This window comes from Polypterus senegalus, chromosome 16, assembly GCF_016835505.1.
Source record: "Polypterus senegalus isolate Bchr_013 chromosome 16, ASM1683550v1, whole genome shotgun sequence".
NCBI lineage: Eukaryota > Metazoa > Chordata > Cladistia > Polypteriformes > Polypteridae > Polypterus > Polypterus senegalus.
In genome coordinates, this window is record NC_053169.1 from 7,993,540 (window position 1) to 8,054,487 (window position 60,948).

Below are 60,948 nucleotides of genomic sequence, written 5' to 3' on the forward strand. Positions count from 1 at the left end.
TGGACTAGCCTGCCACATAATTTTTCACTCTGATTTTTGGGGCGTCTTTGAATTCAGGGCTCTGTAGGTTGATCATTTTCATTTCCATCAAACGATGTGGCATCCTTTCGTTCCTAACACATTACCCAGTCTATATCAGTATAGATATCCAGGAGGATTGAGATCTGATGTGTTTTCAAAGTGTTCCTTTAATTTTTTTTATATATATATATATATATATATATATATATATATATATATATATATATATATATATATATTATATGATTGCCCAGCATTGACTCAACAGTGGAATGGCCAGTAGGAGGGGCGTCTTGATGGCCGAGTTCTCCAGGACTTTGATCCAATCGGAATCCTCTTATGTGATATCATCTACTGCTGAATTTTTCTCTGTACTTGTAATATTACTATTGCATTGTATTGATGATTACTTGTGTCCTGTTCTGTGTATGGTGTTGTACTTACCCCTATACTTTTGACACCCACTGCACGCCCAACCTACCTGGAAAGGGGGTCTTTCTTTGGACTGCCTTTCCTAAGGTTTCTTCCATTTTTTCCCTACAAGGGTTTTTATTTTTTTTATATTTTTGCCGTTTATCCTTGTCTTCTTAGAGAGTCAAGGCTGGGGGGCTGTCAAAATGCAGGGCCTGTTAAAGACCAATGCAGTACTCCTTATGTGATTTTGAGCTACACAAAAATATATGGTATTGTATTGACGTGAGGCAGGCATCTCCTTTTATCTAATCCCACGGGAGTGCTTCCGGTAACATGATGCTGCAGCTTTGAAACAGTTCTGGGTGAGATTGGCAGTGCCACGGGATAGGGACTCCCATATCCTGCAGCTCCCCCTGATGGCCTCAACAGGACCCAGCAGGATAGTCCCCTGGGGCTATGATACTTGGCATGCCCTGTTGGCACCTATGTGGGGTTCCAAGCCTGAGATCACTGCCATCTAGTGTCCTGAGGGAGACAAGTCCTGTGTAGACCGTTTCCCTCTGTCATTCCATCCTAATGGCATCCCAGCAGGGTGAGGGCTCCAGCTGTCCCTCACTATATCCATCCATCCATACATCCAACGTGCTATATCCTAACTACAGGGTCATGGGGGTCTGCTGGAGCCAATCCCAGCCAACACAGGGCTTATGGCAGGAAACAAACCCCGGGCAGAGTGCCAGTCCACTGCAGGGCAAACACACCCACACACTAGGGAAAATTTTGAATTGCCAATGCATCACCTACATGTCTTTGGACTGTGGGAGGAAACCCACACAGACACAAGGAGAACATACAAACTCCACACAGGGAGGACGGAACGAACCTGGGTCTCCTAACTGTGAGGCAGACGAATTCAGCTTATGTTCCTCAACAGTGTCTCACATATCACATGTTGTAGATCAGGACCCGGCCATATGGCCGCATGCGGCCGGGCAAGGACCGTGTATATAAAAGTGTACGTAATGGCGGCCGTGCAGGTGTAGGGTCTCTGGACTCCAGTGACGGCTCTGATTGACAGCAAAGAAGTAAAGCCTGACCAAATTCCTACCGTCCGTTTTCGGGCACTTTAGACGGCTGTTGCAGGAATTCGCTAACCGCTTTCAAGATTTCGAAAAGATTTCAGCAACAATAAGACTCGTTGCTTCTCCTCATCTGGTGGAGACAGAGAGTGCATACATCTACAAATGGAGCTAGTAGAGTTGAAGAACAATGAGCAGCTTGTGAAAAGTTTACCTGCTGGATATGGAAATCAGCAGTAGAATACCCACAACTACGAGAACTGGCCAGGAACATTCTCGTTCTTTTCGAAGCACTTACTTGTGCGAAGCAGCGTTTTCCAGAATGAAATATCTGAAAAACAGGTACCGGTTTTTGTCCTATATGACGTTTCAGACATTTTTTACATATGTAGACCAGTAAATTGAATATTGTCAGATATATCATACTCTGTTTTAATGTGTAATCTGTAAATTTTACATAAATCATAAAACATTATTAAGTTTACTTGGACTTACTCGTTATTAAAGTAAAAAGTCTGTAGTGCGGCGCCAATCGGAAAGGTTGCTCATGCCTGTTGTAGATGTAAGATGGCCTTCAGATCTGCTCATCTGAAACGGCAGTTGAAATGGGCCAAAGTTTGGGTCTGCAACATTTTTTCAATTAAGTTTAAGCAGCCATTTCAACAATTACAGTAATAAGTAAAAGGCCAGAGGCCAAGTCTTAACAATTATTAATTAATAACACTCGTTAAAACAAAAGAAGAAAACAAAGAGATGGAGAGAGCTTCTTCAAGATGGCTGCCACATTATGTGATGCTCAGAAATCATGGAGGTGCCGTTTTGCAATATGTGAACAATCTTAAGTCTCACATCAATATTTTTGACTAGAAAAATGGATACATTTGGTACACTTAAACCATAGATATTTTTTAAGTTACAACCCCATTATAAAATGCAAGAACATGCTAGTTATCTCCTAAAATTAAAAATTTTCCCTTTAATTCATGAGATTTCATGAGACAAATTGTTATGTGCCATGGCTGTGAAGAAAGAACGTTGACTTGAAAAATCCTGTGCTTCTCCTCTAAGTGTATCGACCTGTTGAGATCCCAGGATATTAGCTGGGAGCTCAAGATCCAAAATATTGTATGTCAAATTTCTTCACGTGTTTCAGGAGTTAAGAAAAGAACTGAGAAGTCAAAGAAGTGGATTTGAATTCATTTTATTTTTGTATGGCACCTTTCACTGAGTTCAGGTGCAAAGCTATAATATAAATGACATGATTTATATACATAAAGGTGCAAATTAGATTAAACTTGGTAAAACACAACAATTTCCAGTTGCCATTCTTTTAACCTTTTACAGTTGCAGTTGCACTTTTTTTTTGTGAGCTGTAGTGAGCTTGCTCATTATGAAAGGCGTTGACCACAATGAAAAATAAGAATTAATTAAGAGCGACTGGAACCTGCATTTCTCCTTTCTAGAACAAAAAATTGCCTTAGGCTGAAACATTAATCCGAGGCAATTTACAAGCTCAGGGTGCATTGCCACTGTTTACTGTTGGAGCCCGGGTAGGTGAAGTGACTTGGCCAGGGTCACACAGTGAGGCAGCCATTGAACTGGGAATCTTCTGGTTTAAGGAGCTGCACCACTTTCCCCTTCACTGAATCCATTTTGTATAATTTTAAAATGAAGGGGTACCAGAGACTATGGCGAGAGCTCCAGATGCAAGGGTGGAACCAACCCTGGATGAGATGCCAGTCTGTCTCAGGGCGCATTCTTTCATGTCCATGGAGATGCCATACAGGCTATAATGGTCCTGCCCACTCCCTCATTTTCCGCTGTGCCCATTCTGACACTCCTCATCTTTGGTTCACCTATCATTCTTTGATTTTGCCATCCTGTCATTTGAGTTCTTGCTACTTTCCTCATGTTTCCTGCTTTTGTTCATTCTGACCTTCCTTTTTTGTGCACCTTCTGTCACTCCCCTTGTTTGTTTATCCATTTTCCATTTTGTTTTTCATGAACAACATTTTTAAATTTATAATTTTTTCTTAATATATAAACAGCTGGGCACTATTTTTTTCACGTTTTGTTAATTTCCTTGTTTTCCACTATATCCATTAACACTTTGATTTTTCTATTTTTTCCACCACTATGCCAAATCTTTTCATTTCTTTCATTCATTTTTTTTAACAATTTATGCATTCTGATGCTCCTCTTGTTTAGTTTCATCCTTTCACAATTGACCCATTGTGGCACTCCTCTTGTTTAGTTTCGTCCTTTTATATTCTTCCCATTGTGGCACTCCTCTTGTTTAGTTGCATCCTTTTACATTTTGCCCGTTCTGCAGCTCATATTAATTAGTTTCATCCTCTTACTTTTGGCCAACTCTGTCACTTCTATTTTTGACAGTTTCTTTTTGTTTCCTACGTGGCTCCTTCTTGCACTCATCTTCTTTTAAAATTCTTCCTCCTTCCTCGTACCAAGATTATCATTATGGCTTGGTCCTCAGATGGCTCCTACTTTCCCATTTTTATTGCTTCCAGAACGCCGCTGCAGCCCAAGTGAGACATTCTCCTAAGCCACACAAGTTGCATTTTTTGTTTTTACTTATTTCTGGATTTCTGGCTCCCTTTCAGGGCTGCTTTGAAGGCATCACTTTGGTGTTCTGTGCCGAAGGGATAGATAGTCTAAGCTACAGCATCTGAATGCATAAAAAAATGACACAGGATGTTTTGCGTCCCTTCTCTACAGTGTGGATGGCGTACATGTATGCATATCTTTTATTATGGCTTGTAGCAGGCCTGAGCAACTTTGGAGTTGGTCTTTCGATTTAAGGCCGTGGAGATGAAGTTTCCAGCTTCCATAACTTTGTTAAGGTCAACACCCTGCAGAAAAATGAAGACATTCTAATTAGTCTGAATGTTGATATCACAAGAAAGGGTTCTGAACAGCCTCACAGATGCCCAAAAAATCAAAGCCTGTGCAGGTAAAGCAGGAAATCAGCACATCTAAACTCTTCATTGAGTTCCTTAAACCATTCCTGAGTCATCTGTACAGTGTGATAGGATGTATCATCCTGCTAAAAATGGCCACATCCTTTGGGGAATACAATGATGTCTCAGTAGGTGGTATGAGGCTTTAAATCAGCCAAGGTGACTTGACCTGTGGATCATGCGACACGACCAACATGAGATCTTGTAATGGATATTTTTTTATATTGCTTGTTGTTGTCCAAAATGGGTCACCATAGATGCCCATTCTTTTAGAAAGATTATTATTTCCTTTCGGTATGAAAACATGACATTAAAAATTTGTCTCAGCCATCACTACACACTATATGGGATAAGCAACATGTACAAAATTTTTTGGTTGGAGTGTTCCTTTAAAATAGTGGACTACAATCCTACAACTAGGAACCGTGTAAGGAAGTGTAAATACAGGCAAATGGAAATAAAATATAAAGGTGCGTCTACAGGAAAATAATCTGTGCATTTAACAAAGAGATTACTCTTTGTGTCCAAAAAGCCTTTCCTGGGATTAAACATTTGGCGCAGCGAGCAGGATTTTTGATTTAGTAGAGTGATTAAACACTCACCATTATCCATAGATGTGTCTGTTATTGAAATCTCATAGATAACCCTGGTAGGTTCCTGGAGCTACGTGGTATTGTAATGTGGATCAGTTTATATGTTTTTATGCTTTGCTTTGCCTTGTTTTTTTCCTTCATTATTATGGGCTTTGAAATACCCAGACTCAAAATTGAAGGTTATTTTTCTGATTACAAATTTATTTAATGTAGCGTAATAATGAGAATTGGGAAAGAACGATGAAGGTTGGGGCCCAAACCAACAAAAGAAGTTTATAAGTTCACCTGACTTTGGTGGCCAACTCTTAAGGACTTTCTGTCCAGTTGATTGCGTCAGTTTCTTTTGGAGCTCTGTGCTCGTCAAAAGAAACTTTCATATTAAATGGTTTCCATCCTTCTTTAAACAGGAGCCTTTCTCATTGCTGTTTTCTTGGCTTTGTTGTATTGATGCAGTGACCCTTTGCTTTTCACTATTGCCTGTTTTCTTTTCCCTGTGCTTCATCTTTTGCTCTGTTCTCACTGAAAATCTGGGAATCAATTGTGGTGAGGCATAGATCAAGGTAAGGGGATAAAATCATTTCTAAAGCTTTGAGTGTTTGTGAAATGAATGAAGTTTGGAACCACCAGGACTCTTCTTGGAGTTGGCCAACATGAGTAACTGGGCACACAGGGCCTTGGTCTGGTCCTGGTGATCAGGAGCTTCACAAGTCCACTGCTGAGATGAGAGATGGAGATCTCATCAGCCTGCCACGAAGCAGGAGACTATGGTAGAGTGCCTAGAAGGAAGCCAATTGATATGATGGTTTCTAGGACTCTGAGAGTATGAGGAAGAAGATTATCTGTTGTGATGAGACAAAAATGGAACTCACTGCACAGAACTCCAAGCGCTTTGCATGGTGAAGACCAGCCACTGCTCATCATCAGCACAATACCATCCCTACAGTGAAACATGGTGATTACAGGATCATGAAATGGGGGTGCTGCTCCACGGCAGTGACAGGGAGATTGGTGAGAACTGAGGGAATAATGAATGCAGCCAAATACAGAGAGATCCTTGAAGAAGACCTGTTCCAGGGTGCACACCATCTCAGATGGGTTGATGACAATGACCTGAAGCATACAGTCAAGAAAATGCTAGAGTGGCTTCAGGACAAGTCTCTGAGAACATCTGTGGAGATACCTGGGGATGGCAGTTCACAGCTTAGGAGGAAGTGCCAGGAAAAATGGGAGAAACTTCCCAGTTCCAGGAGTTCAAAGCTTGTAAGGACTTATCTAAGAAGATTTCGAATTTCTGCTAATGGGCTTCTGCAGAGTACTGAATTACAGGTGTGACTACTTACAAGAATGAAAGATTTCAGGTTTTCAGCTTTAATTAATGCGCAAAATTTTCTGAAAACATACTTTTGCTTTGTAATTATGAGTTGTTGCGTGTGGACTGATGGGGAAAACTAACAAATGTATCAATTTAAGATTAAATCTACCATATGATAAAGTGTACAGGAAATGGGGGCATCTGAATGCACCGTATTTATCTGAATTTCAACCTTATTTCTCTATCCATACCCATAACAGCATCAGAATGGCACCTACCGTTGTGATTCCCAATCCCGAGAGCATATAGACCACGTCCTCAGTGGCCACATTCCCAGAAGCACCTTCTGCGTAGGGACAGCCCCCAAGTCCTGCAACCGAGGAGTCCACCACTGAAATCCCCATCTAAGGAAACACAAGCGCAGGTAGCAGGACCATTATTGTCCACTGCACAGAGAACAATGACATTTGTACTTGCATGTGCCAATCGACATGCTACCCGCTGCCATTCTCTGGTAGAACGATCAGTCAGAAGAGCAAAGTAACAAGTTTTATTACAAAATTATAAAGCAAAATTTATTTTGCGTCTTGCCACCGTGCTAAAATCATCACAATTCATTTTTTCCCACATCAAGCAACACCCACTACCCAGGAAGGACTACCTACCCATTCATTCCATCAGTCTTCTAAGTCCATTGTGGCAGACGTCTGGAGTCCTTGCCCGCCTGGGATGCCCTGACCATGGGTATTTTCAGGACAGTTTCTCCCCAGGGCCCCCTTGGTTTCCAGCAGGGCCACGACCAGGAGACACAGGGACATTTCCAGGGCCTTATTTGGCCACACTTCCATCACGCTGGGACACCTGGTGTCCTTCTGGGTGCCCTATAAAAAGGGGCCTGTCCCCAACACTCGATGGCCAGAGTTGGGAGGAAGAGGACAAAGCCTGAACAGGACTGGACAGTCAGCAAGGAAAGGACTATTGTGTCGTATTGTGTTCTTAGTGCTGGTGATTTGTGCACTTTGCCCTGTAAATAAACGGTGTGCTGGGCGTCAAATCTGTCTCCTGCCTGTCTGTGTCCAGGGTGACTTGCAAACTATTTATTCCATAACATCACAAAACAATCGGTAGTGCTTTCCTTTTGCCAGCAGTTTCACAACACAAATTCTTAGCTTCATTTTGCCTGAAACTTTGCAACGTGAAACTTAACAGGATGCTTTAGTGTTTGAAACATTTGTGGGGAGGATGAAGGTAAGGCACATTACTCCTTAAGGTTGTATCAACCCTGCACATTCCTGTTTATTGTGACATTTACATACATTGCCGGGTCTACCATGAACGCATATATTTCCAGAGGGCAGATGAAATCGCCTGAGGAAAAAACATCTTTTGGAGACTCATCACGGCTAAACGTAACCTACAATGAGACAAAAAGACATATACTTAGACAAAAGCTGTAATCCTGCAAGACAATGCCAAGGGAATTGAAAAGAAAACGCTCAATCTACCACTCTAGAGGCGCTAAGCACTGACAATAGCACTAATAACAGTGTCCTCCCATCAGCCCCAGAGTACTCCTGCTGCCTGATGGGAATTGTAGTCCCTGCATTGGGATTGCTCTTTTTGGGTTACTCCCACCCTATTATAATTCATCCCAACTATAGTCATATTGCCTATATTTAAATTGGGACTGATTTTGTTAAATTTTGTTAAAATTGATTCAGCCATTATAATAACTAACAGTCAGACAGACAAATAAACCAGCACACAACTTATGATTTTATATATATATACATATACATACTAGGGGGCTTTGCCCCTTACTTGCTTTGCTCGCCAACCCCCCCAACCAACCCCCTGAACAAACTCCACGGAGATGCGGACAGATCAGCTGCTGTCCTGCTGCTGCTACTGAGCTACGTGTTCTGCTTGTCACACTGCTTGTCGATCATTTAAAAGCCTGTACAGCAGCTGTCCTTTTGTCTCACTTCCTTGTCTCGCAGGACGTTACAGTGTCTTTGAGAAATTGTTTGTGAGTAGGCTGTGACATGCAAGTAGTCTCATGGTACTTCAAAGTGTCTCTCAAAGATGATCACTTCTCGACCCAAAATTTATATATATATATATATATATATATATACAGTACAGGCCAAAAGTTTGGACACACCTCCTCATTCAATGTGTTCTCTTTATTTTCATGACCATTTACATTGGTAGATTCTCACTGAAGGCATCAAAACTATGAATGAACACATGTGGAGTTATGTACTTAACAAAAAAAGGTGAAATGACTGAAAACATGTTTTATATTCTAGTTTCTTCACAATAGCCACCCTTTGCTCTGATTACTGCTTTGCACACTCTTGGCATTCTCTCGATAAGCTTCAACAGGTAGTCACCTGAAATGGTTTTATTTTTTTGTTAAGTACATAACTCCACAATGTGTTCATTCATAGTTTTGATGCCTTCAGTGAGAATCTACCGTGAAAATAAAGAAAACACATTGAATGACGAGGTGTGTCCAAACATTTGGCCTGTACTATATAAATATATATATATATAGGATGAAGCAAAGACCACACAGTGGTGGCTTAGAGGCAACTCTCTGTACGTCATTGAGTGGCCCAGTCAGAGCCCTGACTTGAAACCAATAAAGCATCTCTGAAGAAACACCTCTGGATGGTCTCCATCCATCCTTCTGTGGAGCTGTGACAGGTGGTGACAATAGATAGATAGATAGATAGATAGATAGATAGATAGATAGATAGATAGATAGAGTGAAAGGCACTATATGATAGATAGATAGATAGATAGATAGATAGATAGAGATAGATAGAGTGAAAGGCACTATATGATAGATAGATAGATAGATAGATAGATAGATAGATAGATAGATAGATGAAAGGCACTATATGATAGATAGATAGATAGATAGATAGATAGATAGATAGATAGATAGATAGATAGATTGAAAGGCACTATATGATAGATAGATAGATAGATAGATAGATAGATAGATAGATAGATAGATAGATAGAGTGAAAGGCACTATATGATAGATAGATAGATAAATAGATAGATAGATAGATAGATAGAGTGAAAGGCACTATATGATATGATAGATAGATAGATAGATAGATAGATGAAAGGCACTATATGATAGATAGATAGATAGATAGATAGATAGATAGATAGATAGATAGATAGATAGATAGATAGATAGAGTGAAAGGCACTATATTTAATTCATTAAGACAGCATTGACCCTGGAATGAGCCCCCCTCGTTCACCCAGTTTTTCTTTCATCCTCGTCCTCCCTCCATTTCTAAATCAGATCATCTCCATGAGATGCTGGCATGAAGTGATTGCTACGCTCTGATGAGCTCGGAGGAGCCTTTCATCTGCGAGTTTATTAACCGCAGTGCCGCCTTTCATGTGTGCCCCCCAGGGGGGCGCTATACCCTTGGTACTTTTGAAGACGGTTCATCTCGGCCATCCAGAGGAAGTTCTTGTCCAAACATTTATACAAACACTTTGGCTTTGATCCCAATTTAGGAAGAAATTGTAACTCAGAGCTCAGCTTTGCCCTGCCAGTTTTCTGTTTTTCTTTTATTTCCTTATTTATTTAATCTTTTTTGAAGATGGGATGTCTAGAGGGGGACTGAAAACTTACACCTGAGCAGTTTAGATGTTGTATCTTTGGAAACTCTTCAAATTACTGAGTGTTTATACGTGAGAAATTCAATCGGCACTTTGACATTCCCTGTGAAGTGGATTTCCAGGTTCTCAAATCTACTGGTGTCCGTGTGTGTGTGTTTTTGACTGAATCACTTAATAAAAGTATCGGTAGCAGGACCAGATATGAATGCTGCTCAGCTCGGCATTTACCAATGAAGAACTGCTACACAATACTGTGTGTCTAAATAGCCATAAGGAAGAGAGCACAATGAGAAGAGTGTCAGCTGTCCTGTTCTAATATCACGATGACAGACAGGCAGTTGCAGCTCCAAGCAACTCAATACTTTCTGTAATGACGTTTTCATAAAATATGTCCTCAAATATCTGAAGAGACTTTCTTCCCTTTTACTATTTTGTTTAAAGTTCCAGCCTTTCTTATTGTAAACCAAGCTTGTCTGTCTGCATATTGAATTGAACCTAAATAGGCAGTCCCATTATGTACAGTAAATAGAGAAATTTGACATCAAATGTATAATAGATAATAAGCTTTTTTTTAGAACATTAGAACATTCTGGAGGAGAACAGGCCATTCAGCCCAACAAAGTTTTCCAGTCCTGTCCATTACATTCTCCTAAAATAAAATCAAGTCAAGTTATGAAGGTCCCTAAAGTACTACTGCCCACCACACTACTTATTCCACGTAACTCTTGGCATTTTTCATATAAGATTTGCTGTGTGCTTCCTTATATTTGTGGTTGTGGCATGAGAAACTCCTGCAAGGAGGAGATTCTCACAATAAAAAAAACTTTGGGTTACTGAAATACTTGTGTCTGAGCCTTTGTGTTGGGTGTCATCATAACTCATCCTCTGTAGCCCTGGACTCAGCCTAGTCGCTCTTCTCTGGACCTTTTCTTGTCCTGCTATGTCCTTTCTGTAGTCAGGATACCAAAACTACACACAGGACTCCAGATGAGGCCTCACCAGTGTGTTATAAAGCTGGAGCAGAACCTCCTGTGACTTGTACTCCACACATCAAGGCGCTATATAACATGACAGTCTGTTAGCCTTCTTAATGCCTTCTGAACACTGTCTGACAGTCGATAGCTTAGAGTCCACTACGACCCCTAAATCCTTCTCATAAGGTGGACTCTCAATTTTCAGACCTCCCATTGTATATTCAGACATCACATTTTTACTTTCTATGTGTAATTCTTTAAATTTACTGACATTCAGTTTCATCTGCTGCCACAAATCTGCCCAAGCCTGTCTGCTGTCCAAGTTCCTCAGTGATGATTCAACCGATTCTCGATTATCTGCCAATCCTCCAGGCTTGGTATCATCTGCAAACGGCACCAGCTTGTTACTTATATTCTTATCCAAATCATTTATTTGTATTACAAATGGCAGCAGCCACAACACTGCCCCCTGCTGGACACCACTCTTAACTTCACCCAATTGTGACAAAGTTCTTCACACCATGACCCTCTACTTCACATAAGATAGATAGATAGATAGATAGATAGATAGATAGATAGAATTTAATTTTAGTATAGTAGGCAGGATTAGATAGATAGATAGATAGATAGATAGATAGATAGATAGATAGATAGATAGATAGATAGATAGATAGATAGATAGATAGATAGATAGATAGATAGATAGATAGATTGAATTTAATTTTAGTATAGTAGGCAGGATTAGAAACAAAACAAACTAGGAAAAGCAACATAAAAAGATATCTGATTTGGGGTGCGTTATTCCTTTAAAAGATACTCATTTTGTATTAAAAGTCAGTTTTGTTGTACAGTAAGTGCTTTAAAGGCTTGTAAAGTGACAGCCGTGTCATTTTCCTGGCGCCTTTCTTTACTGTGCACCATGCCAGGTGCAGGTCAGTCAGAGTGCCGTTCTTTCCATGTTGATATAATTAGGTACTGTGAGGTAAAAGAACCCACTCAGGGTCACAGAGAGCAAAGGATGAACCATCAAGTTTGTGTTTTGTGTTTTGTATTTCTACAGTTGGCCACCAGGGGGCTACACTGCTCCATAAAATACTCCTGAGCAGCTCACTTATTTATTTATTTATTTATTGTACTGATTTTTTGCGTTGCGCTCCGTCATTTTTGCTGTCCTTTCCCATCTTTGCTGCTCTCGGTGTCAAAGGCAAGTGGCAGACTGTGGTAACGGACCAGGCACCTCTGTAGATTTGGATGGTTTTACAGACATTAACAGAAAAAGATGTAGGGTCAGAATTAAATATGGAAGAAAGAAGGGAGGAAAAAATGAAAGGACCTTTTTGTAATGAGAGTACAGCATCGAGTCAATGACTCTTGTGGGCTATTGATCTACTCAGTTCAGTAGCAGAGGGGCTTGTTCTTCAGTTTCAGCTGCTTTGATGCACTTGGGGGCAACAATGAGATGACCCCCAAAACAGGAATGAATGGGTTAACAGGTGGAGGAGGCCACTGATATTTTTCCCTCCTCATCTGTTTTTTCACTCATTTTGCATTTGGCTACAGTCAGTGTCACTACTGGTGTCACATGAAGCGATACCTGGACCATACAGAGGTGGCACAGGTAAGCCAACTTCTTTAGGATGGCAGGCACATCAATACGTGGCTTTGCCAGATGGTTTACTGTGCCTCCGAGCACAGTCTCAAGGGCATGGAGGAGAGTCCAGGAGACAGACAGGCAGTTCCTCCAGGAGAGCTGGACAGGACCCCTCGTAGAAGGTCCTTAACCCGTCAGCAGGACCCACTGGTATCTGATCCTTTGGGCAAAGAGGAACAGGATGAGCACTGGCAGAGCCTACAAAATGACCTCCAGCAGGCAGGCAGCAGGCCACTGGGTGTGAATGTCTCTGACCAAACAATCAGAAACAGACTTCATGAGGGTGGCCTGAGGGCCCGACTATGTCCTCTAGTGGGCACCATGGAGCTCAATTGGCATTTGCCATGGAATAGCAGAATTGGCAGGTCCACCACTGGCAGGCACCTTGTACTTTTCACAGATGAGAGCAGGTTCACCCTGAGCATATGTGACAGACGTGAAAGGTTCTGGAGAAGCCGTGGAGAACGTTATGCTGCCTGTGACATCGTTCAGCCTGACCGGTGTGGTGGGGGGTCAGTGATGGTCAGGGGAGGGAGGCATATCCATGGAGGGACACACAGACCTCTACAGGCTAGACAACGGCACCTTCACTGCCATTAGATATCAGGATGAAATCCTCTGACCCGTTGGCAGACCCTATTCTGGTGCACGACAATGCCTGGCCTCATGTGGCGAGATGATGAAGGAGTTGATCCCATTGACTGGCCGGCCCCCACGCTCACTTGCCTGACCTCAATTCAATCGAACACCTCTGGGTGGGACATTACGTTTTGGTCCATGCAATGCCTCAGACTGTCCAGGAGCCCAGTGATGCCCTGGTCCAGATCTGAGAGGAGAGCAGTTGTCTCATTAGGACGTTGTCAGGCATACAAACTACTGAGTACGATTTGGAGTTGCTGCAATGACATTTCGGCCAAATGGACTCCCCTGCCTGCCTGCCTTTGATTTTCGGGGTGTCCCTCTGTCGGTTCATCGTTTCATTTCCATCTTTTTGTTCCTCACACATCGCCATATCAGTCCATAGCAGTACAGAGAGCCAGCAGGATTTTTTCCCCATTGAGATCTGATGGGTTTTCAAAGTGGTCCTTTCATTTTGAATGTTCTCGCCAATCACAGTCACTGATTTGAGTGACCGCTGCCATCAATGGGGGTCTCTCTTTGGACCCTTGTTATATTAATGACTGCTGTAGCTGGTAAACTTGTGAAATTTGCAGATAACATAAAACTTGGAGGAATGGCAGGCACTGATGAGGCAGCAAACAAAACTCCAAAAGACCCAGCCAAGCCTTTGGAAGTGGATGAACTCTGGAAAAATGAAGTAGAAAAGTGTAGGGTGCAGTTAGGGTGGGGCGGGGGGCACACTGACCTTCCTCCCTTCACTTCTCCACAACCGAATTAACTTGATATTCACCGAGTTGGATTGTCTTTCTGGTCTCCATTCCCTAACTTTGTGTTTTGACAGGACAAGGAACTCAATCACACAATGGGTTGAGTGTCACGTCAAGGAAATGGGGGTCCTTGAATGACCAGTCAGAGTCCAGACTTTAACCCGATGTGTGTGGTGAGATCTGTAGACCACCTTACCCCAGCTAAACCTGGCAGGGAGGAACGGGTCCATCTTACAAAGTGAACTGAGAGAGACCCCGACTTGCGGTGGGTCATCTGGGACCTGAACGGTGGGCATGAGCACTTCAGAACGCTTTAATGGGGGCAGCACCTCACCCATAAGGCAAGATTCGAATTCCTGAACTGCTTTCCCGTATTCCTTTGAAGAGGATCAGCAGGACGTCGCGTTCTCATGTGATCAGCTTCATGCCGCTTCAGTAGTCTGATAATTGCAGTGTGGTCAACTTCAGAAGATGCTGCTATTGATTTTGACCTTTAGACCCTTCCAACGGCATTTTGGAAAGAGGTCAATTTTCCATTGCATTGTTCACTTTAATCATAGAAGTAACCTGGCAGGCAGAGCAGGTAGGAGAAAATGCTGCGGGGCGCAAAGGCATTCCTAATGAGGCATTTAACCCACCATACAATTAAATATGGAGGCTAATTGCAGCCTGTCGTATCTTTATTGCAGCCGGGCTTTAATAGAAGGCTCCATTGACCGGGATGTGGGGGGGTGGTGGGGCAAACTGCTTGTTGTCTTTGCATGTGTTTTTCTTCTTCTTCTTTTCTTTTGTTTTTTTCCCTCAATCCTGTCTTTTTCAGCCCATTGTGTCATGAGCACATCCATTAACAAAGCAATCTTTGTTTCTAATCTGAGGGCAGGATCTTTATAGCATTACAATGGGAAACCAGTTTGGAAGGTCACAGAAAAAGCCTTCAGGTTGAACAGGATGGAGAGGTTCCTGTTGAGGAAAAATGATCATCGTGATTAACATCAGCGTTACCATTAAAAGTACTGGATTACGATTAGGGATGCCATTCCAGGTACCCTGGACTCCTCCCTCGTTACAAACCAGGGTGTGTGCTGAGGAGGCGGGCCAGACCCATCTGGGGTGAGGGGGATCATGAACAAAATAATGATGACAATGACAATGGGGTGGCACTTTGGTGGCTGGGCTGCTGATTCTGGGTTAGCATCTGAGTGGAGGCTGCATATCTTCCTCAGGTCACCAAGGGGTTTACTCCTGATACTCCAGATTGTTTTTCATATTCTAGAAATGAAAGGCACTATATATGATAGATAGATAGATAGATAGATAGATAGATAGATAGATAGATAGATAGATAGATAGATAGATAGATAGATAGATAGAAATAGCAAGATCAGATAGATAGATAGATAGATAGATAGATAGATAGATAGATAGATAGATAGATAGATAGATAGATAGAGTGAAAGGCACTATATGATAGATAGATAGATAGATAGATAGATAGATAGATAGATAGATAGATAGATAGATAGATAGATAGTGTGAAAGGCACTATATGATAGATAGATAGATAGATAGATAGATAGATAGATAGATAGATAGATAGATAGCACTATATAGATAGATAGATAGATAGATAGATAGATAGATAGATAGATAGATAGATAGATAGATAGATAGATAGATAGATAGATAGAAAAGGCACTATATGATAGATAGATAGATAGATAGATAGATAGATAGATAGATAGATAGATAGATAGAGTGATTTAGCTGTTTTTAAGTTTGTTTGATATAATCAGGGCATGATGAAGTCCATTTTGCAATTCTCCACTTGTTAAAAATAACAGATTCCGTGGGACAATCCAATGCTATTATTCTGTGTCTGCAATGCCCTGTTACCTGTTGATCCAGTAAGACTAATTATGGCTTTGTGTAATGAAAGACTTGCCAAGGCACACCTCATCACACCTACATGACTAATGCAGCCCACCCCAGCAATTACAGAGCAGTGCACTTCCATGTGGAGCAAACATGGCCTGTTGCTTCCATTATGTGACAGAAGTTGACTTTTAGGAAATCAGCATGGAAGATCTTTGATGTGTCATATTCAACTTTTTGTGCTTTGTCTGCGGAGATCATTGAGTTGCTAGCAGGCTGGCTGTTGATTATTTACCCTGGAAACACCAGACCAAGTGCAGAAATCATCCCGTGGTGGGAATGTTCATAATACTTGGACCCATTAAAGATTGCTTGTCATTCATGCTTCCCTTTCTTTCTTCATTTACTTAACCTTCAGGCACCTGTGGCCATGTGCTTCTATCTATCTATCTCTCTGCTTTTATCACATCCCGCATTGATTATTGTAACTCGCTGCTGGCAGGTGCCCCTTCTACTCTTATATCACAGCTCCAGCTTATTCAAAACTCTGCTGCAAGAGTCCTGACACGGACCAGCAACAGTGAACACATCACAGCCATCCTGCTTCGCCTTCACTGGCTCCCTGTGTCTTACAGAATCGAATATAAAATCCTACTAATAACCTACAAAGCTTTAAATGGCCTCACACCAAACTACATCAGTAACCCTCTAAATCACTCGGCTCCTGTCCTGGTAATCTTGTTGTGCCTCACACTAACTAACCTGCACTCTGTGGGTGACAGCAGTGACAGCAGGGCTTTCAGCTCCATAGCAGCCAGACTTTGGAATGACATCCCGAAATGAATTAGATCAGCTGACTCCATTCATTCTTTTAAAAAAACAACTTAAAATGCATCTATTAGGAAGGCTTTTAACTTAACTTAACATTCTACCCTTTCTTTCAGTTTACCTCTCTGTCTGGGTGCTCAGGATATTTGTGTGTGTGTTATATCACAAGTTAGGTTATTTGTTAGGTTTTTCTTTTAGTATTGAATTTAGTATTTTACTCTGGTTTATTGTTCTTTATTCTATTTAATGCTTTGTTATCTGTTTCATTGTTCTATTCAGGAAAAAATCTGTGTCCAATGTTACATATACCCTGCTGTTGTTTCTAAGACTCTGTGAAGCACCTTGAGAATGGGAAAGACGCTATATAAATAAAATGTATTATTATTATTATTATTAATCTATCTATCTATTATATAGTGATAGATATGCATGAAAGGCATCTATATAGGGTGGTCCAGATCTAATTATGCAATTTTCATTATGCTATAACTTATTAAGATTATTACATAAAAAATCACCCAAAAAATCCTGGACCATCGAGATGTGTGTGAAATTAATCTCCGCACCGAACTGGAATAGTCCCTGCATAAATCAAAGTCATCCAGACGATTTTAATCTGCATAATTAGATTTGGACCTTCCTGTAGATAGGCATGAAAGGCACTATATAAGATAGATAGATAGATAGATAGATAGATAGATAGATAGATAGATAGATAGATAGTTAGTGTAGTCGGCAGGATCAATCAATCAATCAATCAACATTTATTTATATAGCACATATTCATACAAAAAATGTAGCTCAAAGTGCTTTACAAAATGAATAGAAAAATAGAAGACACAATAAAAAATAAACATAAGTCAACATTAATTAACATAGAATAAGTAAGGTCCGATGGCCAGGGTGGACAGAAAAAACAAAAAAAAAAAAACTCCAAGGGCTGGAGAAAAAAAAATCTGTAGGGGTTCCAGGCCACAAGACCGCCCAGTCCCCTCTGGGATTGCAAAATTAGATAGATAGATAGATAGATAGATAGATAGATAGATAGATAGATAGATAGATAGATAGATGAGCTAAGACCCAAAATATAGGCCAAAGCCAGCCCATAAAGTAGGAACCCAGGCTGCCATAGAGTGCTCCTTATCTGGCCAGGCTAGTTAGGATTCTGGCCGGCTTTGTGGTAATTTGTTTAGGCCTTACATCACTTTTGCTATATTGTCTGCTGTATTAGCCCACTTTTTGAAATACTATAAAGCTTGTTTTTCAGTGTTGGTGAAACTGAAAATCTCTGACATTTTTCAAGTTACTTTTTTGAACAAATCGCTTTTCGGTGAGGTAAAAAACACAGGTTTAAAGGTCAGAGGCCTCGTGTATAAAACCTTGTTTGGATTCCATATTAAATTTTTGCTCACGCTTGTAAGGCTAAACCGATGTACTTATAAAAATTTGGATTTATAAAACAATGCATGGCCACCCATTTTATAGACAACATTGACAAGCTACATGCTAAAAGCAGTTAGCATGAAGCGCATCACCAACACTGAAGATGGCAGTATTGAGAAACACCAGTTACCTGTGATATCGTGGGGCTGACGCATCATTGAAATGTGAAGTGAACTGAGATTTACCGTTGACTTCATTGTCCTGTCGTCCTGGAGTCTGTAAAATGGCAGCTGCAGCAGAAAAGTCTGCCTAGGACTCGCGGATGGCCAAAACTTGCTGTAACTTTAAGCCGATTGCCACATCAAGTTAGTGTTTTAAAAATCCTAATTATAAAAATCTTCTTTAGAGTCAGAAGTGGCTTACACACATTTCTAGATGTGACCATGTTTTATACTTGAGACCCCCAGCCCACTTTTGATGAGCTAACCTCGCTCATTAGGGCATCGGAGGTGAGGTGACATGATGCGTGTTGATCAGGCATACAAGTAAGAATTTCCCACGTGACAATAACATTAAATAAAACTTCATCGGCATACACTGTCACCTTTTGCTCTGTCGGTACCCCATCATCAAGCCAGCTTTGACCAGTTGAGGGTCCTCAGGGGAAGAGCTCTTAAGTCAGTCTGATAAATTAATTGGATGTGGTTGGATATGGAGTTCCGCTTCGGATTCTTCTTTAGGGGCAGAAGGATAACCGGCTACCAAGGGAGGAATGAGAAGGTCGGGTCAGAGGAATTCATTTCTCTCTCAGCTGGTGGTGTGGACCGCTGCCACTTCGTAATGAAAACTTGTGATAATATCTTTACATTCCACCAGGCAGGGGATTATCTCTGGTGGGCTTTTGGAGCTCGGCTATTATGTCGCTCCCCCCGTGACTCTTATTTAATGAATGGCCAGCCGGTGTATCAGTTCCCGTGAGTTTTTCTTTAGGCCCTAAAAGAGATCAGAAAGGATTGCACAGGCACAAAGAAGGTGTCCACGTTTTGGGGGGGTGAGCAAAAGAATTCTGAACCGTGTCTTTCATGTCAAGACAGATGTTACAAATGTAGGGGGCACTGGCATCAGAGGTGAATTCACAGAAGGAATTATTAAGGAGAAGATTGAGGGGGTGTGGTGGGCTGGCAACCTGCCCGGGGTTTGTTTCCTGCCTTGCGCCCTGTGTTGGCTGGGATTGGCTCCAGCAGACCCCCGTGACCCTGTAGTTAGGATACAATATGTTTTATTTGAGCACATGTTTGGCTGGGTGTCTTCATGTCCCTGTTCACTGTGATTAGTGATATCAGCAGCCCTTTCTGTATAAATATGGGGGTGAATTGCAGCTGTCGTATCCTTTGGTGGAAAAATTGAGAAGTAGTTGGCTTTCGTTACCAGGTAAGCCCTAGTGTTTTGATTCTTCTTGTGTTATTTTTGACTCCATTTCTGTCTGTGACCACAGACTTAGTCATTGTCTTTGGTTCCAATTGTCTTCCTGCCTTCCGTCTGCTCTCCATCCCGCTGCAGTTGCGTTCACGGCTGGCCTCAGCATCACTCTCGCCAGTACCGGGTTCACAAGATCAATGCCCAAGGTTAATCTCTGACCAATCTTAAGTCAAGTTGGGGAGCATGCACTGGTACACTGGTATGGCAAAACACCTCGGGATTCTGGTTGGCAAAACAGACAGACATGCGGTCCAGTCCTGTCCTACGGGAATGACCCTCTATCTGCCACAACCAGGTGTTACGTGGGCGACCCCTTGGCCTGGTCCGGCCACTCGGGTTTACAACAACGAGGGTCCTGCGAGCTGGAACATCCTCAGGGAAACGCGGCACGTGGCCGTAGCGCCGTAATTGACCCTCCCTAGCAAAGCAGGTCATGTGCCTCATTCGGGACTCCATGAGCGACACAAAGTCAAACCAGCGGTACCCAAGGATTTTACAGAGAGACACAGTACCAAAGGAGTCCAGTCTTCATCTCAGGTCACTGGACAGCATCCATGCCTCGAACCATACTGTATAGCAAGACTGGGAGCACCAGGACTCTAAAGACTTGGACCTTCGTCCTTTTGCATAGATATCGGGAGTGCCAAACACCCCTTTCCAGTGACCTCATGACCCCCGCAGGCTCACAATCCATCTACTGACCTTATAGAAAAAGTCACCAGAGTCACAAGAATGTCACTGCCAAGGTAAGAAAACCTCTCGACGAGATCGACACTCTCTCCGCAGAGAGACACACTGCTGATGGCCGTGCCCACGAGGCTCTTTGGTTTTTATCAGGACACTCGCAAGCCCAGACACTCAGACCCCTCGCTCAGTCTCTCGAGCGCCCCGATCAGAGCCTCCATTGACTCCGTGAAAATCAAAGTCAAGATCACTGAACCTCTGATCACCAACAGATGCCCTACAGCCGCTGGACCCCACGCCCCTGCACACCCAGTCCATGCTGCACTGGACAGAGTAGGACCAGAACACACCACTGACGAACTGCAGAATCAACTGGGAAAAGCACAGAGGGTCTGCCTCCACTCTGCACAGCACTCACAGTACCAGCGTACAGGCCGGCCATGATATCCAGCAAATTCGAGGGGATACCGTGAACCCTCAGGGTGTCCTATCTTAGCTTCCCTTTAATAAACTTGCTTAAAACTTGCTTCAGGTTTTGGTCTCGTACGTTGTGAGAGATGGACATCTGAAGCGGAGCTCCGTTAGCAGCGGTGTTATTTTTTATATTATTTCTTTATTATCCTGTATTTATTCCACCCGAGGGTTCTACTATAATATATGCAAGCATACTCACTCACCTAAAGGATTATTAGGAACACCTGTTCAATTTCTCATTAATGTAATTATCTAATCAACCAATCACATGGCAGTTGCTTCATTTAGGGGTGTGGTCCTGGTCAAGACAATCTCCTGAACTCCAAACTGAATGTCAGAATGGCAAAGAAAGGGGATTGAAGCAATTCTGAGCGTGGCATGGTTGTTGGTGCCAGACGGGCCGGTCTGAGTATTTCACAATCTGCTCAGTTACTGGGATTTTCACGCACAACCATTTCTAGGGTTTACAAAGAATGGTGTGAAAAGGGAAAAACATCCAGTATGCGGCAGTCCTGTGGGCGAAAATGCCTTGTTGATGCTAGAGGTCAGAGGAGAATGAATGGGCCGACTGATTCAAGCTGATAGAAGAGCAACTTTGACTGAAATAACCACTCGTTACAACCGAGGTATGCAGCAAAGCATTTGTGAAGCCACAACACGCACAACCTTGAGGCGGATGGGCTACAACAGCAGAAGACCCCACCGGGTACCACTCATCTCCACTACAAATAGGAAAAAGAGGCTACAATTTGCACGAGCTCACCAAAATTGGACAGTTGAAGACTGGAAAAATGTTGCCTGGTCTGATGAGTCTCGGTTTCTGTTGAGACATTCAAATGGTAGTCAGAATTTGGAGTAAACAGAAGGAGAACATGGATCCATCATGCCTTGTTACCACTGTGCAGGCTGGTGGTGGTGGTGTAACGGTGTGGGGGATGTTTTCTTGGCACACTTTAGGCCCCTTAGCGCCAGTTGGGCATCAGCTACCTGAGCATTGTTTCTGACCATGTCCATCCCTTCATGACCACCATGTACCCTCCTCTGATGGCTACTTCCAGCAGGATAATGCACCATGTCACAAAGCTCGAATCATTTCAAATTGGTTTCTTGAACATGACAATGAGTTCACTGTACTAAAATGGCCCCACAGTCACCAGATCTCAACCCAATAGAGCATCTTTGGGATGTGGTGGAACGGGAGCTTCGTGCCCTGGATGTGCATCCCACAAATCTCCATCAACTGCAAGATGCTATCCTATCAATATGGGCCACCATTTCTAAAGAATGCTTTCAGCACCTTGTTGAATCAATGCCACGTAGAATAAAGGCAGTTCTGAAGGTCAAACACCGTATTAGTATGGTGATCCTAATAATCCTTTAGGTGAGTGTATAAACATGGTTGGCAAGAAAGGAACTCAAAGAAATGAAAAAGAAGCATCCAAGCCCAGACCGACAAGTGACATGGGTCACGATAGCTCGCTGATTGGAGAAGATCATTTGAAACTGGTAAAGGCCTTGCAGTCCACACTTTCACCTACTCCACGCGATCCGGGTACATCGGCTGTAATAGTGCCCGCCGCTTCACCTACGGTGCACGAAAGCAGAAATGATCTGTCCGAACTGAAGGTGATGATTGCTGAGCTCAAGCAAGAGATAAAGAATGATATAAAGAAAAGTGAGAAGGCAGGTGAGAAGCTGAGGCAAGAGCTGCAGCCGGATAATAAAGACTCGCAGAAACGCATATACAGTGAGGAACATAAATATTTGAACACCCTGTGATTTTGCACTTAGAAATCATGGAGGGGTCTGAAATTCACATTGTAGGTGCATTCCCACTGTGAGAGACAGAATGTAAAAAAAAAAAAAAAAATCAGGAAATCACATTGTATGATTTGTACAGAATTTATTTGTATTGCACTGCTGCACACAAGTGTGTATTTGAACAGCTGAGAAAATCAGTGTTAATATTTGGTATTTGTTTGCAATTCCAGAGGTCAAACGTTCCTCGTCGTTCTTGACCAGGTTTGCACACACTGCAACAGGGATTTATGGCCCACTCCTCCACACAGATCTCCTCTCGATCTGTCAGGTTCCGGGGCTGGCGCTGAGCAACACCGAGTTTCAGCTCCCTCCAAAGATTTTAGATAGATAGATAGATAGATAGATAGATAGATAGAGTGAAAGGCGCTATATAATAGATAGATATGAAAGGCACTATATAATGCACAGATAGATAGATAGATAGATAGATAGATAGATAGATAGATAGATAGATACTTTATTAATCCCAAGGGGAAATTCACATAATCCAGCAGCAGTATACTGATACAAAGAAACAATATTAAATTAAATAGTAATAAAAATGAAAAGAATTGAAATAAAATTAATGTTCGCATTTACTCCCCCGGGAGGAATTGAAGAGTCGCATAGTGTGGGGGAGGAACGATCTCCTCAGTCTGTCACTGAAGCTACTCCTCTGTCTGGAGATGACACTGTTCAGTGGATGCAGTGGATTATTCATGATTGACAGCAGTTTGCTTAGTGCCCGTCAGTCTGATAAATTAATTGTCTAGTGTACTACTAATTGTAGTGATTTTCGATTGGATTTAGGTGTGGAGACCGGCTAGGCCACTCCAGAACCTTGATATGCTTCTTACGGAGCCACTCCTTGGTTATCCTGGCTGTGTGCTTCGGGTCATTGTCATGTTGGAAGACCCAGCCACGACCCATCTTCAGTGCTCTGACTGAGGGAAGGAGGTTGTTGCTCAAAATCTCACAATACATGGCCCCATTCATCCTCTCCTTAATACAGTGCAGTCGTCCTGTCCCGTTCGCAGAAAAGCACCCCCAAAGCATGATGTTTCCACCCCCATGCTTCACAGTAGGGATGGTGTTCTTGGGATGCAACTCCTCCTTCTTTTTCCTCCAAACACGGCGAGTGAAGTTTATAACCAAAAAGTTCTATTTTGGTCTCATCTGACCACATGACTTTCTCCCATGCCTCCTCCGGATCATCCAGATGGTCATTGGCAAACTTCAGACGGGTCTGGTCATGTGATGACTTGAGCAGGGGAACCTTCCATGCAATGCGTGATTTGAAACCATGAGGGCATAGTGTTCTACCGACAGTGACCTTTGAAACTGTGGTCCCAGCTCTCTTCATGTCATTGACCAGCTCCTCCCGTGTAGGTCTGGGCTGATTGCTCACCCATTCTTATCATCTGTGATACCCCACGAGGTGAGATCTTGCATGGAGCCCCAGTCCGAGGGAGACTGACGGTCGTCTTTAGCGTCTTCCATTTTCTGACAACAGTTGATCTATTTTCACCAAGCTGCTTGGCAATTGCCCCGTAGCCCTTTCCAGCCTTGTGGAGGTCCACAATTTTGTCTCTGGTGTCTTTTGACAGCTCTGTGGTCTTGCCCATGGTAGTAGTTGGAGTCTGACTGACTGTGGGGTGGACAGGTGTCTTTAAAGAGCTCAGACAGGTGCTACTAGTTAAGATGACTAAGTGGAGTAGAGGTGGACTTCTTAAAGGCGTGTGACAGGTCTTTGAGAGCCAGAATTCTTGCCGATTGCCAGGTGTTCAAATACTTGTGTGCAGCAGTGCAATCCAAATAAATTCTGTACAAATCATACAATGAGATTTCCCGATTTTTTTTTTTTTTTACATTCTGTCTCTCACAGTGGGAATGCGCCTACAATTTGAATTTCAGACCCCTCCATGATTTCTGAGTGGGAGAACTTGCAAAATCGCAGGGTGTTCAAATACTTATGTTCCTCACTGTATACAGTACTCGCTTTGAGGCGGCCTTTAAATGTATGCCGGAAAAAATTTGGGGAGCACATTCAGGAAAACGCGTCTAAACTGAGCACATCTGGAGGATGTTAAGCAGTCATTCACAACTTGCATTGAAACAGCCGAAAATCTACCATCCATCGCCGATGGAAAAGCAACAGCTGCCAATTTCCGAATGTAAAAAACTCGGAGACAGACTCACTGCTCTGGATGATGGAAGCAGAAGGGATAATATTAGAATTGAAGGCCTACCTGAGAATCGTGAAAGTCCAAACCCAGTGAAATTCGCAGTTGAACTATTCTCTAAAATAATTGGAGAGGACTTCAAATCAGATACCGAGATAGCAGCAGCTTATCACGTACGTGGGTCAAATACCTTTAGACTCAGGTCTTTTATTGTCCGCTTCGAGAGATTGTTATGTAAGCTAGATGTGATGGCTCTCCTCAGACACAAGCAAGATATTATATTTGAAAAACTTGCTTCAGATGTTTAGGTTCACAAGATGCAATCATCGTTGTCCAAGGGTTCATCTCCAATCCATCTGAGCTCCCCTTTAATAAACTCTGGCTGACCTCGTCTCCAGCATCGCGGCTCACATTGGCACACACCGGTCCACCCTGACACGCCAGGGCTTGACTCACAATTTCTTTTTGGATATTATGCGGTTTCTCCTCCCTAATTGTGACTTGCATGTTTTCTATGAAGTGCCGGCTACACCCCGCGCCATTATGAACGGCTCAGACCTGCTCTCGCACTTCAGCAATCGTTCAGTTGGCGACAGAAGGAGACGCGGCAGTTACAGGGGATTCAGAAAATGTCTTCTGTCCGCTTCACTTTCTGCACACTTTTATTGTGTTGTAGATTTCCTCTAATATTAATAAATGTGTTGGGTTCGCTTCCCGGGTCCTCCCTGCGTGGAGTCTGCATGTTCTCCCCGTGTCTAAGTGGGTTTCCTCCCACAGTCCAAAGACATGCAGGTTAGGTGCATTGACCATCCTAAACTGTCCCTGGTGTGTGGGCTGGCACCCTGCCCAGGGATTTGTTCCTGCCTTGCACCCTGTGCTGGCTGGGATTGGCTCCAGAAGACCCCGGTGACCCTGTAGTTAGGATGTAGCGGGTTGAAAAATGACTGACCGACTGAATGACTGGATAAATGTGTCATCCATCTACACTCAATAACCCATCGTGACAGAGTGAAGACGTGGGAAAGGTTGGCACTGGCATGACTGGGGAGTCCCACAAGCATAAGCACTTGTTCTGTTTATCTTCTCGGTACTCAAATGTGGCACTTGGTGCCACAGCCCACCTGCCAGGGTGTTTTGCCTGCCTAACGTAAAGTCATCCCTGATGGAGGATCGCAGGAATCGTAGGAAAGAGGGGTCCTTTCATCAGGTTAGCGCTATTTCAGCTGTGGAATAGCCAAATGAGGTCTGCAGGACTCTAAACAAATCCAAATCATATTATGGGATATTATCTATTGTTAAATTCTAAATCCGTACTTCTAAAATGTTTATTTTTATACCGTATTGAGGATTTGTTCTGTTCTGTGTATTGTATTGTATTGTATTGACCCCCCCTTTTGTTTTTGACACCCACTGCACGCCCAGCCTACCTGGAAAGGGGTCTCTCTTTGAAGTGCCTTTCCTGAGGTGTTTTCCATTTTTTTTTTGGGAGTTTTTTCCTGTCTTCTTAGAGAGTCGAGGCAGGGCCTGTTAAAGCCCATTGTGGCACTTCTTGTGTTTTTTGTGATTTTGGGCTATACAAAAATAAATTGTATTGTATTGTATATCTCTGCCAATGAGCAGCTACCCTCCAAAACAGACGCAGCTCTGATCTCTCTCTCTCTCAAAGGGGTCTCTCTTTGAAGTGCCTTTCCTGAGGTGGGTTTTTTTTGGGAGTTTTTTCCTGTCTTCTTAGAGAGTCGAGGCAGGGCCTGTTAAAGCCTCTTGTGTGATTTTGGGCTATACAAAAATAAATTCTATTTCTTTAACTCAATTTTTCTTTTTGTAAAAACTTGCAATAAAATTAATAAAATAAATAAATAAACAAATACATTGTATTGTATTGTATAAGTCCCAAAAGAACTCGCACAGGTTGGGGTATACTGTCCAGAGGCATCTTAACAGCATTACAGAGCCCCCCGGGGCAAAGCAGTGCACTGATGCCCCTACCTGCACAACCACTCACAGGAATAAAAAGGTAATGGTTGTTAAAATGAAACATATATTTATTGTTTTGGTACTCGCAACAAAATCTGTCTTTAAACATTGAAAAACATGCCGTGCAGCAAAGATGAATCAACACAAATGTTTGAAAAATTGAACATGAGCCTCGAAAATCGCAAAAATTTCAACATATAACTGACACTCAATTGGTAAACCATACAGAGGTAGATGGCACAGTATGAAATTACTATGAATTATTCATTATGAATCAAGTGTTTGGGCGCTTTTCCACTGCATAGTACGGCACGACACGGTTCAGTTCAGCTCACTTTTGGGGGGTTTTCCACTGGGAACAGTACCTGGTACCTGGTCCTTTTTGTAGTACCACCTTAGCCGAGGTTCCAAGCGCACCGAACCGTTACCAAAACGTGACGTGTAAACTCTGCTGGTCACTGATTGGCCGGAGAAAATCGTCATTACTGCGTCACTGAACTTGCGACACGAGACACAACAGACCCGCTAGATTTTTAGCACAGCCAGCGAAGGTTCGGACGCACCATTTTGTTTTAACCAAAAATGGCTGTTTCGTGGTCTATTGAGGAAGTACAGACATTCCTCTCGTTGGTAGCCGAGGAGCAGATCCAGCGAGAGCTGGATGGGGTGACGCGGAATGAAAACGTTTTTCAGGAGGTCGCTAAGCTCTTGGGCGCACACGGCTACCATCGGACTTACAAACAGTTAAAAACATCCACATGCCGAGAATGAAGAACACCTTTCCGTCGAGATGCTCCATTGTTGTGTGTTTGTTTGTGGCGCGTTTCCGACGATGTCACGGCAGTAGAGGCGGCGCAACTATAACGACACGTGAATAATCCCGCCCACTCTAAAGCGGTACTAAACTGCCGAACTGAGCCGAACCAAAGTGAGCTGTACTGAACCGTGCTGTGCCGTACTATGCAGTGGAAAAGCGCCATTTGCGACATTTCTTTGCAGAGTTGAAGTGACCACAAACATTAAAGGAACTCTTTGAAAACCCATCAGATCTCAATGGGGGAAAAAAAATCCTGTTCACCCACTTCCAAAGGCTTGGTTGGGTCTTTTGGAGTTTTGTTTGCTGCCCTCATCAGTGCCTGCCATTCCTCCAAGTTTTGTGTCATCTGCAAATTTCACAAGTTTACCAGCTACAGCAGTCATTAATATAACAAGGGTCCAAAGAGAGACCCCCATTGATGGCAGCGGTCGCTCAAATCAGTGACTGTGATTGGTGAGAACGTTCCAAATCAAAGGACCACTTTGAAAACCCATCAGATCTCAATGGGGAAAAAAATCCTGCTGGCTCTCTGTACTGCTATGGACTGATATGGCGATGTGTGAGGAACAAAAAGATGGAAATGAAAATCATCAACCGACAGAGGGACACCCCGAAAATCAAAGGGAAAACATGAGGTGGCAGGCAGGCAGGTGAGTCGATTTTTCCAGAAATTTCATTGCAGCAACTCCAAATCGTACTCAGTAGTTTGTATGCCTGACAACGTCCTAATGAGACAACAGATGGTGACTTGGGGGATCTCCTCCCAGATCTGGACCAGGGCGTCACTGAGCTCCTTGACAGTGTGTGGTGTCCGATGGACCAAAACATAATGTCCCACCTAGAGTTGTTGTATTGGTTTGAGGTCAAGCGAGTGAGCGTTTGGGGGGGAATGGGCAGTCCGTGACATCAATTCCATCATCTTCTCGCCACGTGAGGCTGACATTGTCATACACCAGGAGAAACCAGCATGGGGTCTGACAATGGGTCCAAGGATTTCATCCTGATATGTAATGGCAGTCAAGGTGCCGTTGTCTACCCTGTAGAGGTCTGTGCGTCCCTCCATGGATATGGACCATCCCTGACACACCACCAAACCTGTCATGCTTAACGATGTTACAGGCAGCACAACGTTCTCCATGGCTTCTCCAGATCCTTTCACATCTGTCACATGTGCTCAGGGTGAACCTGCTCTCATCTGTGAAAAGCACAGGGTGCTCTCCAGTGGTGGACCTGCCAATTCTGGTATTCTATGGTAAATGCCAATCAAGCTCCATGGTGCCCACTAGAGGACGGCGGGCCCTCAGGCCACCCTCATGAAGTCTGTTTCTGATTGTTTGGTCAGAGACATTCACAGCAGTGGCCTGCCTGCCTGCTGGAGGTCATTTTTTAGGAGCTGCCAGTGCTCATCCTGTTCCTCGTTGCCCAAAAGAACAAATATCAGTGGGTCCTGCTGATGGGTTAAGGACCTTCAACGAGGGGCCCTGCTCAGCTCTCCCAGAGGAACTCCTGGAATCTCCTCCACGGCCTTGAGACTGTGCTGGGAGACGCAGCAAACATTCTGGAAATGGCACATATTGATGTGCCTGCCATCCTGGAGAAGTTGGACTACCTGTGCCAGCTCTGTAGGGTCCAGGTATGGCCTCATGCTACCAGTAGTGACACTGACCGTAGCCAAATGCAAAGCAAGTGACAAAACAGATGAGGAGGGGATAATGTCAGTGGCCTCCCTCCACCTGTTAACCCATTCATTCCTGTTTTGGGGGTCGTCTCATTGTTGCCCCCCCTCTAGTGCACCAAAGCAGCTGAAACTGATGAAAAAGCCCCTCTGCTACTGAACTGACCTGATCAACAGCTCACAAGAGTCATTAACTTAATGCTAGACTTTCATTAAAAATGTTTATCAAAAGGCTCTTCAATAGATGAAGCTCCCAAGACCTCAAAGGAATTCCAGCAAAGGCAAGGCAATCCCACCAAACAAAGTCCCAGTACAGATGTAGTCGAGAAACAGAGGACACGTTCGAAAAATCTGGAAACCTCAAAGCAATTGCAAAGGCACAGTAAACTCACAAGATACTCTGCACTCCATAGTGTGTTCAAAATGAACTGCCAGGAACTGTGGGAGGCTCGCCCATAAATAGGAGGGAGGGCCGTCACTGGCGGTGATTGGCAGGTGGCCCCACCCTCTGGGGAACCCGCCCCCCCTACAAACCACATGGGGTATAAATGAGGCCACATCTAAATCATATATAAAAGCAAAAAAGTATATACTTAATAAACAAAAGTAACATTAATACAAATAAAGGTTGCAAAATACCCCAGCCAGGGGAGAAATGCTGGGTGAAACATGACAGGCACATTTATTCGAAAACACAAATGGAGAAGGGCAAATTTCTGAATTTAAATCTAAATAAAGTGAGCAGACAGCAGAAATTGCCTGAATTTTATCTGAATCCACGGTATGTTTTCATAATTGACAGTTTTTGTTTTGCTTTTGTTTTGCAATTTTGATCAAACATTTTATAGCAGATGGCATAATTTACCCAAACAGGCCCAGAGCTGACTTCATTTATCCACACACACCCCGTCTTCAATGGGCATTTCAAACTGGACACCTGATCAAAAAATAAAAGCCCGTCTGGACTGTCAGTGCTTAACTTGAGAGCACATTCTGCTGAAGGGTCACTTAATACAGAAAGCACTCACCACCTTGAATCTGTTGGGATCATTCCTGTCACCTGAAGCCAAAAAGCAGCTGCCAAGAAAATACCCCAGAGGTACAGTACCTGCAAGGCGGTCAGGATGTTGGCCAGGGCCTGTCCATAAGTGTCATGGCAGTGAACAGCAAGGGCTTCACAAGGCACTTCTTTTAGAACTCGCTCTAACATCTTAGACATGGCCCCTGGGGTGCCCACTCCAGTCGTGTCCCCCAGCGAAATTTCATAACATCCCATGCTGAATAACCTTTTAGCCACCTGAAAAGAAGACAGAAGGAGGGAGGTAAGGCAGGAGTGGTCATAGAGGATTAGGAAAACGTCCTAACAGGAAACATCACAGGGTGGAGATGTAGGTGGGCTTCTCACTCCTCAAACAATAGACAGATAAGCATAACTGGCAGGATTAGATAGATAGATAGATAGATAGATAGATAGATAGATAGATAGATAGATAGATAGATAGATAGATAGATAGATAGATAGATAGATAGATAGATAGATAGATAGATAGATAGATAGATAGATAGATAGATAGATAGATAAGAAACTATATGATAGATATAGATAGATAGATAGACACTATAGATAGATAGATAGATAGATAGATAGATAGAAGACACTATATGATAGATAGATAGATAGATAGATAGATAGATAGATAGATAGATAGATAGATAGATAAGAACACAAGGAAGTGTTGCCGGAAGATCATCAGGGAGCACATGGAGCACATCCGGGTGTGCCATATAAGGGGCTGCCTCACTCCATTTGGAGAGCCGGAGTCGGGTGGAAGAGGACAGAGCTTACGACGAGAGGAGTAGAGGCGGCAGAAGACAAGAAATTACAAAAAGGACCTTGAGCTATACTGTGGTGTTTTGTGCAATAAATGGGTGTGCTTTCGACATCTGGAGTCTGTGTCTGTTTGTGCTGAGGCTAATCTTTCACAATAGATAGATAGATAGATAGATAGATAGATAGATAGATAGATAGATAGATAGATAGATAGATAGATAGATAGATAGATAGATAGATAGATAGATAAAATCCAATTGTTTTTCCCTTTACGCAGACAAACGTTTGGTGAGCTGCCCTCAGTTGGACTGCAGATGGTGCTCTTTAATGCTTTTCTTTCCAGTTTTCTGCACCTGCTTTCTTTTATTTTTTCTTTGGACTCCCAGAACACCCGCCTCATTTAACCCCCTAGTTGTCTCACATCAGGCCAAATCAAAATTTCCAGTTCATTTCGTATTCATGTTTTTGGGCGGCAGAAGGGATGACATGCAAGGGTCTCATGGGTCGCCATCAGACTGCACACATGTCAAACTCCACACTTTCCTGCTTGTTTCCTAATCCAAATGAGGTTGCTAATGTTATTGCTGTCATAAGGGGGCGCTGTGCCGATACTCCACATAATTCTGAGAGTGCTAATTTTATTCTCTTTTTTTGTGCATAAATCATGGATGTGGGCTCAAATTGCCCAGCCCCCATTTTACATATATACATATTTGCACTTTTCCAAATCTAGCTTTATTCCCCAGCATTGACACTACACTCCTGAATTATTTAGTGACGTTGAGCAAACAAGAAGAGGTTTGAAATATGAGCCACGCAGTGAGTGACCGCAGCACAACAAGCAGATGACAGAGCGGACCCCAGATACTTGGGTCAGTGGTGTGCATATCAACCCATCCATTAAACAGTTTTATAGCTTGTTTAATAATAGAACAGAAGTCCTTACCTCAGCCACTTTACCCGGTTCAGTATGTTTTTCATATGGACAGCCGAGCACACAGGACACATAGCTAAAAGAATTGAAAAATGTATAACATTGCACAAATATAATATTTTAAATGGCAGAAAACAACTGTTGTTTCTTATATTCATTATCTGTATCCACTTTGTCCAGTCCAAGTCATGGGGGAAGCCACTCAAGGCAGGGAGCAGCTTGGGATAGGTAGCTCCTCGTGCCCCCAACACACACTCACTCCCAGAGTTACCAGTCATGTGACCCACATATCTTTTGGAAGTGGTTTTCAGCGAACCTTACAGGACAGTGACAGTGACACAGACGGTGTCACTGGCTGGGCTGGGATTGGCTCCAGCAGACCCCCGTGACCCTGTAGTTAGGATACAGTGGGTAGGATAATGAATGGATAGATCTTTTCCTTCCATATTTCAACTTTGAGCTTCAGTCTGGGAGTTGGGAGTCACCCAAGAGCGCCCCCAGCAGGTCACACCTTATGTATCCAACAATTTTCATTTCATAAATAGGAGCGAGAAAACCAAAAAAAAAAACTCCTTATGAGCGTTAGCCGCTACCCCCTAATGGCTTCCAAGGTCATTATACCATTTGTCAGGGAGAGGAGGTGCGTGTGTGTGTGTGTGTGTGTGTCTGTGTGCCACCATCCACATGTCCTGTCATTCTATCAGAAAAATAAACAAACAAATAAATAAACAAAGAAACATTCCTCACTGCACACAGAGAGTGGGCACTGCCCCCCTAGTGGGTTTTCCAGGTCACCACGCACATGGAAGGGGATATTTGTGTCCCCGCAGGAACAAACCAGATATCCAGCTGTGCTCCTCTAAGCACTTTCCATTATCCAGGGGTCTCATCCCTTTCCACCTGGGTGGCGTGTGACCGCCATGACGACACAGTAGAAGATCTGTTTAATTAACAAAACAGTTTCCCCCTGGACCTTGTAAAATAAGAGTTATTTTATGAAGGCTGCATATTCTAAATATTTAGGAAACCTAGAAAAAAGGCTAAGGGCTTTTCTGGCCGCCTGCTTCTTTTAATTATTTTAAAGACTATGACATATGGAGTAAGTCATGCGGCAATGAAGTAGTTTGATTTAATAGGCGAGTTTACATTAACTTTAATTAGTTTACCAAAACATGGCTATCAAAGGAAATGAAGGATTATGAAGGCGGCCAAGACTCCCATTTGTTTATTTTCATGCTCCGCTCTCGGAGGGCCGCACAACTTGTTTAAACAGCGAGGCCAGCACCGCCATGAAGATATCGCGCTGCCATTACACAACGTGGCGCTAAACGGGCGTATCAGGGTGGCCAGACGATGACCTTTAATGAGCAAAACTGCTGGCTTAAAAAGTGGGCAGGGTGCTGAGGAGCTGATGCCCCATCCAGGGATTGTTTCTGCCTCGTGCCCAATGCTTGCAGGAATGGACACATCCCTGGATTGATGGCTTTAATCATTAAACATCCTTATTGCCGTAAGGTGTCATCGGAATTTAATGGCTGGTTCCAGGCAATTCACAGCACAGCCAAGCCGAGCCTGTTCTCACCGTGATTATATCTCGCACTGCCACCTGGTGGATTCTTCCAGATTTTATGTAAAATATGCGTGCGAGTATAAACAGTAAAACGCTTGCGTAGCAGGAACGTTCACTGGAGCAGGCATCGCGTCGCGTGAAGTATAAACCTGGCCTAAGAGGGATGTGGTTTTCTTATTTCCTATTTGTATTTTACCCTGCATCTTTTCGTTCCGGGGTGGCACGGTGGCGCAGTGGGTAGTGCTGCTGCCTCGGGTTTGCTTCCTCCCTGTATGGAGTTTGCATGTTCTCCCCGTGTCTGCATGGGTTTCCTCCCGCACTCCAAAGACATACAGGTTAGGTGCATTGGCGATCCTAAATTGTCCCCTAGTGTGTGCTTGGTGTGTGTGCCCTGCGGTGGGCTGGCACCCTGCCTGGGGTTTGTTTCCTGCCTTGCACCCTGTGTTGGCTGAGATTGGCTCCAGCAATTGGCTCCAACGCAAAGGTCATACCCTCCAAAGAGCTGACCTGGAGACTGACATGGACTACCAAAACTCCATCTGTAAGTGTGCCCGGATGGGACACTAAATGAGTCACCCAGTCCCAATAGGACATTGAAGACTACTGGCTGGAGGAGGTCATAAAGTCAGACCACCAGACCTGTTGGGACCGGCAGTAGTCGGCCATCGTTCTCCGGGACACACATATGGGCACCTGGACCTGCCCATGAAGGCGGAGCTCAAAGTAGGGGCGGTGATTTGGATCAATGGTGCTCTTGTGAACCTGGTCCAGTGGGGAGCAGGCCTCTGATTATGATGGAGGTGCCCTCAGCCCAAAAGCCATCAAAAATAGACCCCTAAATGCGAGGAGAGCACGACGCATGCATTGAAATCTGTAACATCGATGGCAGTTGAAGACATCAATAGAATGGCGGTTCAATTGAGCGATACATGATTTGGTCCCGCGTGAATTCATTTGGTATTTTCTGCATCTTGAATTCTATTGTAGGTCCTTCCCGGTCCGGGTTGTTTGCCGTGTAATCAGCGCATACTCCAACCTCTCTCTCTCTTTCTCTCTTCCATCTCCGCCATTTTGAGAGCTGTTGTTGGCGCCGTTTCCCACGTTGCTAGGGGTGTGGCTTCTGGGGTTGCGGTTAGTCGGGCGGAAGTTCCTTTCGTTATTCAATCTTCCCCTACAAACATCCTAAATGAATAAAACAAGCATCTGAAAGACGTTTTTCGTTATTGCGTTTCTCACGGGTTTCGTCTGGTTTTGACTTATTTGCCTGATTTTTGTTTCGATTTCGATTCCTTAGAAGTCTCTCATTAGAAGTTGGTCACTAGCTTTATTTTTATTTCTTTTGTTTTTTTTAATGCACTTCTCCTGGTTTAGCTCAGTAAATAAATCAGTAGTCTGTTTCTTTCGGCAGGACCGATACGTTGTCGTAGTTATTTTGTGTACGCTCTCTGCTGTTCAGTTTCCGGTTAAGTTGATGGGATGTTAAAAGAATTAGTAGCAACGTTTGTGAAAATATGAATTGAAAAATGTGCACTTGCAGTAAACTCTCCGTCACAAGGACTGGCATTAAGAGAGCTGATAACAAAGGAGCTACAGGAGATTTCAGGACTCAAAACACCCAAATCGACAAATCTGCCTAATGGCACCAGTGGATGACCAGACGAGGCTGCACAACGTCCACCTTTCTGACTGCACGTCTAAACGAATAATTAAAGAAAGTTAACATTACCGTCGAGCTGGGAATGCAAGAATGCTGTGGTAGAATATAGCCGCGGCGTTTTAAATCCCACAGTGCAGTTGTCTCTTGTAATTCGTGCACATATAGGATGGTCCAGATCTAATTATGCAATTTTCATCACGCTATAACTTATTAAGTTTATTACATAGAAAATCAGCCAAAAAATCCTGGACCATCGAGAAGTATGCGAACTGACGACATGAAGAATTGTCTTTGCGCCGAACTGGAATCGTCCCCACATAAATCAAAGTCATCCAGACAATCTGGATCTGCACAATTAGATCTGGACCACTGTTTGGCTTTAAACTTTGTAGCGGGGCTACATAGTAGTAATAGTGTTTGTGTTCGTACCATGTGCGTCTTGTTTCCATCGTCCCGTTTACTGTTTGTGTGTGTCAGTGAATGCCATCCCCGTAAAGGGGGATGGATGATGGAAGGAGATCGCAGCCCCAAACCTGGAAAACACTGGTTTTCAATTAATCAATTACATTCGTCACAGGACTATAAAAACAATCAAGAGGGAACGAAGAGAAGGAAGGAAAAGGAGGAGAGAGAGAAGGAGACGTTCATTTTACGACCACGAACCACTTGTACCTGCTGTATTCCACAGAATAAGAACAGAAGTAATTGAGATCTATCAGTCTGGTAAAGGTTATAAAGCCATTTCTAAAGCTTTGGGACTCCAGCGAACCACAGTGAGAGCCATTATCCACAAATGGCAAAAACATGGAACAGTGGTGAACCTTCCCAGGAGTGGCCGGCCGACCAAAATTACCCCAAGAGCGCAGAGACGACTCATCCGAGAGGTCACAAAGACCCCAGGACAACGTCTAAAGAACTGCAGGCCTCACTTGCCTCAATTAAGGTCAGTGTTCACGACTCCACCATAAGAAAGAGACTGGGCAAAAACGGCCTGCATGGCAGATTTCCAAGACGCAAACCACTGTTAAGCAAAAAGAACATTAGGGCTCGTCTCAATTTGGCTAAGAAACATCTCAATGATTGCCAAGACTTTTGGGAAAATACCTTGTGGACTGATGAGACAAAAGTTGAACTTTTTGGAAGGCAAATGTCCCGTTACATCTGGCGTAAAAGGAACACAGCATTTCAGAAAAAGAACATCATACCAACAGTAAAATATGGTGGTGGTAGTGTGATGGTCTGGGGTTGTTTTGCTGCTTCAGGACCTGGAAGGCTTGCTGTGATAGATGGAACCATGAATTCTACTGTCTACCAAAAAATCCTGAAGGAAAATGTCCGGCCATCTGTTCGTCAACTCAAGCTGAAGCGATCTTGGGTGCTGCAACAGGACAATGACCCAAAACACACCAGCAAATCCACCTCTGAATGGCTGAAGAAAAACAAAATGAAGACTTTGGAGTGGCCTAGTCAAAGTCCTGACCTGAATCCAATTGAGATGCGATGGCATGACCTTAAAAAGGCGCTTCATGCTAGAAAACCCTCAAATAAAGCTGAATTACAACAATTCTGCAAAGATGAGTGGGCCAAAATTCCTCCAGAGCTCTGTAAAAGACTCATTGCAAGTTATCGCAAACGCTTGATTGCAGTTATTGCTGCTAAGGGTGGCCCAACCAGTTAATAGGTTCAGGGGGCAATTACTTTTTCACACAGGGCCATGTAGGTTTGGATTTTTTTTCCCCCTAAATAATAAAAACCATAATTTAAAAACTGCATTTTGTGTTTACTTGTGTTATATTTGACTAATGGTTAAATGTGTTTGATGATCAGAAACATTTTGTGTGACAAACATGCCAAAGAATAAGAAATCAGGAAGGGGGCAAATAGTTTTTCACACCACTGTATCTGCTTTTCTTTTGTGCTTATTTACACCGTCGATTGTGGGGGAAAGGTTTAATTTGTTAAAGGTACGGCTTGATTAGATTTAACCTCAGCAATTAATCCAGGCCACAGGTCTTGGAGGTGTAGCTGCCGGCCAGGTAAGGGGTCGGCCGTTACAACTTTAAGTCGGAGACTTGTAGATCGTCTGACACGTGTTGCCAACAGAGAAAAGTAGTGTTTCTTTCCAATGAAGAGGAGTATCCGCGAGAATTGAAAGATTTCTTGTGTGGTGAAAATGAAATCCACATATGCAAGCGGCAGAGACGAGAAGTGGCTGGCGCGTAACGCAGGCCGGGGAGTTGGCGAGCAAAGCCTTTTAGTATATATATATAGGGTGGGCCATAAGTTTCCATACATATGCTTTTTACCATTTTTTATTTTTTATATTGGTTTGATCAGCAATTTCCGGATGCTTGGATTGGTCGCCGTGGTCCTGTGTATTGGCCTCCCAGATCCCCAGATCCCACCCCACTTGATTTTTTTATCCTTGGGGGCATTTGAAGGCCAGGGTGTATCAGGAAAAGATACGAAACATAAATCATCTTAGGGAACGTATGACCAACGTCATTACAAGCATAACTCCAGCTGTGCGAATACGTGTTCATCAGCAGTGGCGGACACGAATTGAAATGTGTTTTCAAAACAACGGCAGTCATGTAGAGCATTTTATATAAATAAAAATGTTTATTTTTCCTATGTATGGAAACTTATGGCCCACCCAACTCCAGGGCTCATCTCAATATAATTCCACCCTGAATTGAGGGTTACTGATGTCACCTAATGCTTCTCCTCTCATTTCTCCTGCAGATCGAACAGTTAGCGGCGGGACAATAAATGATGTCACTTCCAGGTTCCGGCCCCTCGAGCCCCCTCACCTGTGCCTCAGACTTTGTTTTGACTGACATTTGGAAAAATGTTAGCAGGTATTTTTTTTGTATTTTTTGAAACCACCTTGCTATATTTCAGACCAAATGTATGGGGATCACCATCTGGTACCACATCCGTTTATGATTATGGAGGGGCGTAGTGTTGGTCCTATGGCTAAAGGATCTGGGCTGGTAACTTGAAGGTTGCCAGTTCATATCCCGGCATTGATAGAAGGAATGCCACTCTGTTGGGCCCTTGAGCAAGTCGCTTAACTTGCAGTTGCTCAACGGGTGCTGTACAAATAGCTGACCCTCCACTCTGACCCCAAAATTCTCCGGAAAGTAAGTTGAGATATGTGAAAAATGACAAATTCCGAATATAAGAAATTGTATATGGCGATTCAAGGGTTATTTATTACCATATATATCTTTTTTATTATGCATGTGACAGAGGGTCACCTTCCAGCCTCATCTAAACAATGTGGTACCACCCCAGGATGACAGGGGGCGCTGTTGCTAACAATCTTTTCTCCTTTTTCCCTTGCAGCACTGAGAGACCACCCCTTGAGGAAGCTCCGCCCCAAAGGGAGATGCCCCCTGAAGGTGGCTGAGTGGAACTCCTCCAAGCTTGACCTTCCCAGAAATGCTGCTAGAGGGCGATAAGAGGCAGTGAAATTTCAAAAAGAGCAACAAAACAGCAGAACTGGTAGAACCAGACGGTGGATCGAGATAAAGAAATGTTTTGGACAGATTTGTTTTTTTTTTTTTTTTCTGCAACTCGACTTTGGTTTCTTTATGCCATGTAAACAATTGGGATGTCCTGGCAACGTGGGTGGTAAGCCAGCAGAACATGATGGATCCAACTACGGCTGAAATAGAGCAAACAAGGAATTTCCTGTTTGAATGGAGTGCACTTTTATGACGGCCTTCATACTTTAAACTGCCCCAGCTGTGGAAAAAAACAAAAAAAAAACAAAATTCCATCCAACCAGGGGTTCGACCAGAGCCAGCACAGAAATGGGCAGCGTCAGAATGCAGCAGGCCACAGTGTGTGTCGCACAACGGCACGGGCGCCTCTGTTTGCTGCTCGGTTAGCATTTGTTTGGCACGGTGCTGGGCGGTCGGACGTTACGCAGAACTTCAGATCAGAGCGAGAAAGTAAATATTTAGAAGGAGAGGTCGTGTGAACGAGAACTGGGATGTGGAAGTGTGTGAGTCCAACAACTGAGCGGGATGATAAGGCTGTCTCTTTTAATATAGCGCCTTTGTAATCCAACAAGATGGTGCTTTTCAAACACTGTAACCACAAGTGGGCACCACCAAGCCCCAAACCATAGGCACATTGTTATCCAACACAATTCTAGGTTCAAGTAAAAGGCTTTTATTTGCTACTAATACTTTTCAGGCAAGCACCAGCTGACATACTCCAAAACAAACAGAATCTCCACCTCCTTCCACTTCAAGTTGAGTGTCCTCACCTCGAAGAGTCAGAGTCGCGAGGCAACAGGCTCCTTTTAAACTGGACCCAGGACTGCTTCCAGTACCCCAGGATTGGTCACCCGGAACATTTCCAGTTCAGGTGGAAACTTGGGATAGCCTGTCCTTGACATCGACCACCCAAAGACCATAACAGGGGTTATACTTCTGGACTCCAAGTCCCATGCCACCCTCAACTGTCTCTAGAAACACTAAGGTAAGGTCAGGTCAGGCTGGGGAGTGTGCACTGTTACAGCGTGTTGCCACATCCACCACACGACAAAACAGCTCGGGATCCTGGTTGGCAAGACACGCAGTCCAGTTCCACCATCTGGAAATGACCCTCTATCTGCCACAGCCAGGTGTTACATGGGCGTCCCCTTGGCCTGGTCCAACCACTCAAGTCCTCAACAATGAGGGTCCTGTGAGCAGGATCACCCTCGGGTAATGGCGCCACTTGGCCGTAGTGCCATAACTGACGCTCCTTCATAATGCAGGTCATGTGCCTCATTTGGGACTCCGTGAACAACACAAAGTCAGACCAGCGACACCCATGGATTCTCAGAAGAGACACACATGAAGGAGTCCAGTCTTCATCTCAGGTCACTGGATAGCGTCCATGTCTCACAAACAGGCAGTACCAGGAGTCTAAAGACTTGGACCTTCATCCTTTTCATGAGATATCAGGAGTGCCACACATCCCTTTCCAGTGACCTCATGACCTCCCCCATGCTCTCCCAGTCCATCTACTGACTTCATAGGAAGAGTCACCAGAGTCACTACCGAGGTAAATAAACTTCTTGACGAGGTCGACACTCTCTCCGCAGACAGACACACTGCTGATGGCCGTGCCCAAGAGGTCATTAAAGGCCTGGCTCTTTGGTTTTTATCAGGACACTCACTCAGTCTCTCGAGTGCCCCGATCAAAGCCTCCATTGACTCCGTGAAGATCACAGCATCATCGTGAAAGTCAAGATCAGTGAATCTGATCCCACGGTACCCCAACATCAGTCCATACAAGCATTGAACAGAGTAGGAGAAGAACACAACGCTGATGGACCCCAGAACCAACTGGGAAAAACGCGGAGGTCCTGCCTCCACTCTGCACAGCACTCATAGTACTAGTGTATAGGCCCGCCATGATATCAAGCAGCCTTGAGGGGATCCCGCAAAGTCTCAGGATGTCCCACAGGGCAGCTCGATCAACTGAGTCAAACGCTTAATGAAAATTGACAAAGGCTGCAAAGAAAACTCTGCTGATATTCACATTTGCGCTCCATAAGGACCCTCAGTGTCAGGATGTGGTCGATGGTCAACGTCTTAGGCGTAAAACCAGACTGGTAGGTGAGCAAGTGATCACAGATCCTATCGTGGACAACCCTAGCAAGGACCTTACAAGAGCGGTGATATCCCCCTGTAGTTGCCACAATCCAGGCGATCGCCCTTCCCTTTACAGATAGGGGTGGCAAGCCCCGTTTTCCAGTCAGTTGGGATGACACCCGTCTCTCGTAAATGGAAGTTGCAATGCCAGGAGGACAGCCTGACCACCAGCCTGGAGAAGTTCACCCCCAGATACCACAGACTCCTACAGCAGTGGTTCTTAACCTGTGGGGTGGGCCCCTCTAGGGGGCAAGTAACAAAAGGGGGGCGAAGATGTGAAAAAAAGAAAACAAGAATCAAAAATATGCAAAAAAAATCTGTTGAAACCAAAACAAATAAACTTAAACTACATTCTGATACTAGAACAATAAATATAGAGTTAGATATATAGAGTCGATAAAAGTTAAGTAGGCAGAATAAAATATGCATCTCCATTTCAAAAAAATGTTGAGGGGGGGGGGCGCGATTAAAAGTATTATGAAAACTCGGGTCACAAATACTTAAAGGTTGAGAAACGCTGCCCTACAGCCTTCCCTGCCCTCAGCTGGCTGAACTATAACACCACCTGCCATTTCTTAAGGGTTGCTTATGTCATATGTGATATGTTCTATCAGACGGCTGTGGCGAGCGCCCTCTTCTATGCGGTGGTGTGCTGGGGAGGCAACATAAAGAAGAGGGACGCCTCGCAGGCCTGGACAAACTGGTGAGGAAGGCAGGCTCTATTGCAGGCACGGAGCTGGACAGTTTGACATCCGTGGCAGAGCGACGGGCGCTGAGCAGACTCCTGTCAATCATCAGGATCATCTCCAGACAGAGGAGCAGCTTCAGCGACAGACTGCTGTCACCGTCTTGCTCCACTGACACACTGAGGAGACCCCACACTCCTTCCTTTGAATTATTATTTTTCCTTATACAGACTTCCATCCATCCAGTATCCAACTACAGGGTCACAGGGGTCAGCTGGAGCCAATCCCAGCCAACACAGGGCACAAGGCAGGAAACAAACCCCAGACAGGGCGCCAGCCCACCACAGTTATACAGACTTTATATCGCATTTTTAAGGTGATTAAGAGTAATACAAACCCCCGAACTGGGATATTGGCCCCCTTCGCCGACTTGACCACTTCTTCGAATCTCCACATGCTTTCTTCGATAGAGCAGTTAATATTCTTTCGGCTGAATGTCTCCGAAGCCGCTCCAAAGACAGCCACGTCTGTAGCACCAGCCGCCACCTGAAGAGAGAGAATACAGAAGGTCCTCTTGTGTAAAAAGAAAAAATTCAATGGAGGTTGAAGACAACAAGCGGTTGGACAAAGTGACTCTGTCCCCACACCCCTGGGAAGGAAAGCTATTCGATACTTTCAAAAGAAAGAGAGAACATCTGTTCCCACCAGAACCATCAAGGGTCTAACTGTAGCCTGCATCCACCGACATCTTCTAGTGACGTCAGTCACGATACACCCACGGTCTTATGACTTGGAGTCTCCAACCTCACATAAAGGATGTGAAAGCCTCCCCAAATGTTTCCTTTTCTTTTTCATAACTTCTTTAACACACTACTTCTCCACTGCGAAGCGCGGGTATTTTGCTAGTATATATATATATATATATATACACATACAGGTATAATTCCGTTACAATGAATATCTTTACAACAAAAGTTTCATTACATATGACACAAGTCTTTCAAAATCTTGTTACTATGAAATACATTCAGCAGATGCTTTCATTACAACAAAGTGCCCAAAAGACCTTGAAAATCGAATGAATCCTCCGCAGAGCAGTTAGTTCTGTGGTCGCAGCTCAGTTGTGCACAACGACCCCCAAACAGAAACATTGTAACTTCTTTCTTCGAACTTTCCTCGTACTGTTTTTTTTTTTTTTTTTTGCTGTTTTTGTTTTCGGTGGTTTTCAGTGATGCATTTTGTTTATCGCTCGTGAACATTTGAAAAACATCCATTGGAATTGAATTCATTGTCACCCTCCTATAGAAACAGCAGACACGAAAAAAATGATAACAGTTCATATTAGGAAAAAAAAAACAAAAAACTTTACATTTTTGCAGCTCTCGTTTGCGGCAACAAGAAAATAGACGTTGCCGGTGAATTGGAATTTCGCCATCGACGCTGTCAACTTTTACTCTTGAAAGACCGAGCAAAAAAAGAAGAAAAATACATCCATCCATCCATTATCCAACCTGCTATATCCTAATTACAGAGTCATGGGGGTCTGCTGGAGCCAGTCCCAGCCAACACAGGGCGCAAGGCAGGAAACAAACCCTGGACAGGGCACCAGCCCACCGCAGAGAAGAAAAATCTCGGGTTGCAGATGTATGCGAACTGCTCCATTTGAAGATGTTGAAAAAGTCGTTTTTATGTGGTTCAGTGAGGCTCATTCAAGAAACATTCCTGTTAATGTGGCACTCATTCAAGAAAATGTGAGGTTTCTAAACTCTCTTGGGACCTCCATCAACTGGATAACACGCCGAGGAGCATCACAAAGAGCGATCACTGCGTCTATAGAAGACTGTTTATCTGTTGCTGGGGCAACAGCAGGCTCACAGTTCTGCAGAGTCTCTCCGCCAAAGCAAACTCAATGGGTGATACAAGGAACATTGTAAATGCAGGGAACAGCATTACTTGGCCATTAACCTGGCCACAACTCTGCCTGGCTGTTGTGTCTGTCTATCGGAGAGTGGCAAATCGCGCTACAATTAATAACCCTGCTGTTCCTGTTTAAGGCTGAATAAAACTGGTTTTGCTCAAGTACTGAGACTCAGCCTCGTGTTTTGGGGTACAAGACAGGGACTTATAGCGCGACCACACGATCTTTTAGGATTCGCTTCTGTGGCGCCTCACTGCATCGCTGCGAGCCTGCTGTTACCCTGCCCTGGCAACAGACAAACAATCTTACACAGACGCAGCAATCGCACTGTGGCACGCACTTCTGTGTGACATTCCCGTTGGGTGGGGGGTGGTCCCAAAATAGTTCAAAAACCTCACAATATGAAGAAGAAGAAAAGGATGATTTGGCTTCTGATTGATAACTGTGCTGCACACAACATGAAACTGTGATTCAGCCATTGGATTTGGGTATCATTCACACCCTGAAAGTGTATTATTGCAAGGAAATGCTGAGAAAAATTCTCATCAGCATAACTTGTAGACAGGAGAAAAATTAGCGCGAAAGAAGCTATTGAAATGATTGCAAACGCCTGGACACAAGTTAAAGAAAGCACAATAGCAACAAATACAGAATCACATTACAATTAATTTTTCATTACAACAAAATGCGGAATTTTACCTGTATATATATATATATATATATACAGTATATATGACATGGTGGCTTGCTTTGTGAGACAACCATTACAGGAAGCAGCAACTGTGGAAATGTCAGGTAAAAAGGTAAAAGGAAGAGCTAGGGGCGGGGCCACTGTGGAAATGGCAAGAAAAGGAGGGGCTAGAGGTGGAGTGAATGGGAAAATAGAAGGTGAAATAAGGGGCTGGGGCAGAGCAACTAGGGACAGTGCAGGTAGAACAGTGCTTCTCAATTATTTTCTGTCATGCCCCCCCTAGGAAGAAGAAAACATCTCGCGCCCCCCGCGCGACTATAAATAGTATCATTTGTCTATAAAATTGTTATAAGTACACCTCTGCATAACACTGTATCCTTATTAACGTATAAGAGAATAAAAAAAGAAAGAAATATGGACCAATTTACAACAAAGAATAGCTTTATTAAATGTAACAGAAAAGATTTAAAGTGCATTCTAAATTCAAAAAAAATTTTAAAGAAAAATAAAAAAGCATGTTCCCCGAGGTCAAACGCGCCCCCCTTGACGGAGCCACTATTTGAGAAACACTGAGGTAGAAGGAGGGGCTAGGAGGGAAGGGGCTTGGGTAATGGCAGGTAAAGGTAGAGGGCTAGGTGTGGAGTGACTAGTGAAATAGCAAGAGGGGCTGGGCAATTTAGGACATGGCAGGTGAAAGGAAGGGCTGGGGTGCAACGACAAAGATAATGGCAGTTAAAAAGATTGGTTAGGGTGTAGAAATGGCAGCTGATTGGAAGGATTTGGGTTGGAGATCCAGTCCAATCCTTAAAATCTGCAATGGGAAGGTACAAAATGGCAAGAAGTTACTTACAGCAGCTTGAAAGCCTTGCAGATTGGGAGTCAGCACTGGGTACTGAACACCAGGGTGTCTCTTTATTCCAGTTAAGACTTCTGTGTGATCAGCCATCTTATAAAAATGACAAATGAACAAAAAAGAAAATAAAGAAAGTAATCATTGGTCATTTAAAGAAAAAATATCTGTAAGTCTACAAGAAAATGTGAATAATCACACACACACACATATATATATAGTATTTACACGTGTACCACGAGCACATTTTTTCCCGAAAATTAGCATTAGAAAATCAGTTGCGCGTCATACACGAGGAAATTCAATTCTGTAATGTTTACTTCTGCTTGGGCTCGCTTGCTCGCTCTCTCTTTCTCTCTCTCTCTCTCTCTCTCTCTCTCTCACTTGCTCGCTCTCTCTCTCTCTCTCTCACTTGGTCGCTCTCTCTCTCTCTCTCGATCTCTCTCTCTCTCGCTCTCTCTCTCTCTCTCTCTCACTTGGTCGCTCTTTCTCTCTCTCTCGATCTCTCTCTCTCTCTCTCTCACTTGGTAGCTCTCTCTCTCTCTCACTTGGTCGCTCTCTCTCTCTCTCTCTCTCTCACTTGGTCTCTCTCTCTCTCTCTCTCTCTCTCTCTCTCTCACTCTCTCTCTCTCTCTCTCTCACTTGGTCGCTCTCTCTCTCTCTCTCTCTCTCTCACTTGGTCGCTCTCTCTCTCTCTCTCTCACTTGGTCTCTCTCTCTCTCTCTCTCTCTCTCTCTCTCTCTCTCTCTCTCTCTCTCTCTTGTTTTTGAATCAGTTTGCCATCGTCATTCAGCATGGATAGTAGCAAACGTTTATGCTCCTTCACGGCGGGAGAGAAACTAAAAGTGATTCTGGAAGCAGAGAAGATAGGAAATCAGGCAGCAGGTCGCAAGTACGGTGTTCCAAAGTCATGTGTTCGAGATTGGTGACGGAAGAAAGAAAAACTTTCATCATGCCACAAAAACAGAAGGGCATTTCACGGAAAACGTGCCCTAAACGCTTCCTATACAATCACAATGTGTGTTGTACAGGGGGCAAAACGATTTTCACGATTTTCTTTGTAAAAATTAGGGTGCGCGTCTTACACGAGGGCACGTGGTACATGAGTAAAAACGGTACATAGATATACACTTCACTCATACACCCCACCCCCGGGGGCCACTACACGCCAGCCATTTCGCATCTCTGCCGCTGATGTTGTGAAGGGGAGGGGCTGAACGCAAGCTAAGGAAATGCAGTCGGATCAGCTGCTGGCTTGCCGCTGCTGCTACTGAGCTACGTGTTCTGCTTGTCGCGCTGCGCGTCGATCATTTAAAAGCCCGTACAGCATCTGTCCTTTTGTCTCACTGCCTTGTCTCATGGGATGTTAAAGTGTCTCCTAGAAATTGTTTGTGAGTAGGGCGTGACGTGCAAGTAGTCTCGCGGGACTTCAAAGTGTCTCTCCAAGATGATCACGTCTCGACCTAAGATATTTGTTTATTTAGGCTCCCATATCATTTTGTTATTTTTTATTAATTGTCACATTTCACAATGTATCAATTCATTTACATAATTCTTTTCTTTGTCTGAAATATTCTGGGACCCCATTCTAGAACATGGTGTGTGATCCATGCTGTTGTACAACTCAATATCTGCCTTGGTGTTCCTCCGTCTACATACAGTAGCTAATGATTTTGCCATGACATAGGGAGTCAGCGGTGGGATATCAACACTCTACCTTCTGTTTCGAAGCCCGGCTCCTGTGTCTCCAGAGCGCGTTGTCTGCCAAGTGCCGGTGTGTATTTCATGTTGTTGTAAAGCCGGCTGTCTTTCTGATCCCTCTTGCTACTCTGACTTTTAGGTATTTCCCAATGTTTGTCTCAGTTACAGTTCACTTTGCACAGATAATGACTTCAACGTGCTTTTTCTTTCCTTCAGAATTGATTTGCTTGTCTCACTGTGGATAAACAGAGTTAAATGTCACAGGCAGGCATCCAGCTACCAGCATCACGGGCGCGGGCTCATGCCAGACACCTAGCGAACAGGAAAGCTCTGCTCGGAGTTCTGAGCTGTGCATCTTCTGTTCTTTTCTGCCTTAATTTATTGCAGATGCTGCTTTATCTTATCCATGGCAAAGGTTTGAAGCTTTTGCTATTGTAAACTTTACTGAACAGAAGAAAAGACTTCAAGGCCTCGGCCCACTTTGACCGACCGCCCACCCCCCCCCACATCACCCACAAGCTCCACCACGGCCTGCTTTTAAGTCCAGTAGATCTATGAGGTGTCGCCTCAAGGATGGGACTGTTTTGGCTCTTTGGAGATAAGCGTAGCTTACAATGTTTAACCAACAGGTCTCAAGTATTTGGGGTGGCGTTAAGGGGGGGCTCAGCATTTTTACTTTTATCTTCTTCAGTCTTTCTATGTTAATTAAGAAAAGCAAGCCAAGATCTGAAGGCTGAGCAGGGTCACTTCTTAGGGGCAAAAGTGGGAGAGCAGTGGCCCACATTCATTTGGGAAGCATTCAAGAGCACGTCACTCCAGTACGAAAAGAGCAGATCTTCTGTGCCAAACCTTTCTGCTCCACCCCAGTTGGTACTAAGCGTTAATCGACTCAACTCAATTTCTACTGTTATTCATTCACATACATGACATACGATTGAACAAAATTTCATTCCTTACAATCCCTGGTGCATATGCAAGACAACATACATTTGACATACACCTTAACATTACCAAAAACCAGAGCATTACGACTATAATTAAAAGAAAAAAGGACATGAACTCCTGGAAGTGCCAGGATAGACATTAACGCAAACATGAGCACCGTATGTGGGAGCCAAAGGAGCCGCTGCATCTGTGTGTGCCACCATGTTTCACAGTGATTCAGTTGTGGCTTCTGGGCTTTAAAAATGAGCTACATGCTGTTTGTCCTTGTTCACCAATGCATCCTGTTTAGACTTTATATGCATTTTATTTCAGGAGCTTGTAAATTTATCTTGTCTAACTATCCTGCCGATTATACTAAAGTATCTATCTATCAATCTATCTATTATATAGTGCATTTCCTACCTAGCTATCTATCTTATAGTGCAATTCTTATCTATCTATCTATCCTGCCAACTATACTAAAATAAAGATTTTCTATCTATTATATAGTGCCTTTCCTATCTATCTATCTATCTATCTATCTATCTATCTATCTATCTATCTATCTATCTATACTAAAATAAAGATTTTCTATCTATTATATAGTGCCTTTCCTATCTATCATCTATTTAGCTATCTATCCTGCCATCTACTGTATACAAAAATAAGGACTTTCTATCTATCTATCTATTATATAGTGCCTTTCCTATCTATCTATCTATCTATCTATCTATCTATCTATCTATCCTGCCATCTATACTAAAATAAAGATTTTCTATCTATCTATCTATCTATCATATAGTGCTTCATATCTATCTATCTATCTATCTATCTATCTATCTATCTATCTATCTATTATATAGTGCCTTTCCTTATCTTATCTATCTATCTATCTATCTATCTATCTATCTATCTATCTATCTATCCTGCCATCTATACTAAAATAAAGATTTTCTATCTATTATATAGTGCCTTTCCTATCTATCATCTATTTATCTATCTATCCTGCCATCTACTGTATACTAAAATAAGGACTTTCTATCTTTATTTAGTCTCACACTATCTATCTATCTATCTGTCCTACCAAATATACTAAAATAAATGTTTTCTATCTTTATTTAGATAGTCTGGCACTATTTGTCTATCCTATAGTGCCTTTCCTATCTATCTATCATCATATAGTGCCTTTCTTATCTATCTATCTGTCCTGCCAACTATACTAAAATAAATATTTTCTATCTATCTATTATATAGTGCCTTTCCTATCTATCTATCTATCTATCTATCTATCTGTCGGGCTTTTTCCCGATTTGTTTGAGTTAATGTTAGTCTCACGTTATTGTTTGGACTCCAGCTGGTGGAATACATAAAGAACTAAAGATCTTATCATGGCTGAGCCCTAACAAATCAGTGCCCTGCCCCTGCCACCATTGCAGTACATCAAGGAATATACGGATGAGAACATTCATAAATGTCTTGCCCCCAAACCACCTCCTCCAGTAAAGGACAGCTACATGATGTTCGGTAATCAGTTTCAATGTGATGATCTCATTACCCGTCCCCTCAAAAGTCAGGGCTGCTGAGTCGAACGCTTTGTGAAAATCGAAACTCGGCCGATATTTGTGTTTGCGCTCCATCAAAACCCTCAGTGCCAGGATGCGGTCGATGGTAGACTTCTTAGACGTAAAACCAGACTGTTCCAGTTAAAGTAAAAGTTAGTAAAGGACAATAATAAAAAAAATGAAGGTGTAAAATAAGAGATTTGGAAAACAAGGAATAAAAATCCAAAATGAATGAAATGAGGTCTGGAGACCACTTTATAACTCACAGAATCGTCATTGGTGTTCTGTCCTGACAGCAAACAGGCAGGAAATTTTTTTTTAGAATGTCACAGACAGTAAAGAAATGGATCAAAGCCGAGAGGTTGAAAATAGCAACATAACCAGAGCGTGAGGCAAAAATCAAGATCTAAGACATGCAAAGAAAAATATCTGAAACTGAACAACTCGAATGTGAAGAAAAGTAGCAAAGCGTCTTTTTGAAATCCACAGATCAGATAAAGAATTAGGGTTAATGAACCACCCGCTGACCTTTGAACCTGTTATGTCAGCTGCCATCAGGTCATGACCTCTAAGGCCACACCCCTAGAAACACAGGACGTGGACTTAGCAACAGACACCAAAAATGGTGGCAATCATTTGGATTAACATGGCATCCAAGACGTTATAGAAAAACGAAACAACTCCACAAACCTTTAGAAATGTTGAACAAATGAAGACTGGTAAAACATCTGAAAAAACAAATCAACTACCGACACTGGACCACTTAACCATCAAAACGAGCAAAAAATTAACAGCAAAACTAGATCTTAATATGTTTAGATTGAGGCCCAAAGACTTTATAACTGTAAATAAATGAACAAATAACTAAAAGGTCTGAGGCCTAAAAACACAAAAAGACCAGAGGCCTAGTAATTCAAAAGGCCGAAGACCTAACATCACAAAGAGCTCAGAGGCCTAGTAGTTTTGAGGCCTAATGACTTAAAAAATATCAAGAAGGCCAAACCCAAAAAGGTCAAGATGGGTGTGCCTTTCATAATAAATGAATGTTAAACCCTCGAAAATCCCTACAAATATTAAAAAAAAATTACTACAGGCGTTTTTGATGTGCCATTTGTTGGAATGACAAAAGCAATGAATATGTCTTTGTTATATGCCAGCGATTCTCAACCTTTAAGAATTTGCAACCCCAGTTTTCATAACAGTTTTAATTGCGCCCTCCTAACCTTTTTTTGAGAGGAGCCCACTAATACCAATTTGTTCTTTTTTAATTAATGATATATCATGGATGCATATTTTATTACACCTGCTTAACTTTTATTGACCTTTATCTAACTCTATATTTATTTTTCTAGTATCAGAATGGAGTTTAAGCTAATTTGTTTTGGTTTCAATAAATGGATTTTTCATATTTTTGATTCTTGCTTTTTTTTTCACATCTTCTCTCCCCCCTTTTTGCCCCCCTAGGGTGGCACGCCCCGCAGGTTGAGAACCACTGTTATATTCCATTTGGAATAAGATTTGTAAAAGCAGAGTGAATGTTTGTGATGTGCACTCTGTTATAATGACAAATGCAATGCATTGTATTGCTACAACTGTTTGTGTGGCACCATCTGTTAGAATGGCACAGCAACTGGATGAACATACAGATACAGAGACACTACTCTTTTTATTAAGATTGATTTATTTTCGTTATTTATTATTGATTGTTCTGCATGACTCTGTTTTAAATAAACCCTATTACTTATTTGGACCCTTTAATCCTGTTCTCTTCCTTCTCACTTACCTTATTCTGTTCTCAACAATGAACTACAAGATGCTCAACCAGAGGATGGAGCCCCTGGCCAAGGCTCCTGGGCATCACATGGATGGATTCTAAATTTCCTTAAATATACAGAATACACATTTCCATATTTCTCTAGTGTGAGGCTTAGCAGAATCACTGAGTCAGCCGTAGGATGAAAGCTGCCGCTTTTTACTTTATATAACACCTTTTATGACAGATGCCCGTCCAAAATTCATTTGCAGATATAAAACAATTGCTTCAATATTTTCTACAGTCCAGCCAAATGAAGTGTGGCTCAGGGTCACACAATGACTCACTGGAGAGGATTGAACTCGGCCCTTGTGAACACCTTAGGCCCGAGGCCACTCAGAATAGGACATGCGCGCATCATCTTGTTGGCAGCCAATCACAATTCACTATTCCAAAGTAAGCTGAGCTCATTACGAAGACAAGCAGATGAGATCCTCAACCCTTACCTGAGGCACCCATTTTGAAGACACAAAGCTTGTTGCTTCTATAACAGTCAGGCCAGTTTCTGACAGCATGTCGATGAATTCAATTTTTGTTCTTGTTGGAATAAATTCCTGCAACAAAAGCAAATGGAAAGTATAAGAAATGATCCACTCCTCCTGTATGTCAAACAATAGAATTGTACTTAGAATCAGGATAAGACAGTAAGCCACCAGAAAAAAACACCCAGCAGGTCCACCATCATCATCACCTCCAACAGTTCACTTTACCACATTAAAAGTTAGCATCTATCTATCTATCTATCTATCTATCTATCTATCTATCTATCTATCTATCTATCTATCTATCTATCTATCTATCTATCTATCTATCTATCTATCTATCTATCATATAGTGACTTTCATTTCTATCTATCTATCTATCTATATCTATATCTATATCTATAGATCGATCAAGTAGTGGGCTTCATTTTAGAAGTTAAAGTTAAGACTTCCTGCTAAATTACAGGATTAAAATTAGTATTAAAATTCAAGTGCTGAATGCAATGTGAGACAGATAGATATTTTAGTATGGTCAGCAGGATAGATAGATAGATAGATAGATAGATAGATAGATAGATAGATAGATAGATAGATAGATAGATAGATAGATAGATAGATAGATAGATAGATAGATAGATAGATAGGAAAGGAACTATATTATAGATAGATATATAGATATATATTTTAGTATAGTCAGCAAGACAGACAGATAGATAGATAGATAGATAGATAGATAGATAGATGGATGAAAGGCACTATATGATAGATAGATAGACAGATAGATGTAAAGGCACTATATAATAGATAGATAGATAGATAGATAGATAGATAGATAGATAGATATAGATAGATAGATGTAAAGGCACTATATAATAGATAGATAGATAGATAGATAGATAGATAGATAGATAGATAGATAGATAGATAGATAGATAGATAGATATGGAAGGCACTATATAATAGATAGATAGATAGATAGATAGATAGATAGATAGATAGATAGATAGATCACGAGTAAAGAGAGAGCCGAGTAGTTGACACCAGAGGGTCAGGGTGAAGGACATGTGGTGGCCTGACCTAGGGGACTGTGGTCTGTTGGTCATTAAATGAAGAATCCATTTACATTTACGTGTTTGACTGATGCCTTTTATCTGAGGTGACTTACAGCATTTATTCTACAATTGGTGACATTTCTTTTGGTTTCCAATCGGCGCCCAGACTGGTCAAGTGACTTGCTCAGGCTCACCCAATTTTCAATAGTGGGGTTTGAACCCACAACCTCAAGACTGCTTGTCAACTACAAATGGAGGAGCTAAAGCCAAGTTTTCTGAACTTTGTGACCAGCTTGGAGGGGATGATAGGACTGAATGGTGAACTAAAGTCAATGCACTGCATCCTCACATCAGTTCAGACTCAACTGAAGACACTGTGAGAACCTGCAAACCGCTCACACACACACCACGCACAGATTCCACATTCAACATTTGGAGTAATGGCAGGTTAAGAGGTGGGCATTGCTCCCTCGGCCCTCTGAGCCTAACAGTCCAACTCCTTCCCCAGTGGACCACACAGTAGGAGTGAAGTCTGAGCGCCGTGCCATCACAGTCAGCAAATGGCTGCCATCCATCATGCAAGAGCCCTGAATGTGGTGCTGATCAAGACGGGACAACAAACTCGGAGCATATGAGACATCTGGTGACACACAAAGGCCCGCTATGTTTGTTGTCTATCTCAGAGCGCCCGTTTCACAAACATTTAAAGTTACAATCCAAAACACATGTAGCTTCAGTTATTTATTTATATTTTTCATGTAAATATGGTAATACCCAAATTCAAACCCCGTTGTTACTCCTGTTCAAACATGTTGGGCTCCTTAAGATAATGCAATTACGTCTTCTTGGAAAAAGAAAGAAGAACAGAGAAGCACATGTTAAAAAAAAAAAAAAGACGAGTCTCTCGAATTGACCGTAAAATAGATGAAAGAAAAACAAAATCTGATGATTTGATTTAGAATCACATTGCATCGATTTAATTAGCAAATGTCTCAAAACATTTCACGTCCCTGAAAGGTCTGAAAAGTGAAACATTGTGCGTTGGCCCAGGCAAAAGTAAACGAATAAATAAGCACGAAAACCACTTCAAATGACGGCCACGGGAGCTGCAGCTTTTGAAGTCAAACATGAGGAGCCCGGCAGGCCAGTGCTGCTTTGTCATTATTCTCATTCTAATTATCTAAACTCCTTCCCTTCTATCCATTTGTAAATTCTGGCATGTAGAGGAGACAAAGCCTACCCTGGCAGCACTGGGTACACAGCTGGGCCCATCGGTGGACTCAGCTCCCACTCACCTGCATGGGGCCAATTTAAAGACTCTCCTTAAATATCTCTTTATTTTTAATACAATAACTCCTCTTCTCGAAAAGCACTCCCTCGGCCCGTCTCAAGTAAGTAAGCCACCAGTCTCTCTCCCCTCTATATATCATAGATGGATAGACAGATATTTTAGTATAGTCTGCAAGAAAGATTCACAACCAAGAACGAGGTACTCAATTCACATTCATTTGATTCACAAAGTTAATCATTACCTGAGAACGAGGTACTCAGTTCCCATTCATTTGATTCACAAACTAAATCATTACCTGAGAACGAGCTACTCAAATCACATTCAGCTGATTCATGAACTGAATCATTACCCAAGAACGAGTCACATGATTCCCCTTTCGTATGATTCACAAACCAAATCATTACCTGGGAACAAAGTTCTTGATTCACGTTCATTTGATTTGTGAACTGAATCATTACCCCAAAATGAGTCACACAATCCACTCTCATTTAAATTCAAAGCTGAATCATTACCCACAAATGATGCACATGATTCATGTACATTTGATTTGCAAATTTAATCTTTACACAAGTAGGAGTCACACATTGCTCATACATTTGATTCTCCAACTGAACCATTACCCAAGAATGAGGCACTCGATTCACTTTCATTTAATTTGTGAACAGAATTGTTACACAAGAACAAGTCATACAATTACTATTCACTTCATTCACAAACTGAAACATTACCCAAGAATGAGGTGCATGATTTACATTTATTTGATTTACAAACTGAACCATTTAAAGAGAACGAGGTAATCGATTCCAGTTGATTCGATTTGTGAACTGAATCATTACCCAAAGATGAGTTATTCCTGTTCATTTGATTTAAAGCTGAATTGTTATCCAGGAACGACACACGCAATTCACTTTATTTGATTCAGGAACTGAATCGTTACCCGGGAATGAGGTGCACAATTCGAATTCATTTGATTTGTGAACTGAATCCTTACCCGAGAATGAGTCCCTCAGTTCTCGTTCATTTATGGCTTTCTAAATTATCATCAACTATGTTTTGTACATTTAAACTGGACAATGTCATGATCTGAATTATCTACATGTCATGTTTACTACATCATTTATTTTGTATAGTTGTGTATGAATGATATGACTATGTATTTACCATGCAATTCATTCAAAGGGAACTGCAACTCCTTCAAAAGTTTTTTGTTTTTTTTTAACTGCCAAAGGCCTGACATCCAATCAATGAGTCCAATTAATCATTATCGGTAGTGTAAAAGAATTGAATTATTACATTGTGTAGAAATGCCCATCAATAGTGAACTCCACATCATGAAGCATCTGGGATTGTGTGTCTCCAACATCCAGCCTCACCCTAACTAGAAGACAAATGACTGTCTTTTGTGTTAAGAACTAGAGAGTCTAAAAATTCTCAAAGTAGCCACTAGAGGGCAATCAAAGCCCAGCTGGTCAGGAAAAGGGCAAATGTTAAATCTTTATGAATGAAAGATTTATAATAATTATTAAAAAAAAAATCAGGAAGAGCACAAAAAAGACAAAAGGCAATACCAAAGCGAACAAAGCTGCAATACGACCTCCAAAGTGTGGTCAAAAGACACAGTGAAAGGGCACAAAAATCCAGCAAAATAGAAATATCAAAAGAGGATATATATATATATATATATATATATATATATATATATATATATATATATATATATATATATATAACAAATAAATAAAAAAGAAGAACTCACAAACCACCTAACACATTCAATGAACCACAAGGGACATTGGGTTTCCCTTGTGATGATGGGCAGTTGGCCCCGCCTCTTGGGAACCACCCACAAAACATAAGGAACATAGCAGAAAATTATTTGACATATAGGAACTAAATAATTAACAAAGTTAATTTAAAAATAAGCAAATGAAACATAACTGTGGTTTTCGAACCCTGGTGTTGGCAGGGGGACAAGGGGTGAGCGGAGGCCCCAGCTGAAGCACGACACTTTGCAGTTTTTTAATTGTTATTTTCTTACTTTTCCATTGGACATTACACAGGGCATCCCCAATTTTTACGTCTTTTTTTCACAGTTGGAACAAAATTATTATTTGTGGTAAAATCATAGCACATTAGAAAAATAACAAAGAAATAAAATCAGACTCATTAAGAAAGAATCAAAACTAAAAAGAAAGAAAACACCTAAAAAGATATACCAAGTAAAACTTAAAATACAAAAACGAATAAATAAAATGAAAAGGTGCCTAAACCAGAGATGAAACTGTAGCCATCCCATTATATAATTAGATGTCATTATTGACCCCCATACTTCAGGACCCCCCATAACCAAAGGGACATGTTGAATAACACGCATATTCACGTAAGAAGTTTAAGGCAAGTGACATTTTAGATACCTTTTCGTTTTGTAGCCCATCTCTTGGTCCGACTTCTACTATCTTCACGCATTCCGGAAGTTTGCTTCTCCCAGAGCCCTGCAACATATGACAGTCTATCAGAATCAGACAGTCTCTCCAAACCGTAACACCATCCACTTTATTTTGCCGCATTTGCATGTTGTGCTTATAAAGTTTCCACTGTCATCATCGTGTCCATCTATCCATCCATCTGTCTGTCCACGTAAAACAACTCGGTGTCCAGTGGGTCCATTTTGTTCAAGTTTGGCTCCCTCATTCTTCATGCCGATCTGTCAGGATGCTTCAACCTTTCCTTGCTATATCTTGATGACAGATTGCTCATGCCTTGCACCCTGTGCTTGCTGAGTTAGGCTCCAGCCCCCAACCCACCCTAAGTGAGCTTAGAAAATGGTGTGGTATGGCATCTTGATTACAGCACAAGAATGAAACCTGTGGAGCGGCCATCCCAGAACTTCCTTGTATGTGTTCAGCCTTCTCTAAAGTTGATGTCACATTACACAACATCTTGTCATGGGGTACGTTAGACTTACAGGCAGATACTGCTGAAGTTGTGGCCAAACCATGTCAGTTTACAAGACTGAAAATTACAGGGCATGTCAGACTTAATGACTGAGTGAAGACAGGCCAGCACAGTCATGTTCACCACTTTTTGGGACACCTAAGGGCGTGTTCCTTGGCGAAGCTGGTGCTGTACAAAGGGTTAACAGGTACAGCAAGTTCAGCTGCAATCTCAAACCTTTTGATTATTTTTCCATGCTCTTTGGGTACATAAAACACGAGACAGTAGACAGACGAGCTTCTCTTTCCTTTATGAGGTCCAAAAACACCTGTGTTATTGCTGCATTACATGCATCATACTTCTGATTGAGCATTCATTGGTTACCAGCTTTCATGCACGCAGGGCACATCTCTACAACTAAAGACACAATCAAACCTGAGTCACGGAATGGATAGATAGATAGATAGATAGATAGATAGATAGATAGATAGATAGATAGATAGATAGATAGATAGATAGATAGATAGATAGATAGATAGATAGATAGATAGATAGATAGATATGAAAGGCACTATATAGTAGATAGATAGATAGACAGATAGATATGAAAGGCACTATATAAAAATAGATAGATAGATAGATAGATAGATAGATAGATAGATAGATAGATAGATAGATAGATAGATAGATAGATATGAAAGGCAGATATACATATAGATAGATAGATAGACAGATAGATATGAAAGGCACTATATAAAAATAGATAGATAGATAGATAGATAGATAGATAGATAGATAGATAGACAGATAGATAGATAGATAGATAGATAGATAGATAGATAGATAGATAGTAATTGTGATGGAGGATTCTGCATGAGCTGAAAGTGCCCCAGACAATTTGTATGTGATACCAGAAACAGTTCTTGGGTCTAATTCAAAAAAAGCCCGTGGCCCATCGCAGTGGGCAACACTTAATTATTGGAAATATATCGTTGGCAATTAGATACCTTTATTTGAACTTGAATTTGTGTTGGGTAATACTGTCTTAGGTTTGGGACTCAACGGCATCCCCTTGTCTTTGCAATAGATAGATATATAGATATAAAAGGCGCTATATAAGAGATAGATAGATAGATAGATAGATAGATAGATAGATAGATAGATAGATAGATAGATAGATAGATAGATGTCCCTCTGAATGTCACTACTCACATTAAAGGAATGCTGTCTCCCAAGAAAAAAACAGACTACCTGGCCCATTGTTGTATAGTCCACTTTAAAAAAAGGATACAGGTCTGTGTGTCTGTCCCATTGCTATGTCTCTGTCATTCCAAGTGATGGTGCATCACAAAAATGTTGAGAAATGAATTTCAGAGAGACATATGCATTGCATTGGTCATTCCAACAGATGGCACATTACAAGCATCTGACAAAATGCATTTTATTATTACAAATGTTTGTGATGCACCCTCTGTTGGAATGACAAAGGTAATGTATTTGCTTACTACACACTTTCTGATAGATGATACAATCTATGCTGATTATTTAGATTTCAACCTATCTTAGATGGATGGTACACTTGGTATGCATATATTATGAGGGTTAAACTTTTCTTTAAATTACATAATTCTGTTATGTGAAATTGTACTGATTTATGTTCTGTTATTTATTTATTATCATTCTTACCTAATCTCATTACTTTTTCTTGCAAAGCACATTCTGTTGATGAAAATGTGCTGCAGAGTAAATGTTGTTGTTGATGTGTCTGTTGTTCTAAAATGTTTCTTGGCCATCACTACAGATGACCTGGGATAAGCAACATATAAAGAATTTATATTTTTGGCCGGAGTGTTCCTATAATTTGAGGACGTGATTTCATTTCTGTGTGCCCAGTGTGCTCCTTTCTCGTATTACTGAGGCTCTACCATGGACTGAAAGAGTCAGTGAAGTTCTGTGCTTTCACTCTTGGCCTCCAGACCTGCCTTGATGAATGACAACTAAGGCCGCCATCAGAGAGGAGGCCGTTATACATCACTGGGGGTAATAAAATTCAGAATCCCCCTTGGGAAGATGGTGCCTGTGTGGCGCACATTTTTGTAGTCCTAATGAATCAGGGCCACTGAAGGCAAACAGGAAAAGAGATGAAGGCCAAGACAGGCACCCCATGAGTTAAGGCTTTGTAGGAATAAAAAAACGAACTTTGTGAAATGTACGTCAGTTACGTGGCTCTACCCCTCATGATCGCTGACATCCTGAAAATAAACAAATCTGAAATGGTTAGTCTGAGAAATTGAGAAGGAGGGCAGAGCCTACCTGATGCTGACATATTAAATCAGAGAGCCACGGCTGCTCCTTGATGAGGTACTCATAGCTGAGGCACTGCTTCACCGCACCGGAGATGTTCCCCATTGGATCACCCGGCTCGCCCCGGCACTGGCAAACCCAAATCAAACGTGCCAACCACGGACGGCATTTGCGAGACAGCCCTGGAGATCCGCTCCGCGTGATGAGAGCCTGCACTTTCAGCTCATTGGGATCAGGAGCCGGCAGCAGGCGAGCAGACAGGAGGCCGAGTATGACTCAGCCGTTGCCACGGAAACGGCAGCACACCGTCTCAGATGGAGGAGGCAGGAGAGGATGCTGCTGGGAGAAAAGTGTTAGAGCGAAGAGTGAGGAAGAGGAATTGTGGGAAGGCGTGGAGCAGTTAAGGCCGAGAAGGACTTGAGTTCCTCCTTCAACCACAGAAGTTGCATTCAGTTATATGAACTCATGTTGTCACATCGAATAATGTGAGTATTAACAAGGGGGGAGATGGGGACAGGAATCAGGGGGAGAACTTTGAGAATTGTCTTCACTTGAACATTACACACCCTATGAGTATTCAGGGAGGTGGCCCATCGCTGCAGATACTTCAAGGACAGGCTAGACTGGCCTCATCACACAGAGGAGCTACAGAAGAAAGGGCAGGCGTGTGAGCAGAGAGGCGGTCCTGATCGGCTCCACGCTCCCCACTTACTTCTGGGAGCTTTTCCAACCCCGAACAGTTGATACTCCTGTACCAAGATGAGCTGGCCCAACGAGGACACACGCAGCCTGAAAGGGGTTGCTGCAAGAAAATGTCAGGTGCGTTTATTTAAAATCAAAACTGAAGCAGCATCCAAAGTGCAGGGCATAACATTGTCCCAGTAAACAAATAAATAAATCATCCAAAAAAAAAAAAATCAAACTGATGGTGGAGGTTAAAAGTCATCCAGTAAATACTCCATTAAAAATCCTGCAGTAAGAAATGCTTTGAAACTCCCGAGCCCTGGTGCAGCCCTCTAAAACCCAACGTCTGCCCCAGCTTCAGCGTGAGGAGATGTCAAGCAGCGGGCACAGGCAACCCCAGGCACGCCAATCCAGTGACATTCCAATGGGTGGCTCTGAGACCAAGTCCCTCTGAATTCGTGCTGGCATTCCCAAGTCTTGCGGGGGACTCATCTGGACAGTGGCTACTTTGTGCCCTAGGCCAAGCTTATTATTGTGCCAACTGGCTGTTTGGTAGAATAACCTGTGTGGCTGGGGTAGGCGTTATGATCTGCGCCCAAGTCGAATGCCCTAATTTGACTTAATGGTGGTGCCGGCCCTGTATCCGGGAATATTCTCAGCAGGACCAAACCTCAGCCCCCTCTTCAACACACCATCCCCGGGGCTCACATTCCTGTTGCCCTTCTCTCCATCCTTTAACCTCCGTCTCTCTTTTCGATGTCTCTTCCGCCCTTTCCTGTCCCCCTCTCCGCTGTGCAGGCTCCTTTCATCATCTGACCTAATTGGGCACTTACATTCACACGACCGGCCAGGCACTCCAGCCACCCCTCGGGAGGAGCGTTTACGCACACCCGTCCCCAATTCTAAGCCTGCACGTTCTCGGACATGATGACTTATTTAAAACTTGCACACCGCCATGGACCACTTATCACAGGCAGGAACATCCATCACATCTTCTACAACTCTGTGATGGCCAGTGTGGAGTGCTGGGTGTGTAACATCACGTCAAGAGAGGCCCAGCAAATTAAGAAGCTATTTAAGAAGGGGGTTCAGTTATGGGGCACCCTCTGGTCCTGCTGGAGGTAGTAGAGAATGAAGACAAAAGTGAGCGCCATTATGAAAAATATTGT

At 42.7% G+C, this 60,948-nt stretch overlaps 1 protein-coding gene across 2 annotated transcripts; it reads right to left on the reverse strand.

Moving 5' to 3' along the window:
• Positions 1-2,705: 2,705 nt before the first annotated feature.
• hmgcll1 (3-hydroxymethyl-3-methylglutaryl-CoA lyase-like 1) lies at positions 2,706-59,395 on the reverse strand. 2 transcript variants are annotated; one of them, XM_039738585.1, is made up of 9 exons: positions 59,105-59,379; positions 56,272-56,349; positions 51,479-51,586; positions 45,033-45,128; positions 41,971-42,119; positions 32,013-32,076; positions 30,344-30,532; positions 6,676-6,801; positions 2,706-4,384 (listed from the first exon to the last, which is right to left on the reverse strand). In XM_039738585.1, exons 1-9 carry the CDS (start codon positions 59,198-59,200, stop codon positions 4,283-4,285), a joined length of 1,008 nt encoding a protein of 335 aa, XP_039594519.1. In that variant the 5' UTR covers positions 59,201-59,379; the 3' UTR covers positions 2,706-4,282. The 2 variants fall into 2 exon arrangements, with proteins under 2 accessions (XP_039594519.1, XP_039594520.1); XM_039738586.1 differs by lacking the exons at positions 2,706-4,384; positions 6,676-6,801 and adding an exon at positions 12,181-12,266 and having other exon boundaries at positions 59,105-59,395.
• Positions 59,396-60,948: the final 1,553 nt, after the last annotated feature.

Coding starts and splice junctions, on each gene's coding strand:
- hmgcll1 (XM_039738585.1), bottom strand. CDS start 59,200: ATGGGGAACATCTCCGGTGCGGTGAAGCAGTGCCTCAGCTATGAGTAC. Junction 45,129..51,478: donor CTTCAAAATGGGTGCCTCAG/GTAAGGGTTGAG, acceptor CATTTTTATAAG/ATGGCTGATCACACAGAAGT. Junction 4,385..6,675: donor CGGGATTGGGAATCACAACG/GTAGGTGCCATT, acceptor ATTTTTCTGCAG/GGTGTTGACCTTAACAAAGT.